Source organism: Rhea americana, unplaced genomic scaffold (assembly GCF_003343005.1).
Source record: "Rhea americana isolate MKP2758 unplaced genomic scaffold, rheAme1 scaffold_173, whole genome shotgun sequence".
Lineage (NCBI taxonomy): Eukaryota > Metazoa > Chordata > Aves > Rheiformes > Rheidae > Rhea > Rhea americana.
This window is the reverse complement of record NW_028185850.1, coordinates 1870928-1929161: the sequence shown is the minus strand read 5'-3', so window position 1 is coordinate 1929161 and position 58234 is coordinate 1870928. Positions and strand designations below refer to the sequence as shown.

General features: G+C 39.9%; 1 protein-coding gene and 1 long non-coding RNA gene across 6 annotated transcripts in view; both read right to left on the bottom strand.

Annotated features, from left to right (window-relative positions):
* Window positions 1-1451: 1451 nt before the first annotated feature.
* LOC146597989 (uncharacterized) lies at window positions 1452-35391 on the bottom strand. Of its 2 annotated transcripts, none has more exons than XR_014895363.1 (3): window positions 35180-35391; window positions 11095-11192; window positions 1452-1561 (listed from the first exon to the last, which is right to left on the bottom strand). It is a non-coding gene; the product is annotated as an uncharacterized LOC146597989 (long non-coding RNA). The 2 variants fall into 2 exon arrangements; XR_014895364.1 differs by lacking the exon at window positions 35180-35391 and adding an exon at window positions 12197-12288.
* A 14994-nt stretch (window positions 35392-50385) lies between these two features.
* Window positions 50386-58234, bottom strand: part of LTBP1 (latent transforming growth factor beta binding protein 1) — a 188007-nt gene continuing 180158 nt past the window's right edge. For all 4 annotated transcript variants that reach the window (XM_085301182.1, XM_085301183.1, XM_085301184.1 and 1 more), the window contains 3 exons: window positions 56743-56865; window positions 52672-52821; window positions 50386-51383 (listed from right to left, as the gene is read on the bottom strand). In XM_085301182.1, the coding sequence (XP_085157308.1) occupies window positions 51214-51383; window positions 52672-52821; window positions 56743-56865 (443 nt within the window). In that variant the 3' untranslated portion in view covers window positions 50386-51213. The remainder of the gene's footprint in view (window positions 51384-52671; window positions 52822-56742; window positions 56866-58234) is intronic.

The following is a 58234-nucleotide window of genomic DNA, read 5'->3' as shown; positions in this document are numbered from 1 at the left end:
CACAAGAAAAAGAAATTAAAGGCAATGGTCAGAGGTAGAAGTAACAACAAACCTTCCACCTTCAACAGCGATGGCTGACCCCAAGATACAAGATCAGACTGATTGCAGTAACCACAGTTCATAAAAATTGCATGCTAATTTTAGTCCACCCAAAGTCCACACCCACCAGTGTGATGATTTATGTACATATGCTTACAATACTTGTTTTATTGCAGTTTTATATCAGCAATTAGATTATTAAAAAGGGGATCTGCCTCAAGGAATTCAGTTTCAAAGGAACATGCCATGTCTGTGCCCAGGGTCTGATCTCCAGCTGCAGTAGAGACTCTTGTGTCTTCGCAAGATAGCCTTTATAGAAAGAATTAGTTCCTAGCTGCCTGGCTGACCATCACTGTGCCTCAGTATCTTAAATCTTAYGTTTGTTTTCTTCTGTTCTAAAAAATAAGTCGATATGCATGTATGAAATAGGAATCACACACAAGAGTTCAGTTRTCAAGAGAGTGTATATGGAAGGAAGAGGCATGATTTCCAATAAATATGAAATATATGGACTCTGCTACGTTTGATTAAGTATTTAGAACAGTTCTTACAGTTGTCTACCAAACTGGATATATGGGGATGTATTAGGCCCAGTAGCAAGATCTAGCCTGTAATCATGTAATCGCTGTCAGCTTTCAGATACTTGTTTCTCTTCGCAAGGGGRAAAAAAAAACTAATTAATACTTCATTTAAACCAAAAGCTGACCTGCATTTCAAGAGAATCTAAAAGTAGCTTTGTGAATTAGGCCCCAATTCAAAGCATTTAAGCATATCCATGAACTCAACTGACCTCAGTGTGACATGTTGTGATTAATGATGTTATGGATCAAAGCCTATTTCATCAATTCTTTCCTTCAGACCTGGTATATCACTTTTTAATAAGAGTGAAAAAATTATAAGAGCCTTGAGTCACATTATTGCCAATTATTACATGATGATTTGGAAAACCTTTCAGAGTAAGGACTGGTCAGAAAAACAGCTGTGTAACCACTCAAGACAATGATCAATGCCAGCAATAAATTCCTACTTTTTTTAAAGGTAACTCCTTGAATAATTTAACTAAACACTCCTCTTGATAAAGGCTAGCATTTTGAAATACACTATATCCACTAGTATGCATTATCTGGAGAATAAAAAATTTACTATGCTATACATACGATTAAAATCCTGGCCCATATGACTCTGGGCCAGAACGAACTATGGAAAATTTTACAGAACAGAAATACTGTTTGCCAAGGGAAAGATCAGCTAAATCAGAGAACCGCAGGGGTTACATTATAAGAAATTCATCCTATGATGAATTTCAAGAACAGCAGCAAAGCAGAATATTGAAAAATCCTACCAAACATTTCAATACAAGTGTTCAAAAGCTCATCTAACGTTGCAGCCTTCCCAAGTGCGTTTGACCCCATTGTCCTTTAATCGTTGTCAGAAAATAAGAGGCATTTTCACCAAGCAGCAGATTGCTTCTTCAGCTGCCCTTTATTGTTGGTTGCATTCTTAACTGGACTTCAAGGAAAACCTGGAGAAAGAAAGGACAGGAAATTATAATTATATGACTATACGAAAGCATTATCAGGGTGGAATGTTTACTGGTCAGTTCATCTGTTCTATAAACTGTTTTTCCCCCACACAATGCAGAGCACATGAAAGATTGCCGTAAGTTTTCAGTATGGTCCAACTTGTATTTTTAAGTGTTGTTCAATTGTTTGTCCACTAGCACAAAATAAATCCATAGCAAGGGTCATAAACCAGAAACCAGATGGTAAATGAGGGCATGCATGTACAATGACGCACATTTTGTTCAGGCCATTTTATTTACACTTGATAAGTCACATTTTGTTAATAACCTTGCTTTTATGTTTAAAGCACAACAAAAATCTTTTTTTTCCTAAGGTTACTGGTTCATGGTAGATATCTTTTTACGATAATGTTCTTAATTGGCACAGACCACATAAAACATTTAATGAAGTTCACAGCTAATAATAAACTAGAAGGAAATTTTTCAAAAGACCTTAAGATCTATTCCTACAGCCTTTTGTTTCTTTATGCACCTTCCTACAGTAGSTGAACACTTACAGAAAGCTGAACACTTATGGAAACATTTAAATTGTATCGAATATCTACTCTTCATTTAATTATCAAACATCCACTTACTTGAAAGACAGAGAAAACAGTCTATACAAATTTTCTGAGCTAGCTGTACAGCTGTACATAAAGAAGACATCAATATTTCATTATCAACCTGTGACTAAGTCCCACTGCCCCAGCCCCTAACTGATGCTTGGAATATGGCAAATCAAAAACGCCTCCAGCACCTTTTCTAGAATAAAGCCAAGAGGAGAGCTAAGCCAGCCTTTGAAGTGAAACACCGTAGGAATTTTAGGAAGTTTCTTTTTAGAGGGTGCTGCACATAATATAACTTTTTAACATTGGTCATGCAAAGCACTGACACCCCACATCCCTGCTTTAACTCACCCACAGATGCACAGCTCTTCAAACTGACCATGTCACAGACCTCATCCTGCAAGCTCAGTCCCACTATGACTACTGTCCCTCACCTCCTCCCAAACTGCCCTGATCCTCTCTTAAATGTCACTGCACCAACAAGGCTCTGGCAGCTCTCACCTACCATGAGAGCAGGCATATCCTGCCACAACTCCCACTTCCCCAGAAGAAGAGAAAACACTGTTTCCTCAGGCCAGGTCTGCATGGCTGAGTGACCACGACCAAGTGTGCTCCCATGGGCACATGTCGGCCCTTATTTTACACCATTGATGTCTCTGTCTCCCAAACCTAGCATCTGCAAACTAGTCAGTGCTTGCGTGTGCTAGCACCCGGGACACGTTCAGGACAATAGTAACCAGTCAGGGACACTGTAGGGCAGAAGAAATTGCATCCCAGTGCCCAGAAAAGCATCCTGCATTGGTTAATTCGCTTTAGACACAGCTGCAGAGTCCTGCAGGGCACAGGTTGCTCTAAGCATGCAGCTGGGTTTTGCTTGAGATACCTTCAATATACATAATTCAGCCAAAGATACTCTTCTTTTGAAGGGGGCACCTAGAGCCAGTTCTTTCAGGTTCCATCTAACAGACTATTAGAAATGACACACTTTGCCCTGAAGTGGAAACCAGGACTCTGTGCTAAATGAGCACAGCTCACTGAGCATGTAGTTTCCAAAAGTCAGTGCACTCAATGTGCAGCAGCAGCAAACACGCATAGAAAGACACAAGCTTTAAACTCTGCCTCTGCAGTGCCTTACTCCAAGCTAGAAGAAAACCATTTCCCCTGCCAAGTTCGATGGTGCAGACCCTCTTCTTGAAGGAACATATATGTTTTTCCAGGAATCAAGTTGAGCTCCTATTTGCAATGAAACGGGAAACTTCTCCTTTCACACAACAAAGCAGGCAGTCAGAGCACTCACCTCAAAATAGGGGAAGCTGGATTCAGAGCACTCCTTGGCTTCAAACCTGTGCTTATCACTGCAGTAGAAATTGTCCTAAGCATTAGCTGTTATGTTAGGCTGGGCAGCCTCAACCCTTYTTCCTAAAACTGTGTCATCATGCAAAAGCGAAAGTTGTCTTGAGGGGACCAGAGAAAAAAATGCTGGGAGATTCATGACTCCAGTACGCTGACTGGGCCACACATGAGCCAGGGTTACTAATAAGTTCAGCCCTTGTTCCCATGTATTTAAAGTACAGAAAGCAGTGCGTTTGCTTGGTTTATGTGCTTTGAGGGATAGCCAGCAACTGAGCAGTATTTTTCAAGACCACAGTTTTGTCCCTTGGCACTTAAATTTTGCTAGAATCCCACTTGGGGCATGTTTGCCTTTTTTGACCATGCCAGTGTCCTTCTCTAAGCTTAATGGCTTGATTTTTCATAAAGCCAACTGCAGTTGACTTTGTTTTTTCAAGAGGAGAAAAATAATAGGCAATAAATCCCTCCATAAATTTTATATTTGTTATTTCAAAATACTGTTTTAGTCAACTTTTTAAAAACAGAATTGAGAAAAGATACTACAATTTCTGCTTATCCTTGAAAAYTTCTGAGCATGAAACACAGGAGTGGAAGAGATTTGATCTATCTTTTMAGCTCTGTTAGTATGAACATATTCTATAACATATAACATAATATAGCATTGTCACTATCTTCCGCTGTGAACAGTATCAGGGTAGTGATATAGTAATCAACAAGTAATGCTCACCTTAAAAATGCATGGCTCTTTTTTATTATTACTATACGCCAGCTACTCAACTGTTATATACCTTCATCCKGAGGCTAGCAGGATCCACTCCTCACAAACAGCCCATTTGATCAAGAATGGATTTTATGCTCATAACGCTTCTAGAGGAAGGATGTATCATTGCCAATTTATGGAGAAGAAACCGGTTGCATTGGCTAGGGCTGTTTATCCAWGGCTGGGCCAGAACCTGATGTAACATTTCTTGATCCCAGACCCCAACAACCACAATTGCTAAGCCATTATTTGTGTGATTAAGCACTGATGTTCTATTAAAACAATAAGAGTTTTGTCTATACTGGGCCATGATGGTATTAAATCACAGCACCACTTCTAGAGAGGGATTTTTCAAGTCAGAAGAAAAACCCTCAAAAATAGAAATATACTTTGCAGTCCCTTACCAAGCAGTGGGTCTCCTCTCCTGTAACACTTCATGTATTTCTGTTCTGCCCTGTTACTGTTCATGGTAAATGAAGACATTCAGCTACTCAAAGAAAACAGAGAGTCACAAGAATTTCGAAATCCCTCTAGTATCATTATGAATGCTTCATAAATGCTTAGTGTTCTGGTTGCTGTTTAGACTTGATATTAGTGCTACTATAAAATGGTATCTCAAATGACTTTTATGTGTCTAAAGAAAAAAAAAGGAGAAATTCAACTAGATAGGTTAAAGATACAGAAAGAAAAAAAGTGATCAAAGTACAAGGTCCAAAACCAGTGCCAACACAAGACCCTGGACATGAAGAAACAACAAGAAGTAAAGACTGGTACTCACCTTCCAAATCAGAGCTAACACTGCTCTAGGTTGTGTTAGAGCACTCAATAGCACTGGGACAGAGGCAGTGTAATAAACAGAGTATGAGATCTAGTTTCCATTTGTGGCATACATAAAAAACGGAAATGAGAATTTGGAGTTACATTTCTAGCAAAACCATTAATACTATTCATGGCTCTGCTCACTGATAAAGATACGTAGTGACACTTAAGATACTATAAATAACYGCTACAGATTATTAACTTCTACCACACGTAAAGAATTAAAAGCTATTGAAATAAACAGATACTATTAAAAGATTGACTGTGATTGCCAAAGGTGCATCAGGGCTTCCAAACTGAGATAAGGGGCAGAATCTCTGTCCCCAGGTGCTGCTAGTGTAACTCTGAGAGGCCACCCAAATGTATCAGGATGAGTCAGGCAGGCTAGGTAAGGAAAACAAGAGCTAACCCAATAAAATCACATGATTAGTGAGGTGATTGCATACTACAATGAAACTAAAAGAGTATTTTTTTGCCTTGAGATGGAATTATAAATCTTGTCCAGTTAACTGTGGTTAACAGATGCTATTAAGGACACAGGTGGCATTCATTCCCTCCCGCACCACCTGACTATTCATTCTCAATCCTCTACTGAAACAGCAGACCKCACTGCAAGTCTTGTTAAGCACCAACAACATGCTGGGAAGGGATTTCAGGGGGTCAGTCAAGAATGGGGGGATGCTGAGGCAGCAGCAATACGATCAAGATAGGCCTTAGCACTTCACCAGTACCTACGGCTTTGTCTAAAGGCATCCCCTTAGTTTAGATAACAGATACAATGATAATATTCCTATGGACACAGTCATGTATCAAGTATATCATGCTTTATTTGCTGATATTTCTGCTATGCTACAGCTATGCTATTGCTATTACGCTTCCTAGTTAGGAGGAGAGCAGAAACATCTGCAGTGATGTGCCCAAAGGTTAGAAGTCTGTGAAGGGCAGAACTACAAAGCACAGAATCTGTTTCAAGTCTTGTCCTCACCCTGACCACCACATGCACACAGACAGTTATTTTAAACAGATGGCTTTTCCTTAGTGTCCTTATGCAGTGTAACTGAGTTTTCTGTTCTATATTTTTAAAGTCTTAAGATGGCTCTATTGTGGACTGTCTTGGTATATCTATTTAAAGTGAATGAATGGGCTCTTGAGACAGATGTGGTGAGCTGTAATACTTAAAAAAAAAGAAAAAAAGAAAAAGAAAAAGAAACAGGATACACCATCAGTAAACTTGTGGTCTTATGCAAAAGCATCAAATGGTGTGAACAGAGTGGGCAGCATGCAGTCAACTTTTAACTTGGCTACTGTTTTAGGTAAAACCAAAAGATGCCACTTTTACTACTAGGGGGCTGCTAAGGGGAGGTCCACACCTACAAGTTACAGCAATTTAACTTAATATTAAAATATCAAGGAAGCTCAAATCCCTGTGTGGGCACTTTCATGTTGGTTTTCAGCAAGTTACATCAGTTACAGGCACAAGCTAAACCAGTAAGTTAGGTTTAAATAGGCTTAAATTCAACATACAGAGTAATATTTATTTAACTAAATGGAATTTAAACAGCTTTTTAGCCAAGCCAAAGTAAAGGCACATGTATCATTTTCCCCATTAATTAAAAGTGGGCTATTTTCTTTCTATTTAGGGCCAATAAACAGTCACATGTGAACAGTTCAACTTTGACATAGAGGCACCTCTATCAGTCTCAGTTCATCCATAAACTTTCCAGAGGCCTGAATGCAGGAGACTCATATTCTTTACAAGATTAGGACATTCTTAAGGGTTTTAGTAAGCCAGACCTCCCCTATTCYACCCCTCCTCCAAACCTACATCACATGCTGATAAATGCTTGCATTAAAGGGCCTCCACCTTCTGGCTGCTAGAAGGAGAGCCCTAAATGTGAGCAGCTGAAGAGAGAAAGGTAATCAGTAGCTAGGGAAAAAAAATTAATTGAGACTGTTCAAGTACAACTTCCCGTACCATATATCTTTTCTCTTTGTTCTGCCTTGGTCATGTCAGCTGAAAGCTCTTCAGGACAGAGTTTCTCTGCTCCTCATGTGAGGCTTTCACATGAGACCCTTTCTTGTGATTCTTGTCCCCGCATATTAGTGCAATCAGCCTAATAAGAATCCCAGATGTGGCACATAACTGCTGCACTTCAGCCCACATAGGTGCAATTGAGACATCTGTATGGGCTAAAGTTAACRTCAGTATTCGGTTGCCCCTCCTGAAGACTCTCCCTTCCGAGTGGATAATAWTCCTTGTAGGTTGCCAGTACCAGCTTATTTATTACAGGACACACAACTCAATTTTTAGAAAATTCTGAGCAAGTGACATGGTCAGGTTTCTCCAGGGTCCGACAAGACAAAACCATTTTAGACAGGAAAGGGAAAGGATGCTGGGCTTTCAGGCTGCCTAGTGCCACAGCTTCTGGTCCAGTCCTTGACCCCAAGCATCACATGGAGCATCACAAGCTGGYCAGAAAGTGWCGCATTTTTTGCCTTACCAGTGATGCTTATCTTGTGGAGTGGGGACTCAGCACAAGAGGGAGATYGTGGCACTGCTCCATGCGTGCAGGSTGCAAGCCCTGCTGTKCATGGGGAAATAACGAAAGTTCAGTTAGGCTCAACCAGTGTGGCTTGCCAATATTCATTCACCTTTGCTCAGACCTATTACACCTTTGGACAGCTGTTATCCAATAAACCAGGAGACCCACAATAACTGTCTGCACTCTTCCAGTTGAATTCACTCTTCTTCTGGATGAGATTGGGGCTTTGAAAGGCACTAACCAGGCAGGGACATTTGTGTCTCAACACRGGAGAGTGCAGAGGGATGGCTAAGTGCATGCTGCATTGGCTGCTAAAGCTAAACCCCATATTAACAAGAGACATTGCATARAGGTTGTTAGTGGCTCCACAGCTTAAGATATGAGAAAAAAATTCACCTACTCCATTTCATTCCTCTACCCCAAACCAGTGTAATCTCTAAGCAAAGAGCATGTGTGGCCATAGGGCAGAAGTGTGCAAGTTACTAATTGCCAAAATGTATTTYATTATTCTCAGCTTTGAGAGGAGACTCCACTGGGCTATTTACTACCAAGACATCATACATTACCAAATTAAAATAAAAGGGCATAGATATACAAGACCTATATATGTACTCTTCTTATAGGAACAGAGGTTAAAAGAGTAGGACTTTAGGAAAGAAACCAAGTGGATAAATGGATTCACYCATATACATTACTAAGCTATTAGTTCACAGCCACAAAATACCTTGTAGATGCTGACAAATTGGAGTACAGGGTACAACATATGCTGATCTGACATAAAAGAGAAGCTTACAGAAATCATGAGGAATGCTAATGGAGTGTCACACGATCTATTACTTTGAGGAATCAGAAAGTCACCTGATTAGGAATGCTTAAACAGCATTTTGTTTAGCACTCTTAACCTCTTACTGTGAAATACAGTCAAGATTTTTGAGAGGACAGAATAAAATCCACATTTTTCCTCAGTTATAAATCTCCTAAAATAATGGATAACTTGATAACTGTGACACTAAAAATAAAGATTTCATTCTCAATTGCAATTCTAGTGTTTTGTGGAACTGGTTAACTCATCCTTCAGGTTTTCCCCATCCACTTCTGTTTCTGCTGCCTTACTTTACTGTGTTGGCATTTGTCTCTGTAAATGGAACCCCTGCTAATAATGGCAGYAAAACTGAACATACATCTTTTAATTATTTCATACATCAAGATGATGACCTTTTACTTCCACTTTCCACTGGTCAGGGTAGTAAAATTTCCTATAAATGCATCAGGTTTAAAGCGAGATCTAAAGTGGGACTTCTGTTCATGTTCAAGCAGAGGCAAATGTTCAGCCATGCTTCTCAGTAGTTTTATCATAAAATTGTTTTGCTCTTTCCAGTTAAGCAAAACAAAATTACATACATCAAACATTTGATTAACATGTGTGACATGGGGGGATCCAGCTCTTTCGAAATTCTTTGCTCTTCAGCATGTTGAAGGTCTTCACCACCAAAGTACAGTCCAAGGACAGGAGAGCTAACAGCAGTAAGAGCTCACATAGCCTTTTAAGTTAATCCTAGTCAAATCAAATCAAATTGATATACTTCTACAAGCCATCTAATGTCTTTAGGCCCTAAGAAAATTTTCTGGCAGTTACYTTAATCATTCACAGACCTGCAAACAACTCTTCACAGTCTTTCACAAATAAATTAACCAGGTCACATAGATCAAGTCAGGGAAAACAAGATAAAACAAAAAAATCCCTATCAGCATATCTTCTTGACTGATCACACTGTCGTATGCCCTTAAGGACACCGGACCAGGCCAAAAGAAGCCATTTTTAGTTATTTTAAAGCAAACATGGGGAAAGAATCAACTCTTCGGTTCTAAAAGGCAATGACTCAGTACACTTATTTTTAACTATTCTGTAACAAAATATTTTAAATTTTTGTTATTGTTTACCAATGGCAGCTATATTCTCTTAAAGCCAAGCTAGAAAAATAGATTTGTTTATTAATTGGATTATTAATATGTCCTAGGCTTTATTTACCAGGCTCTCTGACACTTAGAGACACTTACAAGCACTCTCAGAGCTTATCTCTGATAAGCTTCGTGATTTACTTTTTTTCTCCACAAAACTTTTTTATTACACTGGAAATTTTGTATAGTTACACTGTCCCAGAGAAATGTCTTTTTTGAAGCTGTTAAGTCTCCCAAGACTCATGACAGTTCTAAGAGTCAGCATTACGTACACATCTCAATCAATTTTAAGGCAAAGGAGGACTGTAAGCATCTCTAACTTGTAATAAAGATCAGTAASTATTGTACAAAAGATCTTGTATGATAAACCTGTGGCTTCCAAATAGATTTTCCCTTGGAAGAAGCTTTTTCACCAGATACAATTCTGTAATTTCCAAGTATTTCCCACAGTAGAATAGCTGCTCACAACACAATAGTTTCTCTACCCACAGTGACAGACAGCCAGATTGCAAACATCTGCAGCACACATTACAATGAACTCACAGGAACTACAGACACATATGAAGCTTGTCATGCATGTAAAGTTTTACAGACCCATGTTAGTCAGCCAAACAGGACAGAAAATTTCTAAACATTCCAGAAAGTGAAATGTTAAAACACATTCCCTCTTCCCTTTTCCACCTTTGTACTATGTTTGTATCAAGAGAAGATAAAATAATTTTCTGTGGTCACAGGTACCATCGAAGGGAGACTTCAACTCCTACTACTTGTTATCATTTTCAGTATCAATGGCTGAATCAGATTTCTCACTTTTTCTGGTTTCTTGAATTTTCATAGTTGAAGATTGCAACAACTGCAATTACATCTAATAAATCTTGTACCTATCGTGGTATAAGAAGTGGCTCTTCTTGTAGAGAGCAYAGTTTTGCTGCTGACCTTTCTTAACCACAATTAAAACCTGGGACAACTTTAGAAATATCTTGACCATACATTTACAGCCTGAGAAGTACTTATCAGTGCAGTAAATTGAAGRCAGCAACTGGCAAAACAATAAAGGCAGGAAGAGGCTTGCAGAAGGTGAAGTAATGGGAAGCTGCATGTCTGGCAGAGGAGCAGGACAGAGTTAAAAGAACAGAGGGGCAGAACAGGACTTGGGCTCCTTTTCCTAATTTGGCTGCTATAGTGTCTTTCTAATAGACTCATCCRTCATTTTCCCTTTGATGGATGTAGAAAATGGTTCACATGTAACTGCTATTTTCCCACAGATGTGCTAATAGATCTCATGCAGGGAGAGAGCATGGACCAGTTGCTAACGGTCAGCATCGCAGCTCACTCCCTGGTGGCAGTTTTCCACTCACTGCCAAGCTGATGCTCTTTAAGGAGAGAATGCAAATTAAAATGRTGTGCTAGATTACAGAGACAGACACACATGATAGTAGACAGACATGCTGCGTGATCCTAGCAGCTCATGCAAATTGCTGTCTACTGCACACTCACATGAGTCAGGGACGCCTGCCTGGTGCAGTGTTATGGTTTTGCATCTGTAGAAGTCTCTGATGACTCACAGCTCATAAGCAAGCAGGCCTGCAGAAAAGCTGGGGGAATAAAAAAAACAACCTGGAGTCAGAGGAGAGCCAGCATCTTTCTTAGAACTGAGAAGTTCTATCAACAGACCCTGGACAGCAAAACAAATAAGCAGTTTTCCTTCCTTACATCTACTTATTTTTGTACAAGTTTCCCCTGGGAAGAATGGTAAAACAATGGCAGGCTTCTGATTCCTTAATGCTGCAGAGGGAATATCTTAAACACAGGTATATACTATTTCCTGGAGAAATTTAGAGGTCATTAAAATATTAAGCCTCAACAAAAATATTAAGCCTAATAAAGAGAAGACCAGACAAGAGATTATTTGCCCTAACTTTTCTTATTAGATTTTATACTCATTTTCAGAGGTAACAAAGCAAGTTTCAGTCTGCTGACTGAAATCTATTTTCTTACTTAGCAGTCTACCAAGAAACACACACTGTCTGTACAACTGCATGAACATAGACAGCAAGCTTCTAAGACCGTTTATGAAACAACGAGAAGTTGACAGTACAGGATATGAGAGCAGTGTCACTGCAGTTAATTCCTATATCCCTGGTTTTRGCACAGAGTGAGTTTTATTAATAACCAAGTACCTTCCTAACAATAAGACAGTTTGCAGCCAAGAGGTTAAATGCCTTTTTTWAAAAAAGAATAATAGCAACAAAGATGTTTCTCATCAAAAGACTTGAAACACAAACATAGGTTTATTTGAAGATGAGCTATATATAAGAGTATACAAAACASTGAGATAAATTAAAAAAGGGGAAGGAGTCTGTGTGGTGTAAAAGACAATCTGTCTTAATGAAAAAGAGGAAAAGCATCTTACAGACTGCTTTAGTAAGTAATATATTAAACAAGTAACTTTGATCTTTAGCTTGTTCAGATTATTTTGTTAGTWAAATATTTCTTAAATGCAAGAATATCTAAGACAGGATTGCAGCTATACAACTATCCCACTTTCTCAACTACAGAACATGGAGCTACTATAGGACTTGAGAAAAGCAAATCTTACCAAAAAGAATTGGTTGTGTTTGCAGGGCTCATTTTCTAACATACAATGCTCTAATGCTGTAAAATTCACATATTTGTAGCATCAAACAGTATTTCCTCTCCTGTAAAAGAGTAGAAAATCTAAAAATGCATACTTTATACAGATGCTATACCTATTATATTGTCAAAGAGTTGCCATTACTGGAAAAGCAACTGAAGCAGCTGCTGTTAGCTGTAACAGTTGAGAACCTCATCCTCCACCAGTCCTCTCTCTGGCTGTATGTTATCATCTGTGCATACACCCCCTATTTCCATGGACATAACTGGTAGCATAACACCTTTCCAGTATCTGATTCAGGCCATCCCAAAATATCTGTTGCCCTAGAGAGTAATTTGCAGACAATTATTAAATTAACCCATGCCTATTTGCTTTGTATTTATAGTGGAAACTGGTAATAATTTCCCTTTCAGCATTTAATTATCAAATTTGAGCTTGTCAGAACTTCTGGAAGGGGTCTGCTTACCTCACCAATTCAACTCCAGTAATAATTACAAAGCTATGAGCTAGAGGTTTGGGGGTTCCTTTCCCCTCCCCCAGTACAGCACAGTGTTCAGCACTGAAAGACTCACTGCTGCTGAAATCACATTTTCAAAACGGTTCATGCCTTTTCAAGCTTATTTACAGGTACGAACTATATTTATATGACCACTAGTRTACCAGATAATCTGTGCTCAAGCCAGAGATTACACTAATTTCTGAACCAATATAATTAAATCAGTGCAAGAATTCCCAAAGGAGCCGATTTTGAAACGCAGACATCAAACAGCAGTTTGCACCTTGCAAGAGCCATTACTCAACACTTTAACCTAAAAACCTTCTCTCTCCTCTTGCTTCCAAATTGTGACCTGAGAACGAGATCAGAGAAAGGCCCCAGCACTCGCCTTCGTCTCCCCTCTCGCTCCAGGGCCCAGGTGTTGGTGAGCATCTCGCTCTTGCCCTCACTGTCCCACCAAGTGCCTGCAGTGCGGGAGGCACCCGGGGCCTCTAGTCTCTCTCTCCATTTTCATTATCAGACCTCCCAGATGCCAAACTCTGTGCTTCCAGAAGGATATCAGCGTCAGGAAAACTCTGAGCAGCTCTCTGCTTAGGATCAGTCCTAAGCCCTTTTGGGATGCATATGCCAGGGGAACGCCTGCYTTGCCTGTGTTAGGCATCCTGTGGTCGCACCTTGCACACCAGCCCCATACAGAATAGGGGCAGTGAAGATGCTCAGGGTCTTCATCCAAGACCTCCAAATACTCATTAAAGCTGTAAGAAGAGATACAGGATCAGTTCTTTCCTTTAGCAGAAAAACTGGAAATCTCCCATTGCCCTGGCTGAGACTCCAGAGTGGATTTGCCTGCACTGGTGCATCAATTAAATGAAATAATAAAACCTTTTGGACTGCAGGGAAAAAGCAAGCAAGATCAAAAATGTACAATTTAAGGGGAGGAGTGCTCACTGAAGAAGGAAAAAAAAAATTAAAAAAAAAAAAAAAAAAAAGAATTCCAGTTCCTGCCCCAATGCCTACTTAAGATAAAAATACACTGACAGTCATTAGGGCAGGGCCTGGAAACCAAGAGTTTTAGGAAGGGTGCAGCGGTTTCAGGAAGTATGTGTTCATGAGCTTGGTGAAGCAGCCCATGAGTAAGCAAGCTAAAGTAGGCAAGATATCATAAAGCAGATGAGATTATTATTATTTTTTAAGGAAGCTATTTCATGAACCGTGTGATAAGGCTGGAACGTCATCGTTATTCCGATTTGGATGACAACAATCACTATATATCCAGGTGGTAAAGGGTGACTCAAGCCCCAGTTCAGCAAAGATATGTGATGTAATTTGCTCCACTGACATCAAATCACTTACATGTATAAGCTGCTTTTCCTCCCTCCCACCAGCAAACTGAGAAATTTCCAGGCAAGCTCCTGGTTCAAACACTGGGTCCTTGAAAAACAAACAGAACTCATCAATGCATGTTATAAGAACCAGCATCAAGACGACGGGTTGGGTGGATATACATACTACCTTAGCCTACCAGGTGGGTAAAAAGAATCTAGCAATGAATGATAGGCTATGAATAAAAGCCCACCTATAACAATGCTGGTTCAGATTAAGGAAATTATGGTCAGTGAGAATGGAGACTAAGCAGCAGAAATGCTATGACTTTTTATAAAATATAAAAAAGAAGAGAACAACACAGCAAAGAAAATACTTAACCTCAGGTCAAAGACCACTTCAGCAGCATGTTTAGCAAACACGCAGATATACCCACTATCAGCCACAACTCAATCTGTTTGACCATGTCATACATGTTTTATTTAGTTATTGGTCTCTAGAACTGATTTCTACACTGAAACCCATTAATCTGCCTCAGGTGTGGTGAAGAATATATATATATATATCTCAAAAGGAATGGAAAATTCCTGTTCTAGCAGATTCTGGATGGGAACTGTTTGTGCACACATTTCCTGCACTCCTGATTCTCTCGCACAAGGCCACCACTACTCTGTGTGAAACATCTCCTTCCACAGTAGAGATTGAAAAGAGAAGCAGTTTTAACAGTAGCGGAAGGAGCTGTATAAGGAAATGTATTGATATACATAACATGTAATGTCAATATGTGTTAGCTCCTGGTATACTGAGTTTGGTATGGCTTTTGTGGTAGACCAAAGTGGGCATACTGCTGAATCACTAATATGAGATTTGTGCTAATTTAAGATGATAGGGTTATTTTCTCTTTGTAGGAACTAAAAATATAAAATATCTGAACAAGAATAGCTCAGTTTTGCACAGATTATTACGCCTGGCAGATTCTTCAGATGTTGAAACATTTTCCCCATTGCTGAGAAACTCCAGATCATTAGTAAGGAGAATATACATAAATCACAGGTGGGAGAGTACAGGCTAGAGAAAGAGTCAAACATTTCATCCCATTTGAATGCGGTCAGAGGAAACAGCAGCAAGGGGAGCGGTGATTCAGAGAAGTGAGACAGCAGATGGCCACCAAAACAACCAGAGTAATTCTCAAGGGAAACTGTATTTTCTGCTGAGCTGTAAACATCAGTGGTGTGGGTATTTCCACACCCCCACACTTTGATCCTGACCCCATATATGCTTAGATGTAAGTTGCACTTTCTGATGGGACCACTCATGAGTTCAGCTCAACAAATATCTACGTGTTTTCAGGATTAGTTTTTTTTATCTGGACTGACCAAGTCTGTTTTGTTGATATTACTAGTGTTTATAGCTGACATTCTTTCATCTCTATCACAAGAGAAAAAGTTACCCACTGCCTCAACTCCTCTGACCCAGTAATGGGTGATTTAGATACGTTACACCAATAAGCAATCATAGTAATGAAAAGTCAGTACTACATTGACCATTTACATTGAATAGAAAAACAGCACAGACATAAGAGCAATGAACAGCAAAAGCAGAAGACCTGACAATTTGTAGCAGCTTTTTTATTTAATCTAACACTCAGGTATTGTACAGTACAACAGCTAATCTCCAAATACATTGCCTTTCCTGACTTAAAATAAAGGGCCAACTTGAAAATATATCTGCCAAATTGATGACATAATGTATGTCATAACAAAACATAAATATCTTAACAGAAAACTAATTCTGTGTAAGTTGTTTAGATTACCTGTACATATATTCTGTAGCTAGGTGCAGACAGCTCAGAGAAAAAGAAAATCACACACGTACTCCATGGGTATTTTTAAAAGTAGTTTCCTCTCTTTACTCAGGAACATCCTGGGAGTGGCTCCTGTGTATAATAACATTTTCAATTACAGAGAGGAACTGGCAAAACTGTGGTTACTCTTCAGCTAGACGTTTTCTTACAGAGCAGTAACATGCCCATTCAGAGAACTGTATGGCTGCCCTTATCATTTCCTTAGAGTAAAAGGAAAAGAATTTAACAGGAACCCTTCAAAACTTTCAGTGATACAAGTATGCGCTAAATTTCTGCAGAAGGACAGAAATATTCATGCCATTAACAAATATCCTCTACTATGTAATCAACAAAAAATTCCAAGATGAATGGCTTCTGTTTTCTGTTTGGGCTATCTGGATATTTAGCTTTGTTAATGTGAGATGTAAGGACTGAACACTTCTCAGGACAAAGCAGGAAGAAATTCAATTTGTGTACTTCATATCTCTACAGAACTGCCTTGTCTTACATGAACATAGTGGAGAGTATATTCAAAAAGCTGAGCCCATGAGTTTCCACAAGATAAGGATATTGAATTACAGGAGGATGGTGATACAGAGGTTGTATCTGCTGCCTAACTWTAAAATCTCCATGTGCCCCAATGGTATCCAATAACTGGTACTGCAATAAGAGATGTTGCAGTTGGAATTCATCAGGAAGGCCACAATACGAGGAGAATCGGAAGACTGCAATACTCTCATCTCTCAAAGTACACTGTCTGCATTTAACAATAATGATCCCTAATAAAGTTAGCTGGAGGTAATGATTAAAATAATAGCAGCCTTGAGAATCTTGTAATGTTGCTGTTGTTGCTYAAGTTTTCTTTGTTTTGTGGACAGATTTAAATGTCTAGTCATTAATCTTGAATTTTATTGAAGAAAAGATACAGTAATGATGGCTGGAAGCTGTAGATAGAGCAGTTTTGTTTAACTTAAATTTTGCAGATCGGAGTGATGTTTCTTCTCCTTTTGTAAATGACCTCAATAACCAATTGTATAGAAGCACAAGACTCAGCTCCCCTTACCATGATTTCTGAGACAGTTCAATGACTGCTTTGGCAGGGTGCTTTCAGACATAGGTACTGTTACCTGAAGGTGAGCTCACCAGTGCAGTTACATAATTTTTACTATGTAATCATCATTAGTTCTCTTTTATATTACACTCACTTGCCAGAGAGGCCTGAGAATAACATCAGTGCACAAGATACATCTACAGCAGGATAGTAATCCAGCTGATACAGAACCAGGTGGCTTTACAACCCAGCTCAGTGGTTGTGCTAGAGCTAGGGAAGAAGGTGCAGCAGGAATGGTCTGAGCTTCTATCCATTTTCTGGTGGATTTGGGCTTTAATTAAGATCAAAGCATGGTCCTTCATCCGAGCTTTCCAACTGGCCTGGCAACTTGCTCAACAGAGAACATTCACCAAAAATGTAAAATACCCTGTCTGGAAGCAATCACACAGTGGACTAGCACTACTCAGAATGAAGAATTTCTACTCTTCAGAAATTCTGAGGAAAACGAGAGTCCCTCTGAGGMCTGTATAGGAAAGCAAGGGCAGCCTTGTTATTCCTCCTGCCTTGGGATGGAGACTTGGACAGGCCTGAGAAGCTATGTTGCAGCCAGTGCTCCAAGGTTTTGGAGCTCCTGAGGGCAACGCCAGGCACCTCGGGCCCCATAGGYCTGTCGCATCCATGGCCTTATGTGCCACTGGTGTGGGAGGGCTCTGGTAAAACCACAGCCTGAGAGCACCCRAGCTCTTGGTGCAGAGGCAGCCTACCCTCAACAACAAGAACAGGCAGGAAGCCAGGCAGACTTCTGTTTTTGTGAACAATAGGAACTGAYTGACATTTTCCCATAAAATTTCCATTTCACTGGCAAAGCCATAAACTATGGTTTAAAAGGAAAAAAAAAAGTTTTCAGGAATGAATAAAGAAAGTTTCTCTTTCTATGTGCAAATCAGGATTATTCTATATATCTTTAAAGAAAGGACCACCGGATCCAGTAAACCTCCCAGTATTTACTCTTCATTCTGATCTGAAATTCAGGCCTTTTGACTTGATAGACACCTTCCTCACCAGGATCCCATTGCTCTCTACCCCTGCCCCTTTTAATCTTCTCTAAAGCACCTGGCACCTTTCAGTCTCTGACATATCAAGCTCTATTACTCATTCATTTGTTCCGATTCTTAAGTCTTATTGCAAAAAAACCAGTTCATCTCTACATAAATAATTGATTAAAAGTTCTTTTATATATATGTGTACATCCAGTACTCTAATTCTTGTGTTTTTAAGCAAAATTTCAGACTAGAATAGACAAAATATCAGATGGGGAAATCAATCATTAATGAAACAAAAACCTCAAAAACGCAAGTATACAAAAATAAATTGAATTAAAAACCTAGAGATATTTAGAAGACTCACTCTCTGTTTTTAGGGAGGATTTTTTATTTACACAGTCTATTTATGTATTACTCTCCAGAATCAATCAATTACATCTTAATCAGTGCATCTTCATTGCTCTCCTGTATATATGTTGCTACCTTCTTTCCTTTATCTCAGAACAGTAACTAGTCACAAGCAATTCTCTTCAGACTGATCACACTATTTTGATGGTATACCTTCATCAATCCCTTATTTCAGTACTTTCAAGGCAAATATYGTAATTGCTCTATCCTCAACTTGCATCGTTAACCCATTAACAAGCTCTATGGAGAAAATACATTTACCATAAACAAACTCTCCATACCAACATCTGAGTAAACGAAACACCATTCCCCCCCACCACCTGGGCTAGCATTAGGACAAAATACGGTACCTGTCTGGTTCCTGCAACAGCGAGGACAATGCCCATGTTAATAATAGTTCAGAAAAATACAGACATTCGAAGCTTGAATGACTGTTTATCAATGAGGTGACAAAAATATGCCTCACCCTTAAGTGTTTTCACAAGACGTCCAAGATGAAAATAGGAAAGCAGTGGCAGTCTCGAAAAAAATAAAAACAAGGAAAATCACTTACTGTACTTGGTTCTGCAGAGGTATTCAACACAAACATCACCCTTCCTTGTCCAGCTGCCAAGTGCTAGAGCATGAAATGAGCAGCTGTTTCCTTCAAGCTGGGGCTGTGTGTCTTAACTAGTCACATGCCCCTCCTGATAAATCTCACTGCCGTGCCAGGAGGTCAGAATCTGAAGATCATTATTCCCCTTATTAGAAAATCCTTTTCATAACAGCAGCCTTTGCTAAAGCATTTGACTGGAACGTGGCGCTATGTGTTCCATAACTTACTTTTTTTTTTTTTTTTTTAATGACAAACACCAAAGAGCAGATAAGCCTTAATCAACAGTAGGGGCAGCACAAATGGAAAGTTAAACACATCCCTGTTGATTACTTCAGTTTTGCTCCTAACTCCACAATTTGCTGTTTAAATTTAGTCTTAACGTCAGGAACAGGACAATTTATGACACTATGGCGTTTATAGCATCTTTAAGCCCAGGCTACTACACAGAGCATGCAAAACATGAACAATCCTACTTTTGAGGATTAGTTGGATTTAAGGGGAAACATCCCTATCTTTTGTGTTTGGACAGGAGAGCAATGGGTGCCTTACTAATACTGGAGATGCTTATTTTTCTGGTATCTAGCATTTTTACAGCACGGATATGAYGCCCTGTTGTGCCAGACATTGTCTAGTCACATAGCGATAGCTCTTTTGGGGTGGGGACTACCAGTCTAAACAGACAGAACAAAATGGAAAACAAAAGCATCCTTATCCCCATGTTCCCAGACGTAAAACAAATGAAGGAGAAACACTGAAGTAGAGACTAACAGATTCTGAAGGAATTTTCCAGGGAGCTATGTAGCCATACCCAAATGAAATTCAGCTGCAACTCTGTCCCTAATTCCTTTCAGCTTGATCACATTTTTAAAGGTATTGAGGTGTTTAAAGACACACAGTCAATGGGATCTCAAGGGTGAGGTGCAAAACCCTGAAATGCTTAATTTCCATCCCATACATAGCATAAACTATGCTGAAATTCTGATAGCAGTTTACTTTAAAATGACTTAAGAGCATGCRCAGCCAATTGCTGTAGCTCAGCGAAGGATGTATAGTACTTTATTGTTTTGCAAGCAGATGCAAGATTGCACAGTCTCACTGGATTATAAAGTGCATTACAGAGTACTATTTTAAAAGCCAACCTGCACTAACAGTAAGTATTGCAACTGAAATGTGAACAAGATAAATGAATTGCTTGGAGCTAGATAACTGCTTGTTAAAATTATTAAATTTTATTGCATCTAGCTGGCACATTTGCTAGAAATCAATGAATGCCTTCAAATCACAGAAGATGGTGGCTGCAGGGGGGAAAAAAGGGTAATTCAGGTTGCTTCCTTATCCAACTATTCATATTACATAAACCTGCACATGGTTATGAAACCATGCAGCCATCAGCAYGGCCAGTATGGCCTGAGGCAAGAAGGAAGCCCTCATGCCAATTATCCGTGCCTCTGCTGGGCTYGTTTTCTTGCTACCATGTGAAACTGATGAGTTTCCTTGAAAAGTTTTTTTGGGGGGAGGCGGAATCCCTCCCAAACTACGCTGTCCCTCATAAGCCAGCCAGATGAGGGGGGTACRCAGCACGTCGAGAGGCCCCAGTCCTGAGGATGCGAGGTCCTTCTGYGAGGATATGCGGGCCAGTGCCCCGGCGCAAGCCCCACCCAGCCCTCGCCTGTGCCGCCTGCACCCCAAAACCCTGACTCTTCCCTGGCAACACGTCAGGGTTAGGCATGCAGTTTGTTCCTGATGCCCCCGCRCCCTGGTAATGCAGGTAAACGGCACATAAACCAGCACGAAGCGTTAGTTCAAAGCCTCTTCGCGGCACGGCTGCAGAGGCAGGTTACTGGGTGCCACGCGAGGGACGTGGGCACCGGGGCCGCCGGCACCGCGGCAGACTCGGGGCGCKGCCCGGCGGCCGTTGCGGCCGTTGCAGCCGTTAGGGCCCGCGCAGCGCGCCCCCCTCCACAGCGGCACCGCGGCCCGCCATTTCGATGGGACCAAGCGTGGCGGAGCCGCGGGGCGGCGGGCGGCAGCCCCTCACCTCCGGCGGATCGACCCGCCGCGGGGAGCCGGAGGGCGCTGCCGCGGCCCCGGCCCCACAGCAGCCCCCAGCGGCCCGAGGTGCCCGCTGCAGCCCGGCGCGGCGGCTGCGGCCATTTCGCCGCCGGCACCTGGGCTCCCCCCGGCCCCGTCAGTGCCCCTCCGCCGCCGGGGGCACGGGCGAAGCTGGGGACCGTCCGCTCCACCAGGGTCCCACGGTTGTACCGACTCAGCAAAGTTTTCACCTAGGGGATGTGGATTTGCGAAAACACTTAACCATTGCGCGATGCTGAGCCTCGGTTTTGCGTTTGTAGAAGGGTGCGTAACTGCTGCGCGAGGAAGAATGCTTATAGAAAAGGGGGTTAATGGCTAGGTAAACAGCAAATGTTTGCTGCAGATGTGCCGGGCCTTGTTTTATCCCAGCATGCGCTAGGGCTTGGCAACTTGTCTGCAAGTGGCTCCTCTTGGCAGGGCTGAGACACCGTGATGCGGCCGCTGCAGAGCTCCCTGGAAACTTTCATCTGGCCCRTAAAGAGAGGAGGAGGCCAGCCTACGTGGGACTTGGTGCTGCTGGGCCTTGTGAGCGGCTGAGGAGGTTGTAAAAGGCAGGTAAAGGAGACAGTACAAGCTACAGAGTTAAAACAAGACATAAAGCCATGAAAAGTGAGTTGGTTTCAGTTGAGGACGCTGATAKGATGGTAGTGTCAAAGAGAAATGTTGAGCTGCCCCAGCAGAACTGAGCTGGGGACTGTTGCAGGATGCCAGCTCAGCGATGGCTGCACCCAGCAGCAGGTGTGAAAATCAGGCCTGGCTCAGAGAAAGGAGAAAGCACTGCTGTGCTTTAGGGCACTGCCATTGATCAGATGAGTTACCTTTGACAAATGCTGTTTGTTTCCCCTAAACCACACTTTCATTTGAGGTTGAGGACAACAGAACTTTATACATAGCTTTAAAAAGAAAGGTTCCTAAATTTCTTTACAAACTTCATTATAAAAGATCTTGATCTCTACTACTATTAACAAAAAAAGGTAGAAATGTGTTCCACAATAATTTACCCTGTCCACACAATACATTGTAYGTCTTTTGGTTATGCAATAACACCCTTTTACATTTATCAAAACCCTTTKGTATTTATCATTGATTAAATACTTGTAGTACCCAAGGCCATTTCAAGCAGGACACAGAACAATCAGAGTCATCACATTCTGCCCTGAATAGCTGACTATTTTTATTCGGTAGTCATGCTCCACATAGGGATGTAATTTGGTAGTAGTGACTGAATGGCAATATTCCATCAACAGCTTGAGATACGCTCCTTGAAAAGAAAAAGAGCCTTTGTACTTTCTCAAATGAGTGGAGAAATAAATGATTTTATGTGGTTAAGTAAAATTATTTTTTACTTTACGGTTAAGATTGCCATAAACTCTGATTGTGGTTCATGTGGGGAAAAAGCTTCCCACTAGCTCATGCTAAATGTTCAAATTTAAGTTACCGTTATCAATAATTTTGATATAATCCCTGAAAATAAAACTCCCCCAAAATTTATGTTTCTTTTTTTTGATTCTTTCCTTTGGGAAAAAAAATATTGCCATACAGATAAGGGTAAGATAGGAAATACAGACACAGTGAATACAATGTTTGCTGTGTCTATCAGATAACATCTCCATATGAGAGGAACTTTGCTGTTTGTTACACAACGGTACATTCTCTTTAAGTTGAAGAAACAGCTCAGGACTTGACTGCAAGGGGTATATTCTTTTTTTCCTGTGGACAATGATGCCTCAAACAGAAACAAGCAAATGAACATAGATTTCTCAGACATATTAGAAGAAATATTGAACAGTAACACAAAAAATAAGTACAGTTAGTGCAGAACGGTGATAAGAAAAGGTACGTGTAATGTTCAAAATTTAATGCTAAACAAATAGTATGGATAGCTTCTAAAAAAGTTACAAAGAATTAAAGAATGGAAAAGGCACTGTTTTCTTTTGATTCAGTTCAAGGTAAGGAAGTAATTTGCTTTTATTGATGCTGAATAAGCAGATCCAAAGCCTCTCTTTACTAAACGTTTTATACCTTGTTTTTAACTATTGTTTCTCTTATCCTTTWAGACATATTTGACTATGTCATGTTTATGTGTTATTTAATTAATTGTAGGTGCATTCATTAGTAAATTGAATACTGATAAAGAGCATAGCTCAGCATCAGTGCTTTGATATTGTGCTAAAATTTTGGAATACAGTGTTAATTTGAGAATTCCTGGCAATTATGGAGGTATGCTTTGTGGATTGCATGAAAATGTCTTTTTCTATTAACGTATTCTTCTGGAATTTGTGTAAGAAGAGGTAAGGTTCTCAACTGACATAAATGGACCCTCAAGGAAATTAAGTTAGGTTATACTACTGAATGTCTGCATCATTACATCTGTTTCTTAAATATTTGCAGTATAGTTCAGCTGCATCTTTTAGCATATGTGGAATCCATATCTAACAATCAGTGCCTAGTTTGCTGATCCACCTCAGTGCCTCAGATATTATATACCCTTCACAATCAGTAGAAGTGATTGAAAGCAGATCATGGAAGCCTTCACTAGGCAGGATGTTTTATAAATACCTAAGTGTGATTAAAATGTCTGCTATAAATAGTCCAACAGCTCTCACATTAAACTGCCAGCTGAAGGGCAACTGAAGGACATAATGGAAAGTAAATTTCACTGAGAATATTTTAACTAGGGCTCTTGGCTTTTCAATACATTAAATCAGTTTGAAACATCTATAGGATGTGTTAAATACCTAGCAAGCTAAGGGAATCCTAAGTTGTTGAACATGATATTTGGGGCTCTAGGGGGCACAGTAGTACTGTAAATGCAGACAGTGAAGGGTACCTCTAATAGTCACGTTATGGCTGAGAAATCAAGAACTGTGAAGATAGGGTGTCATCAGATTAGTTCATCCTTAACTCTCATCCTTGAAATAAGTCCTTCCTYTGTATCAGCAATTATTTGTAATAGGTGGAGCTTATGAGTGCAAACTAAGTGGTTCTAGGTGAATCCTAGAGTTGAGGTTGCTACCTGCTTTCTATTGGAAAAAAAATTTTGGTTGCTTTTAAGTGCATGAGAATGTAGTGATTTAAGCTGAAATTCTGTCTGCTGTATACCTGTCTGAAATTGGGAGTTTATGGTGACTTAAGCTAAAAAATTTCATTTTCAGAAGTCATGGAAAATTGTTTTGTTTTGCCATGTTAAACATTTCTTGTAAGAAGTGACACTGAAAAACAGTAATGCTTCTAGGCTCTGAAGCATAGACCTGAYGTTTGACAGATCAGTTGTACGATGGGATATTTTTGACGGCCTAGTAAAAAGCCCAATTGTAAGCTTTTGACTAGTGTTGTCACTTGCTCAGTAGAGACTTGAGTACTTGCTACTGTGACTGCTGAATTCTCTGGGAATTGAGCTGCGCTAYCCTATGTCTATGGTCACACAGTTCCTTGTGCTGTGCCCCAAAGGGGCTGCTACCTCTCCTCCCAGCTGTCCTCCCACGACTTTCATAGGCCTTGGTGAGCAGGAGATTGTCTCTGCTGGGCTCTTAGGTTTTTCCTAAAAAAGGTGTAAAGATGCCAGAAGAGATGGATAGGAGGGAAAACTGTATGAAGAAAAGTGTGAAACATGTGAAGCATGGATGTACAAGAGTAAAGAGGAAGGATACAGGAGGTAGACAGGGGAGGTGGAAGGAAGAAATTTGAGGGTAAGGGTGGATTGCGTAGGAGTATTGGGAGCAGCATGAGCAAACCACTTAACACCGGTCTTTGCACTCATTTACATCCTTGTGTACCTCCCCCTTTTCTTCTTCTTTCCTCTTGATGTCCAGCTTAAAGTCTGTTGTCCAGTTTGTGAAAATGTTGTGTAGTCACAGCTGCAAATTGACGGTAGTTGTAACTTAGCTCATGTAATATTTTTTTGAGGTACAGGGAGAAATTAGATTTTAGAGATTACAAATTTAGCACACAAAACAGTGGATAGTCTTAATTTTTCTGTACTTTTGACCCTCAGATTTTAAAGGGGATGACACAGAATAATGAAGTGATTTCTTTTTTCTTTTAATGAATATTGAATTTCACTACAGAAATAATAATAAAAATCTAAAGTCCACTTAAACAAAAAGCAGACCTACGAAAATAACTCCYCTCACAAACCCCCCAAAGTTCACAGGAACTGTATTTCCTTCCTTATATCAATATATGTGAGAACTTTAATTAATAAATTAGCTGTTACTATTAAACTAAGATGCTTTTTACTTTCAGTTTATTTTCCTTAGTTCTTTTTCACAGGGAGGTCACAATTCTTGTTTTTCTATCTGTCCTGCAGGATATGTTTGTAAGTAGAAACACCTGGTCCAAAGCCTACAATGTAAATTGAGCACTAATTGACTGTTGTTGCAGAGAGGAGGCTGTTTTGGAAAATGAGCAGACCCTCAGTATTATTTGATTACCTCATATCAGGTAATGTGTGAGTGTGTCAGTAAGTCTGCCTTTGAGCCAATGTGTTGTCTTCAAACATGGAATTGCATCAAAACATCTTTTGATGGTAGACTGGGTATCTGGTTAGACTGGGATCAGAAATTCCTTATATGCCTTGAAAAGGACCAGCAAGTAGCCAGCAGTATGCAGCATGAGGCATTTAGGTTTCCAGTTTCTCAGTCCTTCCAGCAAGCTCTTCTCATTTAATTACCTGTTAGTTATTTGATGATGAGTTTGCATGCTGCTTGGGAGTTCATCCATGATGCTTCTCATTCAGTAGTCTGTCTTCCATTTTTATGAAAGCGGCAGGAGTTCATGAAGTTAGTCCAAAGCAACTGATAGTTAAACGAGAATGTACTTGTGATGTCTTCAGTTATTGAAATGGAATTTGGATTGTGCTCTCCTTTTAAAAATAAATGATGAGAAAATTTCTTTTGTAGTCCTTGAAGTAGTTAGCACAGAGATGGACAGATTAGTGTGAGTAGTTCCATGCTGTCAATACTAAAGAATAGCAGCATTGCCTTTGCTCAGGGATAAGTGGTGAAATTGTGCTATGCAGTCACAGCAAGTGGAGAGAGTCTCTTCTATTGCAAAAACAGTATGTTTAAAAAACAAAACAAAACAGAAATCCTTCAGTRCCTTATTTCCAACTAATTTGAATAGCTGTATGCCACAAGTTGGATATGCTGGTTTCATAGGCAGAGCTTGAAGACTGTATATTCCTACATATGTATGTTCCTTCTAGTTATGGTAGCATCACTAAACACAAATCAAATCTGTCATAAAGGATACTGTTTCCTTTGCTACCTAGATTGTTGTGACATTAAGGATTTCTAAACACACTTGAGCACGTAGAAGAGACTTGTATTTACCATCCTGATTGTGGACAACCTGCTAACAGGGGTGGGGCATTGCTGCAATGTTGAATATTCTGTGGCTGTCAGTTTTTGTTGTCTTCTCTACAGCAAGGGTAAGTTTGAGTCAGTCAGCAGTTCCTTTACCACTAAGAAAACTTCAGCAAGTATGTTTGTTTTCTCAGTTGATCCAAACAAGCTATGACATTGGTGCTATTTTTTGAAGAGCTCTTTATCACAGCCTCTCTCAGATGTAAAGTGGAACGTTAGTTGCACAAAAAGTTTTCAAGTCAGTGAACTTCTGATTTTTAATGTGTTGTTTTCTGTTTTACAGAAAACGCCTAGCTTTCTGGGATTTTTGTATTTTACTTGTCTCCTTGTCTCTCCTGTTTTAAGTTCAACAGCTTTCAGCTTCGGCTTGTATAGATCACCTCTGAGTACACTTTTCACTGAAAATCTACACTAGAGACAACATTATTCTATGAATTGTATTAAAATATTATCTGAATATTTTTCATTTCTTTACTTAGCAATTATTTATGTTACTTTTCTCAGTTACTGTAATTATACCTGTTCCCCTCATTGGTATAAACTTGCTTCCTTCCTAAGCTATATGCTTAATTGACTGAGCTACAATGTGAATTGCTGAAGCAAGATATTTTGAAATAGGCCACTAAAATTCTGAATAAGACTATCTATGTTATTCTATAATGAAATAACAGAAGATATGAATTACAGACATTTTGTTTATATTGCAGCTAGAAATACGGTTAAAACAAAACACCAGGATCAGATTTAGCAGTAGGATAGCTRTTTAAAAGTTTACTGTCCACAGAAATTCTGTGCTATAGTCATTATGTATTTCTGTCAGTAAATACAGTTGCTAGAATACTTGTGGAAAATAAGCAAAGACTGGCATAAGCAAGATTGTAGCCAGTGTTTGTTGGACTGTGTTTTTATGTTGCATGGTTGTTTGAAACAGGTATGCTTGTGAGCAGTGCCTGGAGTGGTACACACAGGCACCCCATCTCACTTTGCAGATTTTGCACTGCACATTCTGTAACATTTGCAACATAAATGATACTACTAAACCTGATATTCTTGCAGTGTCCCTGGCTTTCATCCCCCTGTCTTGTAAATGGGGAGACTAAGGTAGAGGAAATTTATAGCTTATCTAAATCTACACAGGAGAGTTAAGGCATGGCTGCGCATAACCTTCCTGGCACCTGGTCTCTCTCATGACAGCCACAGAACTAAACTTTGTCTGACTTCATTGTTCTTTTTGAGGAACATTGGGACATACCACAAAAGGCTGAGCACTTTTACTAAGCAGAGATGACATTTAATACAACGCTAATCTGAATGAATACTTGAAAATAGTGTTTCTGAGTTTCTGCTGGAGAGCTGTTTCCAAGTTTTTCCCAATGCAATATGGTTGAAATCTGTCATCAGTGATGCACAATGTTTATAAGAAGGGGCCTCTTATTCCCTCTTCACCTCCTCCTCGCTTGAATTGAGCATCACGTAGGATTGTAACTATTTTTTGTGAATCCCTTTATTATCCGTGTCAGAGAGTTTTCCCATAGCTAAGTACAAGACATATTCAAACGTTTGCATTATACATGAGAAGTAAAAAATGTTTTGTTTTCTCTTGTTAATTTTGTGGTGTATGTTGCCAGCACTTAGGTCACAGCAGTGCTTGGTTTGGCAAATCAGTCTTCTCAGTGAGAGCTGTGAGAGCTGGTACTGAGTACCTGTGTGTTACACTGAAGCAATACCCAGAAATGGAACAGGCATCACATCTTGCAGCTAAGTGTAGTCCATTAACTGTCACTGTACACGAGTGGAAAAGGCAGTCAAGTAACTGACCAAGAAGAGAACAGGAAACAAACCTATTTCTTTCCTTCCAGAAAGAACCTAAACAATTTTGTAAATGACTTTTGTCAAAATGTTAAAAAGTAGTACTTGGCTCCCCTGTAATCAGCAGCACTGTAAGCATGTGCTTACACTATAAAATGAGGCTTGGAACAAAAATATCTAACCCAGTAGAAGTAGCAGGCAGAGTGTCTGTTAAGCCCAACATACTGCGTGTTTACCAGTCAAGCTGTGTTCACCCAGCAATCTGTCTGAGTCGGGCTGCATTGTGTGCAAACATCTCAGGGTCCTTGTTTCCCCCAGACTTCCTGTGGGGGGAGTGAATTTCGATCWGTCTGTGCCTTCTGTGTACACTGTGAAGCAGCCAGTGCGAAGATGAGGAAGAGGATTTTGCTTCTGTGCTCGTTAGTTGTAAGGAGATATGCTTATTATAATACCAACACTTAATATTCTTGTATGCCAGAGCCCTTAGGGGCCAAAGCCTCTGTATGCATAACTCTGCTGGATTTATTACACTTGGTTGAATCTGAGCCTTTCTCTGATGCTAATATTCTAGTTTCATGTCTCTTAATGGTATAAGACACTATCCTGGTTTCTTAYTTTTTCTTTTTATTATTACTTGACAGTAATTCACTCTCCCACACTAAAGATAATTGATGTACTGCATCCAGAATTCAGTATAGGCTGTGTTGCATTATAAAACCACAGCATGACATGACGGCAGTATGGATGTTTCTTTTATGAAAAATGCAGAGACTAGCCATGACCATGGGGAGGTCAAGTGGTTTGGAAGAATTCAGGATCCTTTGCCTCTTCCCATTTCTGAAACTATGAAGAAWACAGTTCAGTTGAGTTTGAATGCTGTCTCAATTTTTTTCCCCCTTTATTAATGAACCAGTTGGTCACTGAAGATCATCTTTATCCCTAGCTTTCCAAGATAGTTATGGTGCATCAGTAATCAAAAATAGCAATGAAACATTTTGTGATATTGTGTTGGAAAAATAAAGTATATTCGTGTATAAAGGATTCTAAGAATGCTGAGATGATCTAAACATGTATCTGTACATATTTTTTTTCTAACTAAAGTGACCTGCATCTTTATAATGTAAAATCTATCATGACATAACTAATGGGACAGTACCAGACTTACTAGCTTGACAAAACATGAAATTAACTGCAAACTGCATTATTGTTTGCAGTTGATTGAATTGTATTGATGGAGCAGACCTACCACARTGCTTTGTATTGTACCATGACTGTCCTGGCTGTTTACTTGTTTACCTTCCACTTCTTTTCTTATCCTGACCAAATGGCATCACTTCCATGTGATGCTGGCAAGGGAGCTGGCATGTTTGCATTTTGATATTCCTGGAGGTGTACGTTCTGTTAGAGCAGTGAGTTGCTTGAGTCCCTGGGCCTTTGGGGAGAAGTTATGATGTGTGCATAGTCTATTTGGGGATCACTGGATAAAYTGTTTTGCAAAGTCATTGCTAAACAGGTGGCTGGGAAGGTGCTGTCCAGTGCAGAAATGAAAACAAATTGCTGAAATGAGTTCAGGGAAAAGCCGAGGTCTAAAACAGGATAGCATGCCACCATCCCCTGCTTGTCAAGRGCTGGGACAGGTTCCTCCTTCCTCCAAGGTACCCGTTTGGTTCCCAGGAAGGACCATGCTAACAGTGAGATTGCCAAGCCTGAAGCTGAATGGAAAGGAAAGCAAGAATACTTCTTAAAGACAAGATTTCTTTTCTCTGCTACCCCAAGAATTGAGGATGCATGCATGGTTACCAGCTCTTTGGAGGAGACTTTAGCCATTGTCTCCTGTTGTACTTCTGATTAAATTCTGCTATGAGCAAAAATAATTATGTGATTATGTAATAATATAATTATAATAATGTATTACATAATACTCTGTAATATAGTGGAGTTTTGCTTTGTTTTACGTGTTCTTCGAATATAGTTGCTTGGGATATATATGAACTTGATCTTTTTTAGGCTGTTAGCTGAGTAGGYTTTGGGCCATCCTGTTTCCCCTAACTACACTTTCAAAGTAGCCCCAGAGGGTGTGTGTTCCAACTCGTCTATTCTCCTGCATCGTAGGAGATCCTTTGTAGTCAAAGGATCCTTGAACCTGGGAAACAGAACATTAATTGTGGAGAAGGTGGCACTTAGACCCCAAGGCTGTCTTTCTTATTCCCCTTGCCATCATTTTTTGTTGTGACCAKATGTTGTATCCCTCAGCACCACTGTTCTGCTGTTGTGTATTCATGTAATATAAATCCATTGTTTCTGATCCCTGCCAAGAAGGACTCGTGGGACTCATGTCTTGCAGTTTTTTTTGTCTTGGGTTTAAATAGTAAGTCTTTTAAAACTGCATTTGTACACTYAGGGGTCTGATAAGAAGAGATTTGACAATACCACTTTTGCTCAGTCCCTGCATTAGGTTATCACTGTTGCARTGTCCCATCTACTTCTAACAGTGGCTCTTTATTTGTAGCACAGTTTATACATGGCTGTGTTGGAGATGAGAGAGTCAAAGACAAAAAGACTTTAGCATGAAGCTTGAACTGTAAAGTACTTTTTTGTTCATCCTTGTTTATGCATCTGAAGTAAAGTTAATAGGTTTTGTGGTATATTTCTCAGGRAGAAACAGTCCATTTTCTATACATTGACCTTCACTTCTGTGCAATAAGCTGGTACCTAGCTGGTGCCCATTTAACTGCCATTTGAGCTGAGGAATTTCTGTCAACTTGAACAATTTTCACTGGGCTGAATCTTTGCTTATAGAATATTGTGATCATCTCCTTCAGCTGTTATCTTGAACATAATATATGTGTATATTCTTGTTGTAAGCAGGAAGGTTTGAGCTAGGTACAGGAGGAATGGTAAAAATTAGTGTATTGTGTTTGAGGTCAGACTAGATGATCTAATGAYTCTGGCTTGGCTTTAAATTTTATCAACCCATTGAAATAATTTTACTTGAAATCAATGGGACTACTCATATGCTTAAATTTAAGCACCTGTATAAACTTTTCCACAAATCAGGATGTGAGTCAGCACATAGTCATAGGGTTGTATTATTATTTTTTTAATATTACCAAATAAATAATTTTTCAGCACTGACATTTTTGTTGTAAGCATTTTCCTGCTGTGCTTTATTGAACTATCTTGATGCTGTCAGATATTGAACTTTGATTTCTTAATTCATTTTGTCTGGGTTTTGTGTTTCCTCTCCCCCAGTTCTACTTGTTGATTGAGATGGTACCACAGACTGCACATATGTCCTCAAAAATCTTACTTTGACTGTGTCCAGACAGACRTACTGGTACTTCCAAGTCTCAACTGGCTGTTTCATTAGTATTAGCAGGCTTGACTGTGACTTGGGAATACAAAGCTCCCTTGTAAGAGTCTCTGATACAGTGGAACAGGGGTTTAGGGAGAAATTAAGGTACTTATCCCAGAGCAACTGCATGAGGAATAATAAATCCTACTAAATCTGAGCAAGCTTTGGGTAAAGGCATAGCATAGTTTGTCTGTCACCTGAAGTGCATTATTTTTTTAAGTCATATGATTTCTCTTTCAGACAATCTGAGCTTTCCTGGAGCCAGAAACATAGGCTGCCACAGAAGAGTGACAGTTGACTGAAGTATTTGATGAGGCTACTGCTTCTTTTTATCTCTTGCCAAAATAATGGCAGATTAAAAAGCAAGTGAAMCTCCACTTCCCTGTGATATATCAAATTCTCCTATTTAATTTTTTTAGGAGACTTAATAATCCCAATTCTATTAGTACTTGTGCACACAGAAAAGTGTTTATATACAGAGAATCTCTTCAAGAGTAGTTAGGCTATAGCATGTAATAAGATTTTATGAAGTGGAGGGGTATAAATTTATTCTAAAGCCTTCTGGAATGATTTGCATCTTCAAGACAAAACTCTGTTTTCAAGCTTTGGACTCATGAACTTTTGAACACAAAGCCTTGTGAATTCTTGTAGTTTTGAAACAAATCTTTTTATATACGTGTTCCACTTCTTCCCTCCTCCTCACTCCCTCCCTCCCCAAACCACTAGTTTTGCAATTACARGTCTATATAAGACTAGTTTTGTTTTTTTCTACTAGGCTTACTAACTCTCACAGTTGCAGAGGCAAGCTTGAAAGCACTGGTTATAAGATCTCAAAGGGACAAAGATAKAAAATACGTATTATTTTTAAGCCAGTGTATTTCTAAGTCGATCTTTGGAAACGGCAGTGTACATTTTGAGCACCACATGCTGTACTGCTCTTGTGTTATACCTGATTCTGAATTGCTTTAAGCTTGTCCTGAATGCTGAAATGGGAGAAGSAATTGAAGAAGGGGTAAGACAGTTTCAAAGTGCTGTCAAAATCCCCATACAACAGACTGAGAAACTGAAAATAGTGAGTAGGCAGTGGAGTAGGCTGTCCTTATCTTCTGAAGGCAAATTCTGTTCTCACTGATGTGTATGAGTATTGCCTTCAGTGGGTTTGCATCTGTATCTGTCATCCAAATTTCTYCTCTTAATTCTCCTTTGTTAAGTATATAAATTTATTAGGAGTATTAATTAGGCAATTTCTAAATACCATCTATAATATCTTTCACACGGATAAATGTGAAACTGCTTCTGTACRTTATATTTTCACTTTTTGCCATATAATTACATTATAAATGGCTGATTTGAAAGTGATCTTCATACATCTAGACAATGGTTTGTTGTGTTACACACATGCAGTGATATCTATCTTTGAAATAACTTTATGGTGAGTGTTGTAGACCAGAATTGTTCTGAATGATCTAGTGTTTACTGCYCAGTTGCACTGCACTAGCTGTGCTACTGACGTCTCTTTGGAATGATTGCTTTTGCAGAAATTGCGACACTWCTTTGGTTGGATGAGTGTTTATGCTCAGATTTGCCTGCCTTCCTCCCCTCCATCCTACAAGTTGTACTAAAGCTTATTTGGTATAACAACTTAATGTTACGATTTTTTAATTAAAAACCCTTAAAATTCGGATCACAGATTTTTTGTGTCGGTAAATCTGTTAATGAAGTTGAGAGCAGGAAAGTTAAGTGAATGAGAGCAAACTGCACTAGTAACTGAAATTGTAGTCTAGAGAGCTTTCTCTTGAAAGTATCTGTAGAGGCTACTACTATAACTCTCATTTCAAGTGCTTCATACTTCACAAGAGCAACCTAATAACCTCTTGGAAGTGAGAAACCCTGAAGAATTGAGTACTTTGAAATCAGACAGAGTGCCTGATCCTTTCTATGAGCATTGACTAACATCTGCTTCACTGGAATTGCTGCTTGGCACCTCCCAGGATCAGGTTTACAGCTGACTGCTGCTGTTTACAATTGTCCTATCGCAGCTTTTCACCTACATGGGTATCTGCAGACATCCTGCCTTGTTATCTTCACCATAACAGACTCTAAACATAATAGCATCCTACGGGGATACAGTAGAACAGCAACACACCACACTTCCCTTTTGCTCACCAGCAACATTTTACAATAAACTACTAATCCTAAGCAAAATTTGAATAACAAATGAGTAATCTGAGTAGCATCTGAGTAGTGGTAATAACACAAGTGAAACTAGTATAAAGGTTATTCCCATAGCTAATTCAAAGAAGGTGAAAATCCCATCCTTCTACACACACATGGGGGGATGGAGTTTGAATCTAGTGTTATACAGTTTCTGTCCTCTTGCCTTGAAATCGTGACAGCATTCACTTTGTTAGAAGAGTAAAGGGGCTGTTTGAAATTGAAGAAAACAAACATAAGCTTAAAATAATTTCTTCTCTTACCCTATTCAAAACCTGTCTTGTTGGGGGTAATTCAGTTAACTGATATGATGTGTAGACTGGTATATCTTAAAATTTAGCTCTTTACAGATGATGTCATGACAGCATATTTGTGTATAGTATCTAAAAACAAACGGATTAGAAAATTCTACTGTCATTCTGCTGTCAGTTTAAATTAGACTCAGAATCACAACTCTATACTTCTGCAGTACAAAAATGCAACAAATCGTATATTCATATAAATATATATTTATATATATATTCACTTTTATGCACACCCACACAATTACTTGTCATAATAAATGCTAAAACTCTAGGAACTGTCATGTGCTTTCATTCTAGCTAAATTCCTATCTTCAAATATGCTTCATGTATACCATGAAGTTTGATTAAATTAAAAGAGTAAATTCTAATTTTAATTATATTCATACATTTTAATTACAATTATGTATTTACATGTTTATATGTATTTATATGTTTATTTGATCTAAATTAACACATCCGGTATAAATGTATGTTGTATATATGTCTGTTTCTTCTCTCCCAACCTCCCGAATCAATATATTTAACTTAACATAGCATTAACTTCATTACTTTTCTTTGAGGCAGATAGTTTCCATCAACATTTCTTTAGTACTCAATCATAGATTGTAAACTGAGCAAAACACAGATGAGGAAAGCAGCAAAATTAACTTGTGAATATATGGCAAAGATTTCTGTTGCTTAAGGAAAGCTCCTGAAGAATCTGTTGTAGAATTCAATTTCCCTACTGACATCTCATTGAAATGATCGCTTTTGCAGAAATTGTGACACTTCTTTGGTTGGATGAGTGTTTATGCTCCGATTTGCCTTCCTTCCTCCCCTCCATCCTATGAGTTGTACTAAAGCTTTTTCTTTATAACAACTTAATGTTAAGGGTTTTTAATTAAAAACCCTTAAAATTCAGATCACAGATTTTTGGGTAGCTTTCCTGAAGTAGCTTTATCTTACAATTCCTCCTCCAAAGGTTATTCTGTTTTCATGTACTAGTCTGGCCACATTTAGAAAGACGTTAAGAATACAGCAATCAGAAATACCGAAAGAAGCCACTTACCTTAATTTGACAGGTATCTAACTTGCAATGCACTCGTTTATCCAAGATTTCTCCTGTCTCCACAACGTTGAGATGCTGAAATTATTTTCTGCCCAGCAGTGTCCCATATGCTCCTGGCAGAGCTCTGGAGAGAGGGGAAGGAGCGTGCTCTGGTCACTCCCAGCCGCTTCACTGAGGCTGAGGCTCYTCTGAGCTCAATTAGTTCTAGATTGTTTGGCTAAATGGCAGCCACACTTCCTTCTATTCTTTCCCAACTTAGTTTTCCTGCCTCCAGTGGTGCTTTTTCCTTTCTTTGGGCTATAAATAGGCCTGCCACAACAGGGTCTGTAGCAGTAAGGAAGGCAGGAAATGCATTTAAACAAAGGAAAGATCTTGGGGGGGGGTTTGCCCCCCCCCCTTAAAAATAAGCCGAAGAATTTGCTAAAGATTGCTCTGCGGGCACTGATTGCTTACATGAAACGAACGATTGTTCTGAAATGTTGTAGGATGTCGTCTTTTGTAATCTAAAAAAGAATGGCGATACGTAGTAATACTAGGCCTTTTGACCTCAATTGCTTCACTAATTATCACTTTGCTTAAATGTGTAATTTTGATTAAAGCTTTGAGAAGCATGTGAGGGACTGGAGAGTTGAAAGAAATTTTTTCTTTGACTTAAAAAGAAAAAGATAGCTGGCATGTGTTCTAGGACAGCAAAATATGTCCTACAGGAGGTGCAGATCTTGCATGCTCACTTTAGTTTAAAATCATATTTTTTTCTTCAAAAGAGAATCATTGTTTCCTCAGACTAGTTTCTTCCTCAGTGAAAATTATCCTGCAGTCTCAGCCCAGAGCATAAGACTTGGAAATGCTTAAGTAAACTAAATGCATATACATAGAGGGAAACTTGCACATATATTCTGTCAGGAAGGCTGTGCAGCTATAGCTCTTGAATAGCTGAATTGTCAAATCCATTCATTGGAGCCAAAAAAAAAAAAAAAAAGCTTTTGATTGGTTTTGGGTCAGATTTCTGAAAAGGAACTTTCCAATTTTAATTAATTTTCAATTTACTAGGTTTTTAAATATATATATTGTATCCAAGGCCCTGTTAAAAAGATTAAACCATTTTCACATCATGATCAGTTAAGATGGTAATATGTAACCATATCTACCTGATTATCTGTTTTCCTTATTCCTGCATCTTCTGCTGTCTGAGGCCTGAGAAACAGTACAACTTTCCTTCAATTTATAGAAATTAGGAAAACAGCTGTAAAAATGCTTTCTGCCCATCTTTACTGTGGTTGGCTTCATGTTCGAATAACACTGTGCTTTTGAAGATGGTTAAGATTGTGATGTGTAGTCTGAAATAGGTGATATTCTAAAGGGAAGGTAGAGATATGAGAGAGGTGTTGCTATGTGGAAAAGGTTTTTTTTCTTCTATTTGAGATTTGTAGGCAAGACTCGTGTGTGAATTCTGCTAAAAGTGATGGGAGTTAAGGATCTGAGACATCTGAAGAATTTGGAAAATTTTAAACCCTTTGTTTCATATATATTATGTAGGCAACAACCATAACTGCTAGTATGGTGTCTTATATACGAATTTGCAAACTTCTGTAGTTCTAGGTAGACTAGATGCCAGAGGAATTTAAATAAAAATAAATAACAGCTTCAGGAAAATGCCTGCCTGGTTGAGAACTTTACAAAGAGCCTGTTTCTCACGACACAAATCCTGCTTGTGCTAGTTTTGCTGATACCCTCTCTTTCAAAGACACTTTTTCTCAGTGTCAGTCAAAATATCTCCAAAGTGTTAAAAATATAATGCAGGGTTGAAGCAAGTTTCCCCTCCCCTGGCAGCCTGACTTTGGATGCTTGCTAGAAACTTTCATCCCTCATGCAAGCTTTTTTGCTCCCACTTTTTGTAATCTTAAGGAGAAAGCCTTTCTTGAAAGGCCTGGTGAGGGATGCTTCAGGCTTCCACTTCAGAGTTTGCTTTGGAATCAAATAGCTGTGGAGCCACAAGAGAGCCAGGAACTGGGTGAGTTGTGAGGACAGATGCTTGTAAGATCCAATGACATTTTTCAGTGTCAAAGTAGAAGAGTTGTATTTGGTCTGACAATCCCATTTTTGCTAATCTGTCTTGCACACTAGATGCTGGTACAACTACTGGCTGCAGGAGCAGCTGTGGAGTAGCACTTGGTGCCTGTATGCTGCAGGGAGACATCAGGTCCCTTGGAATTCAAAGCACCTGGTCTTCACAGCTCATTTACACTCTGCCCCTGAAATACATGCATGTGTGCTTGTGTTAAGGACATCATAAACTCATGTCAGCCTGTTCCTGTGGGGAGAATGATGGCTTCTTCTCTACAGGAAACTGGGTGAGCTATTGAATGGCACCATGAAAAAACTACTGCTTTGTGCTGGACTCTTCAGTTGGACTCTGCACAGGTCATTTTAATTTTTACCAAAAGTGAATCTAAATGGTTTGATACAGTTTGCCCCTTAGTGCTGATTCTTGTCTTGGTTCTAGCTTTACATCTGGCTTTTCACAGTTAAAATGATAAAAATGGTATCCAGATTTTCCCATTAAATTTGAATGTGGAAGCTTTTCAGAAAAGCATTCAAGATAATAGGCTGAAATATCTGAGTCTTCTCCTCTGCTCTTAAACTGTCACTGCCACTGTGCCCTGCTGCTCTTTCCACTGGCATCAGTGGGCGTGTGTTTGACATGAGGGTCCTATTCAGTGTGAGCAAGGCAGTATGATCTAGTTTGTGGTGTCTATAATTTATTAAATAGCTTGAATTAGTTACAGTATTGTTCCTGTCCCTCTTTCCCCCTCAGTTGTTTCCCTGGTCCCTACGTTTTACAGCACTGTCCAACATGTTGCAAGTAGTAACTTTTCCTGGTAAAGCTGTGTTGAGGAGGAAGCAATTTTTATGTTGTATGGCTCATCTTAGGCTACCTGACTTACGGCCGTGGAAATCACTTGTCTCAGAAGTATCAAGTGAATTACAAGGACACATGTCTCCATTTTGATTTCTGATCATGTTAAACAGATTACCAGATGGTGTCTCTGGACTGCAGTGCGGGCTGTGGGCCAGATCTCCAACTTCTACAAATAGGTGTTGCTTTGTCAACTTCAGTGAAGCGACGCTGATTTGAACTGTCTTGGGGAAGCTGGCTCATTGGTTTTAATGGATCTGTGCCAGTTTATAACTGCTGAGGAACTATGAGTTTAAGGGTCTTTTTAAATTATAGCTTACTTTTAGTGTATAGAAAATGTAGTATATATAGAAAATGTATTGCTTCCCTCCTTTCCACCACTCAAGCAAACCATCAGAACAAAAATATCCCAGTGCATTTGCTACCTATAGCTGTGGGGCAAGCTAGAAAACAGTGCATTGTGAACCTAAAAACAAAAACAAAAAACCTGGGGTGAGGGGGGACGACTCAAGCTGTGAACCAGCATACACATAGAAAATACTGTGCCAGTCATCTGCCACATGTATTTGGGGTCTCATGAGGTGAGCACAGTTGCTGTCTGTAATCCCTCATGATATAAACTGCCTGTGTGTGTTTTGGATAGGTTATAGAAGGAGAACATGAATAGCAATATAATTTATTTTTCATGTTCTTCCTTACCAGAACACAATGTGCATCTTTTTTTTGTCTTCCTTCTTTGTATTCTGAACAGCAACATGCATTAAACCTGATGTCTGCATAATAGTGAAGATTAAATTAAASCTTTATTTAGAAAATGTTGAAGATTTTAATGCCTAAAACTTCTGTTGATCCCTATCTCTTCCCTGTGATTGATCTCTGTACAAACACCTAAGAGTTTAAAGTTTTCAGGGAGGTGATGAAAGCAGGAAGTGTTATCTCTCTGGTATTGGTGAGGAAATACAGTAACTTGCCAAAGGTCTCACAGGAAGTGATACTTTTATCGGGAAAGCTTGTTTTGCTTGTTGTTTCTGCTTTTCATCCTTTTCCTTATACTTCACTCATCTCCTCCCTTCTCAGTCACATCCTTGTCTTTGTATTCAAGATTCTTTGCATTCTACTTCTGTCCTGCTTAGTGTGCTCAATTCACTTTAACAGAGTTGATTTTTGCCTCCAGTCAGCTCACACTTTCATTTTAYGTTCGTACTTTTGAAATTCCCAGGCAAGCTCCGTTCAGACTTGTGAGAAGCTGCTGTGAACAGCTGCAATATTACCTCATTATTCTTCTGCAAAGTTCTTCTTTGTCCCACTACCCTCCAGAAGTGTCAACAACGTTGTTGCAGGRCTGTGCTGGAAATAATTTGTTCCAGGGAGGCAGAAGGAGCTATTTAAAATTTCAGCAGGTTCCTGAACTGTCAAAAACTGTCTCCAACAAGTTCTTTTCTTGGCAAGTCTGTGTTGCTCATCCTTGTGGGTGGCTCCTCTGCTCTGCTGACTTCTCAGGATCCGGTGTCAGAAATCCTCATTCCTGGTTGCATCCCTTGACATTGATCCATGCTGGGCTGCTGCCCTCATGGCAGCAGTGTTCCTAGTATTCCTATTCCTAGTGTTATCTCATTATTTCTTTGCATACTTCCTCTATCTGCACCCATCCTATTTTCTCATTTCTCATTACCTTCTCATTTTATACCTCAGTTGAGAGAAAGCCTTTTTGCAGCACCTTGTACAATGAGGTGCTGRTTTTGACTGTTTTCCATGCACTAGGACTCAAAAGCATCAGTAATGGATAGAAGACTTGAGGCTTTATACTCCTGCACTTTAGTACTTAAAGTCCTCAGCCTTTAGATGCTCAATCTCAAAAACTCACTTTTCTATGTTTGTGTGTATTTTAATGTAAATATTTTAACATTGAAGCTTCCAAGAAAAAAGTGAGAAAACATAGCAGAGATAAATTGCTTCCTCCTTTGTATATAACAAACTAATAAAAGAGCACTAATGTGTTGTACAGATAACACATCTGTAGCAGAAAGACTTCTGGTATTCTGTAATCTGGGCACACACCTATGTAAATAAGGACGTGCAGAAAGAAACATCATAGAGATTAGTGTATGTCAATTTAAAAATTTAAAATTATAACATATAAGAGAAAAGTCTGAAGCCCAAAATACTTTTCTTGCAAATATTGTCATCTCTTTTTATTTACCCCTCAAAGCCAGATGTAGACTGGGGGGAAAAAAAATCTTTAAAAATTGCTGAAGTCCATCTGCTTTGCTGTTAGATTGACAGTTAGGTTCTCATTTACACCAGTTTCCCCCTGTTATACTTTATTGACCAAGATGAGATATTTTTCATTTACATTAGTGTGAGTTTATTCTTCGGTTGTTTCCTTTGCCAGTGTTTCAGAGGGCTTCCATTTGCTAGCCAAACTTTTCTGGATTTCAAGGKGTTTGCATTTCCGTGTTTGCCAGGACAGGGAAGTGGTTGAGTTGGCTGTTGCAAAGGAAATTAATTACCATCAACCTTTTGAAGCCGTTGTAGTGCAGGYTCCTTTGCTGTCATTTGAAGTAGGGCAGTTGAGTATTAAATGGCATTTTTTGGTATATCTGCAGCAACACAGCTCTATACTGGAGTCTGGGTCCTACTGACAAAGGTGTATTGTTTTGCTGGAGCAGTAAGTTGAGCGCCATAAATTATACTTGCACAGGGACTCCTTTCTAGCACATGCTGTTTGAAGGGGGCAACTGATTTGCACTGCCCTGACGTGATATCTTTTCACTGCCAAATCTCTGTTGTTTGCACCTGTCTTGGGAGCAGCTGACTGCCCTGGTCTCTCATGATCTTGCTTAAAGGAAGAGGAAGAGTTGCTCCACCATGGTTCCTGTCAGGTGTTGTGCTATCATGTCACCTCCTGGCTGCCAGGAACAGGGGCTTTCAGGGGCCCTGGGGGACAAGAATAGCAGCTTACACAGCGCAGCTCCTTAACCAGGAGACTTGTCCAAAGGGAAACTTCAAAGGAAAAAGGATTATGCTGTGGGTATCTGTTTTCTGGGGGTTGAAGGGTGTGTGTGTGTGTTTGTGATTTTTTTTTTCCTGGATTCCTAGGAATAGTTCCACTGCTGTGAATGCTTTCTCTAGCTGCTTGACTTGCATGTAGGAGCTAGCTTTACATGAGCTAGACCAGCTGCTCACAGCCTGGGAGAGGAATTATGTTGTGTAGGGAGATTAAATGGTTTATTTTCAATCCATCAAGAAGATTCTCAGAGCTAGTCAGCTAGGCTTTTTAGGTGACAGCTTTTACCTTAGGCTAATAGATGTTTTAAAAATAGCCGTGTTAGCCTCTAATTGCTCTGCTGGAACCTTTGAACTTGTGGCATGTTGTTATTTGGTGATTGGGTTCAGACTTTTCAGTTGCCGCCATCAGCTGTGCTCTTCTGCACCTGAGGCTTCACGTTTCTCATTTGGCACAACACTCCCATTGCAGAAACACAGATTGTGTTTTCCTGGAGCTGTTTACACTGTTTTCCTCTCGGAGCTGCAGCTTTGGTCATTGTTTCTGAAACTTGAAGGATGTAGCACTTCAGGTGCTGTGCTGACCTCTAGTGACAAAGGCTGGAGAAAAAATATCTTTGCTTGTAAAACCTGTGAACACTAAGCTTCCTCACAGCTSTCCTCCTGTTTCCTCTAGTTTTCATTCCAAACAAATTATAAGAACTTAGTCTACCCTAGTGTATTTTCAGATCTTTCTGATATTTGCTCATATTTTTGAGCAGTTGTTGAACAACTGGTGCTGGATTCAGATCTTGTGGTGGTTGTGCAAAGTTGAATTTGTTAACTTTTATTAATACACATCCATTTCTTAGGACAGAATCAAGCTGCTGATACTCCATCCATTTATGATGCTAAACTAAAATGTGTTAAAACTTAAACCCCCAAACCCAGATTTTTTAAAAAATCATTTGACTCTTATCTGTCCTTTAATTACATTTTCATATGTTTTGTGTGGTCAGCAGGGAAGTTGGAAGGGTTCAGTGAGATATTAGTTGTTTTGAAACACAGAAATGATTTTTGTTAACAAATTTATCCAGCTGTATTAGATCCCTTTCAAAGGKTTTTTTTTTCCTTGCAACTTTGAATATATATTTTTTGAAGAAGTGTTAGGAAGTTGGGGTAGTTCTTTATATAGTRTGAGCAAAATTACTTCCTGTGTGAGCCCACTGAAGCCAATGGAGTTGCACCAACATTAGAGGAGAAAATGTTAATATGGTTAACTAATTAACTATGGTTAACTGTTAATTACACTTGTACAGAAGAAGGAAGAGAAGAGATAGTAGTGGAAAATATAGGGGAACTGAAACAGAAATTAAAAGAATAGGGGAACTATAGTGAGAGAGCTGCTGCAGGGGCCTTTTGTTTGGTCCACTCTGTAGGCTGGCTGACAGGACCCTGTGGTCTTTGCCCTTGAGTTTTTGTATGCTGCTGAGTCTCAAGGCAATGTTTTGAGTTAGGTATTTAGAGAGGGGAAATACCTACAGTGTTAGATTTTCAGGATCTGTCCTCCCTACAGTGCAGAAYTGGTAACTACTGCACATTTATAACCTCTTTGTGTGGTAGAAATAAGTGTTTATAGCAAACATGTAAACATAAAACAAGTTTTATTGGGTGAAGTAAGGGCCAGCTTGTCTGAAAACAATTATATGTGCCGTCAGGTGGAATAAGACAATACCAGAACTTCTACCAGATCAAAAAATATTGGAAGGATTAATATATATGTCTGGATGCACTTGTGTATTATTACATTCAATAGTGAAAGCTCAAAACTCTTCCTACCTGCTTTGTCTTATATTCAGTATATTAAAATGAGCTAACATTGCAGTGAGTACTATTGCTAATATAGTTCCTGGGTTTTTTCCTTTTCATTTTAAGGGTATTTTTAAAAAGTCTATTTTTCTTTAGCCTTTGGAAAATGACATCTAAGTGTGAGCAAACATGAATGTAAATTCCATCTTTGTTCAGTTCAATATTGTGCAAATCAAAGGGTTTCCCTTTCCTTGTTTTATTTTTGAAACTTCCTTTTTCTGTATTTGCTATTCAGCTCATTTTGGTGATGCTGCAGGTCAGAGAAAAATACTTTCACTGCTAAAAGCATGCTCCAAAATTCTTGCTTATATTAAAAGAAGGAAAATATACATGTTTTCACATCCTTCCAGGTAGTTTTGGGAAGAATACAAAGTTGTCATGGTGGTGGTATAGGCTTCTGTTTCTACGAGGAAAGAGAATGCTGTGAGATTGAGTGGTATTTATGACGGATGTTATCAATTTACTTTGGCAGAAGATTTTTCTAAGTACTGAGTGGTGGCTATCAGTTACATTGCATGCCAAACCTGTATTTAGACATTGAAAACAATTCTGGGGAGGCCARTACCGTAAGTGAACAGAAAGGCATGGGTGCATGGGATGCTGATGGTTTGGGTCATGAGCAAATGATAGGTATGGTGGAGGGAGACTGAACTCTTAAGCCGGRCGTACTCAGGCCCAATGAGATGCACCCATGAGTGTGGGAGGAGCTTGACAATGTCCTTGCAAGGCCATTCTCAATTATCTTTGAAAGGTCATGGCAATTGGGGGAGGTCCTTGAGGACTGAGTGAAAGGAAATATCTCCCCTATCTTCAAGAAGAGGAATCAGGAGGATCCAGGGAACTATAGATGGATCAGCCTYACCTTGATCCTTGGAAATGTGCTGGAGCAAATAATCCTAGATACTGTTTCCAGACAKGTGAAGGACAGGAAGGCGATCGGAAGTAGTCAGCATGGATTCGCAAAGGGGAAATTGTGCTTAACCAACCTGATAGCTTTCTGTGATGAGATGAGTAGCTTTAGATGAGGATCACCTTCAGAGCAGTGGATGTTGTTTACCTTGACTTCAGTAAGTTATCTTTTGATATTTCTCTCCAGACGTCCTCATAGACAAGCTGCTGATGTATGTGCTAGGTTAGTGAGGTGGACTGAAAACTGCCTGACCTTCCAGGCTCAGAGGTTTGCAGTCAGCAGCATGAAGTCCAGCTGGAGTCAAGTCAGTAGCTGTGTCCTGCAGGGATTGATACTGGGGCCACATGCACCCTCAGCAAGTTTGCAGATGGTACAAAACTGGGAGCAATGGCTGATATACCAGGGGGTTGTGCTGCCATTCAGAGGGACCTTGACTGGCTGGAGAAATGGGCAGAGAGGAACCTCATGAAGCTCAGCGCAGGGAACTGTGCCAAGTCCTGCACCTGGACAGGAATAATCTCAGGCACCGGTACAGGTTGGAGGCTAACCAGCTGGAGACCAGCTTTGCAGAGAAGAACTGGGAAGGGGTCCTGGTGGACAAGTTGAACATGAGCCAACAGTGTGCCCTTGTAGCAAAGAAGGCCATTGATGTCCTGAGCTGCATTAAGCAGCATTGCCAGCAGGTCAAGAAAGATGATACTCCCCCTCTGCTCAGCAATGGTGAGACGGCACCTGAAGTACTGGGTGCAGCTTTGRGTTCCCCAGTATAAGAAAGGCATGGACCTCCTGGAGTGAGTCTAGGGCCGCAAAGGTGATGAAGGGACTGGAGTGCCTCTCTTATGAGGAGAGGCTGAGAGAGCTGGGTCTGTTTAGGCTGGAGAAATTAAGGCTCAGGTGGGATCTTATTAATGTTTATAAATATCTGATGAGAGAAGGGCCAGACTCTTCTAAGTGGTGTCCTGTGGTAGGACAAGAGGCAACAGGCATATGCTGAAACACAGGAATTTCCAGCTGAACATAAGAAAATCACTTCTTCACTGTGAAGGTGGTTGAACATTGGAACAGATTGCTCCAAGAGGTTGTCTCCAGTATCTCCAGTCTTTGAGATACTCAAAACCCAACTGGACATTGTCCAGGCAATCTGCTCTAGCTGACCCTGCTTGAGCGGGTGGATTGGAGTAGGTAATCTCCAGAGGTATCTGCCAAGCTCAACTATTCTGTGATTCTGAGATAAGATGAAGCAGGAGTGCATAGAGTGCCCTTGGGGAAAGGGTAGCTAATAAAACAGAAAGTGGGGAATGCCCTTSTGGCAGGAACGGGGCTGGATAGCTGCCTGCAGCTGGGAGGGGAAGTCTGGATCCTGAGAACAGAGCCCACTGACAAAGCAACAGGGACCATTTAGATGACAGAGAAGTTAAATTCAGTTTTAGCTGGAAACAGACGATCTTCTGCTGGGGATCTTGGAAAAGGTCCTACTCACCCTTCCGAGCAGCTTTCTACTGGTTGAGAAGTGACAGAAATGAAACTTTTAATGTGAAAGAAAAAAAATCTGCTTAACTGTACTCAAAATTTTCCTGCCAGGGACATTCTTCATTAAACACACATGATGGGATTTTTCAAAAGAGCTTGGCACAGCCTTTGTTCTGCTCCCACTGGAATCTGTGGAAGTGCCACAGGTTTTCATGGGAGCAGAGCTAAATCAATATGGAGTGCTTTGGAAAATCCAGCCTAGAATGGATCCTGGCAGCATGACTAGATAGGGCTTGGAGGTGATGCTGAAATTGTCACGTAGAAATTTTCCATGCTGGCTAGCGTATCCTCTCCCTTCCCTCAGTTCAGAGCTAATGGAAAGCAGAGTATAGTGAGGCATAACTTGAAGGGAAGGGAAAGTCAGCATAGAAAGAAATAAGAATATCCTAATTTTCTCCCTCCTCCCCATATTTTGTCAGAACAAATACTTTACAGCAGACTTCATTCTACCTGAGGTTACTGCATAACTCTCCAAGAGCTGGTTGAAGGCAAGGACAGTGCACGTAGTGCGTGTGACTCTGGTGCTCTCTAGGTGGGATACTGCTGGAGACTAACGGTGTGTGCCAGTGTGAGTGGGGGAGAGGCTGAATGGATTGTGCTCTATTTCCTTCAGAGCAAAAGGCATGTGTCTGGCACTTACTCGTATGTGAGAGAGAAAGAGAAAGGGGCCACATCCTCTCTTGTCAGGGTCCCCCCCTGATTTAAGGATAGGGAGCACAGGCCACTCTGTCAAGTCAGTCTTCTGTTATAATTTAGATTCAAAGTGAACTCTGGAAGCCTGCTTAAGGCAGGGTGAACTTCAAAGGTTGCTCAGCTGCTGCGGTGTGGAGGTACCTTCTCAGGCTGGCAGCTTGAGAGGAAGAGGAGCAGAATAATCACAGGTCTGAAACTGTAATCTGGGATAAACCAGCAGCCTGAAGGCTTCCATTAGGATGCCACAAAATTTGCTATTTTCTAGGAGTCTCTGAGCCAATACACATTCAGTCATTCAGTGATCTTGAAAGGAGATCTGTCGTGGCTGGCACTCTGGGTTTCTCTGGTTTATGTCTTTCTTGCCCTACCAGATAGTAAAATGAAGGCAAGTCTTCACAACGTAATCTGGTTTGAACAGATGTTTTCTTTTTGGCACACAGGCTCTCAGCCATAAAGGTGAGGGGGTTTCAAATTGTTTCACAGCTTGCTGTTCAACACAACCTGTGCTAGCTGTGATGGTGTTGTCCCAGAACAGCCTAAGTTTTCTAGCTCTTCTGCTGTAAGGCTGTTTCTGTAGGGAAATGCAGTGACTGTAGCCCAGTCCTTGGCATTTTCCATAGGGGTATTGTTACTCTCTTACAAACTGTTGTCATCACTTATTGGGAAGTCTTCAGGACTGATTTTCTGCGTTTGTTCACTCTTTTTTTTTTTTTTTTTTAATGTGTATTTTATTGTGCCTCTCTTTTGGATACATTACTTCTTAGCTTCCCTAGCTATGATCTGCAGATCTATTAGAAGCTGTATAAATACCGAATAATTATCTCAAAAGTGAGCACTAGCCTCTGTGTCATAGAGCAGTCCACAGCTCCCTCGGCCTTTTTGGTGTTAGCAGAGGCCCCAGTGCGTGTAAAAATCTCTTCAAAGTGGGTGGCATTAATAAAGAAAGAATACTGTAGTCTCTTCTAAAGCGCAGCAGTGGGGTTTATAAGTTCACTACGTGCCTTAAAGGAGTGCACTGTGGTTCAGTTGCTGGCCAGATCTGGCCCATGGCATGCTTTAACAGTCTGTCACCTTTCCTTTTCAGCAGTTAGGGAAGAGTGCCAGGGCCATCTGGATGTCACACAGGGGGCAGTGAGGAMCTCCGAACGGGGATTCAGACCTCATCATTGCAGGGGTAGGATCGCCATGAGCTAACAGGGCATGACAACCACTTTGGAGCTCTTAGCATTTTAGGACTTCTTTTAATCAGGAATTTATTTGACTGTGATGTCAGTTGTCACTGACTAGCTGAGTGTTTGTGACAACTGCCCATTTTGTCTCTTGAATTCAAATAGTCTGTCCTGCTGTTTTCCCCCAAGACCCCCAAGAATGTTAGTGCTCGTTTTGAATACTGTTTTAAAACATGAGTTTTTTTTTTTTTTTTTAATTGAATCGCATCCCAATGTTGAAGTATCGTGTCTTTGTAACTGAAACTTTAGTGAGTCACTTCAGTTCTGTAGTGTCTCTGGTCTCATTGACATAGTAGTAGCATTATAACAGAACTAAGGATTTGATTCCAACATGTCAGCAATCTTACACCACCACTTATGTAGCAAGGAAATGGCTGGCTGGAAAAGAAATGTATTTTTTAAAGGGTCTGTTTAGATATAACAAAATATTGATGCCATTCGGCATAAATTGTAATCAGTTCCAGACTCTGCCACACTCAGAAACTTGAATTATTGAGTCATGCTTTATGATTTCTGTATTTTTAGAGTTCTCACCTAAACCACAGCTCTTGTAACAAGTAAAGGGTTACATCTGTGGTGGCCAATCCCTTGTCTTAATAGTGTTAAAGTATTTGCTTAACTGTGAATTGAAATTGTATTCCTGAACCCTTGCAGCTTTTCAGGTGAAGTGCCTGAATTAGCTACGCTATACTGGAATGAAGTAGGTGGGCTCTGGGGGCTGAGTTCAGATGAGCTAAATATTTCACTTAATTCCTTGGGCTGTGGTTCCTTTGTCAAGGCATTTCTGAAGGCCTGGAGCCAGTCGACAGGACGTGCTTAGCACAGGGCTGGACATAGTGTTTGGGCTGTTCCATATGTGGCTGTCTGTGTGTGTCTAGTCCTGTGCTGGCACCCACAGAGGCAGCCTAGCTGCAGTAGGTGCTGCTTAGATGTGTGGAGAGCAGCAGGGATGCAAAGAGATGGCTTTGGAGTTGCTCTACTGAGGGAAGAGATTCACCATGTAAAGCTGTAGGAAAGCAGGCTTTATTTTAGTTCTGTTGCTTACAGAACAGCTTGTTTTGGTTTTGTCTGTCTGAAATAACAAGAAGTAGGATGGTCAGCATGTATAGTGAGAATGATGATAAACTCCTGGGGTATTTTAAATTTGCTTTTTTTAAAAAACAAATCTAAACCAACAAGGAGCCAATCTTGTGGCTCAGAATTACACGTTCAGTATCGTGTTTGTCCCCAAAGAGAAGTCCTCAAAGGGTACTGAAGTTTGAGCATTATTTTCTCAGCTGTCATGCTGATATACTCTCAGAAACAATGAAGACCCACACTGGCCCACACTGTGCCCTATTCCTTGCAGTTTTCTTTATTGTCTGTGCTGTCCAGGATCTCTTAGCCTACGCCTAAGACAGGGTGAATGCAGTGTTTGCTTTTGTGCATCAAAGGAAATACCTTTTTTGTCTTTCCAACTGGACTTGCATCAGCATGGTTGACATGACAGTCCAGTAAAAGGGTAATAGATGGTGTCCCTCCTCCTCTCAGCAGGTTTAGCCATGGGCACCTCACTAACATCACTGCCTGTGACCTCTCCCCAGAGCAGCTGGGTACCTTCACCTGGCATGAGGGAGATGAAGCTCRCACAGAGCACAACAACTGCAAATCGGGGTGGGTAGGCGAGGGAGCTGCTRTAGCCAAGTGGGATATGATGGGAATTCATTCAAAGGGAATAATGACTATGCTCACTTTGTGTGTGGCTTTACTAGCAAAAGGTTGTAACTGTGACTTTGGTTTTTGTTAAGACTATAGAAGGATTAACCTTGAGCAGAATGACTAAGAGCACTTTAGTTAACAAACAACTCCCTAGTAAAAACTTCCTTCTTCACTTCCTCCTTAACCATAGCAGGCAAGCAATAATTAACTTTTTTATTATTATTACAGACTGGTTGTAGTGTTTGTACTCTCTATTTCTTTCAGCTGAGAAGACAGACTTGTTACTCATCTATTCCTCCCCTGCTTAATTCTAGAAAATTTGAAGGTCTCAGATATTTTGCAAAAAGTCTCCTTCTTAAAGAAAGATCCCCCTCCCATCATTTTATTCATGAATTTTCTTGTATTATTTTAACATACAATTAGTTCTTAAATGTGCAGTATCCTTCACTAGTCCTTGTGTCAGATTCCARCAGATGTAGAGGCAGAGCCCTGAGATGGGCATTACCAGACAGACTGTAGAGTCAAAGCATAGCACTGAGCTCTTTCTTTCACACATGAACAGGCACATGTACTTTAATGAGACCTACCCAGTGCTCAGTACTTACAGGAATAAAACTTAGGGATTTTTTTTCATATGGTGACTGACCTAAAATATTGGAAAATAAATTTGATTCAGGACCAAAACAAGTATTTCTTTTGTTGGTGAAATGAGAAATAAAAAAATCTAATTTTGGGACAGTTGGACCCACTTTCATGAGTCTAGTTTTATCCTTTTTCTTTCAAATATAGGGCTGGTCTATAGGACATAGCAAAAATGTTTCATTTGGAAAATATCAAAGGGACGCATTTCAGCATTTCCAAAGCAAACGATTTCATTCTGGAGAAGGTTAAGGCAAAACATYTATCAGTCTTGTAATCGCTTTCTCTCTCTTCTGCCACTGAAAAATGGCTAAGGCCATGGCGAGGTACATTTCATCACAAAAAGAAAATTATCCTCCTTCTCTCCAAAATTTCTGAAAACCAGGCCATCTACTGAARAGCCTGATTTGCAGATTTAGTGGGAAACATGCCTAAACCAGGAAAGAACAAAAATTCCATGGAAGTCAGCTTCCAAGTCAAACAGTTTCTGTAGGTCTGTGTTTGAAATCTTCCCTCTGGAAGACTGACTTCAGGCATCGACTAATTCAAGTCTTGGCTTTATTAAAACAGCATGAGAAGGAAAAACTAGCCAGACAAATCCCTATAACTACTGTAATGTAAATTAATTCTAGTACTATGCACACCTTAGGGCTTGATTCTTGTAACATGAACACAAATAAAAGAAATAATAAACCTACAATTAGTAAGTAGCTTTTTTTCTAAAAAAAAAAGGTGATTTTATTGAGTTGTAATATACAGCTTTAATACGTTAGGGTAATCATACAAGATCTCTCTTGTGTTCAATTTACACATTACAATACAGACGTGAGTTCAAATCTTTTGTTTTAATGTACAAAAGGAATCCAATATTGTCCACTAGCAGCTTTGAACTTGGCAAGAAAGGTTCTAAAGACTTTAAGTGCAGTAACAACCATACAGAATACAAAATGAATATAAGGACTTTTCGCCAAGGTATATAAACATTTGAAAACAAATGGTGCCTGCTCCACAGGGCAGACAACTAGCAAATTAAAAAAAGTCACTGACCAATGTTCCAGAGAAGGAGAAACATTACCCTGTGTAACAATTCTTATAAAATGGCCTAAGAATATCTGTATCAAAGATTTTGTACTGATCAGGAAAAAAAAAGATCTGAAGAGAAACAGTAGGCAAGGAATTGAACAATCAAAAATGACATAGTAATATAAAATATTTCCATCACTATTTAAATGCCAAATTAATCAAGCAATAGTAAAAACAAAAACCAAAATACCAAAGCTCTTCTGTTTAAAATAACAGCACTGTTTTTGCGTAATGATTTTTTCTTATGAACACACTATATACTTGATTGTTTCTTTCATAGAGAAATGCGTCCATTTGGTCTGTCACTTCAGTGGAGCTGACATATAATCAGCCCATCATTTCTCACCTTTGACACATTTTAATGCTTCCCCCCCCCCAATATGTTCACTACTCCGGTGCCTTCTCTTCTCAAGTTAAATACTTTTCTTCCTTTTCTTTATACAGTGCAGAGTATATGGGCTTAGGATATGGAGATTTTCCTCTACTCCAGTTCACTGTCTAGTTCTGAGTTCAGTGGTGTGCAGTAGTTTGGCTTATCTGAAGGTACATAGCCTGGGAGACACAAACACTTGTATGAACCTTCTGTGTTAATGCATTTGGCATTCTTGCAGAGAGACATCCTGTTGTTCAGTTCGTTGCACTCATTCACATCTGCAAAAAAAAGGGCACATCAAAACTCATATACTTAAGTCTGGTGTGCGTAGGTAAAGCCAATTTATTTCCAGCATTGTCAAGAACAGAATATGCTGTATAAATAAATGGAGCACGATATACTCAGTTCGCATCAGGCAGAACTAGGCTGGGTCAAAAGCTGCAACACAACTTCTTCGTCTTACCGTTTAAGTATTTATCATTGGAAATCCATAAGGTATTAAATGGCCTTACGCTGCTAGACTACTAAGTCCAAAATCAGCCTAAGCCATCAAACAAAAAAAAAACTATTAACAACCCCTTATAGGATTTTATTTGATRACTGAGAATTAACTTGTAAGAAAGCATCTACCAGTTTTTTACTRTAACACAGTTCTTAAATGTCTGTGTTAAACAAAATCAAATACTTCAGGCATTTTTGKTGTTGTCAACTAAATCGTTGTGAACAGCAGACTACCTGCACCCAATATTGATTGGGTGGCACTGGCCTGAAATACACATCTTTTCTAGCTAAGGARGACAGCTGGCTATAAAGTCCTAATGATTTCAAGGCATGCAGGTAGCTTTATGATACAGCTACATGATACAGCTAGGAGACCTCAGCTGTGAGTGATGAAGCATAAYGCTAAGCAAAGTCAGTACAGACACCTCAACCTGAAACACCCATGTACAGTCACTACTGGGCTTCTGCACTGAGATACATTAGTTGTTTTGGTTCATCTCTCCCCTGTCACTTGCCCTCCCTGTGTTTCATTGTTAAATGAAGACTAGTTGTTTGATGCCTTGGTTAGTTGCACAGATTTGCTACTTTGAGAGTGGAGGAGATAGTCTGGTCAGTAAACTGTTTAAGTAAGTGAGAATTAGGGGCCAGATCCCACTGAGTGGCTCTCTGAATATTTAGGTGACCCAAACGCTTTAAAAATATGCTCGTGAAATTACTCTTGCAGTCAGGATTCAGTCTCTTACCTCACTCGGTATCTTGAAAAAYGTTTGTTCTGCATGTTACAGTGTTACCTTATTAACAGAATTTTAAGCTTCAAGAGTGTGTATCTTAATTTCTAAGCCCTTAATTGAAAACAACTGTAATGACTAAGATGAACTGAGGGACATCAACATAGTTGTTTCTGTAACGATTATGTGTACTAGCCTTTGCGGTAAATCAAGCAGAAATTTGGCATCTTCAACAGAATTCAGGTGATCATGCTTTTGTTTTAGCCCCTCTTAAGTCAAGTGACTGAATAACCTGACAAACTAACAGAACAATATGAAGTAATCACTGTATCCTCACCAACACAAGTCATTTTCGCCATGTCCAGGTGATAACCATCAAAACAGTCACAGGTATAGCCTTCTTGGACTCTTACGCATCGGCCATTTTCACATCCATTCAGAATTCCACATTCCTCTGCTTGTAACTCTTCAAAGCTATTCAGAAAACCTGGGTGGAGAAAGAATTACAAACAATTAAGTTACAGAGCTGTTGAGTCTGTATACCCAAATGTATAGACAGTCTCTGAAATTCTCTTAGAGGTTTACTGGAACGTGGCTTGACTTTGTAGAAACTAGGTCAGCTTTAGTAGATCTGCACCATCTGGAGTTTTAAACGCACTAGAAAAGTGCTGTGATATGCTTCAAGATGCAGACTAAACTTGCTGAACTCCAGGTTTCTGTTCAAAATCAGTGATTATATTTTATAAATGAAATTATATTGATAGTACAGTTTTTAAATGATAAATCAGTGTTTTCTAAATAGCATATTTTAATTGAATATTAAAAGTGTACCAAACTTTATATAAAGTAAAGCGAAAGTGGTAATACAGTTTGGGAAAAAGTTCCTAAATCAGTCGCCTTGAAAAGAAAGGTTGGAGGGGGTTAGAGTTGCATTCTAATTTATCTGCAAGAAATACATATTAAAAAAAATCAATTTCAGCTGCCTTAAGGAAAATAAGAAGAAATCAGAGATGGTTTTCTTATTGCGGTTTTGGTTAGTAACTTTTTGGCTGGTGGTTCAGCAATTTGTGCCAGTACAAATACCTGTAAACTACCAATYGCTGCTTGTCATAATTGTAGATGTTGAGTAGGCAAAGCTAAAGGGCTGTCTTTGTTTTCATTAGTTTGTACAATGCCTGTTGTGATGGGGCTCTGCTGTCTGATTTTGGACTTTCAGATAATTATGTATGTATTTATAAAGAACATTTTAAAAATTATCAGACATTTTCACAGGCTCAGAGATGCTTAAGAGGCCTGAATTGCTCCTATTAGTCCTGTACCTGTTTTTCAACTAGCTTTTCATTCTTCAAGCAGTGATCTGTCAGAACTGCAGATGGCAGTCCATCATCAAAAAGACTTTTGAGAAAAAAAAGTCCTTAGCATTCGAGAGTGCTAGGTTTACCAGCATAATGAATATATAGTATAGAAAATAAATAAGTCTTCTGGAGATGGAGTGGAATAAAATAGGATGGGTAATGCATCTCTCCCACTGCCCCATAACATAAAATTAATACAGCAATTCCACAAACAAATCGGTATATCTAAAATTGGTTAGACAGACACACTACAAACTATTTACCTATTAGTATCTGTTGCAATACTAGTGGTATGTAGATTTGCTTAGCTACATAGAAGAATGAATTTCTCACTGACCTTTTGCTTGTACTCTTTTAGTTTTTATTCTGTCCTTGAGTCCCTTGGCTCTTGAGTCCCTCTTTTGTTTTCTCCTGCTTTGCCTTTCCCACTTCACCCTTTTTGTATTAACCTGCATTTACTTTCTATATTGTCATCATATACACTCTCCTTCTCTTTGGCTACATATATTGCACCTAGCCTGGATTTTCTCTAGCATGGTAAGAAACTTCACAGGGATCACATCCATCAGTGATACGCTGAATAAATTTTGGAGACACTGAACAGAAAATGAGACATAAGAAGCACTTTCTGACATGCCACATCTCAAGAACATATAAAATACAYAGATTATATACAAACACTAATTTTTTTCCTATGAACTTAGCAAATCACATTGCAGCGCAGTTGTGTTGAGGATATTTCATGGAGCTACTGGAGAGAGTCCAGCRTAGGGCTACAAAGATGATCAGAGGCCTGGAGCACCTGCTCTACGAGGAACGGCTGCGAGAGCWGGGCCTCTTCAGCCTGGGGARGAGAAGACTGAGGGGGGTCTGATCAATGTGTATAAGTACCTGAAGGGAGGGTGTCAAGGGGACGGGGACAAACTCTTTTCAGTTGTCCCGTGTGACAGGACAAGAGGCAATGGGCAGAAATTGAAGCACAGGAAGTTCTGCCTGAACATGAGGGGGAATTTCTTCCCTGTGAGAGTGCCGGAGCCCTGGACCAGGTTGCCCAGAGAGGTTGTGGAGTCTCCTTCTCTGGAGATCTTCAAGGCCCRCCTGGATGCAACCCTGTCTAACATGCTCTAGGCGACCCTGCTTGAGCAGGGAGGTTGGACTAGATGATCTCCAGAGGTCCCTTCCAACCTTACTGATTCTGTGATTCTATGGCTCTATATTGAGCAGATTGTCATGATGTCTAGTTACAGTGTAATAAGGAATCTGATCAATTTTCATTATACTTTCAGTTCACTAATAGAGCATGCATAGAACTTATGCTGGGCCTTTAAATTGCAGATCTTTGTTGCCCTCCCCCCCAAATATAAACAAATATTTTTTGGGGGGTGGGGCACACATGTGCACGCGCACACACACGCACACATATATTAGCAAATGAAAGGCATCACTTATTTTATGCTGAGAGAATATATAGTATGTTGTAATGTTAACCTGCTAAAGCCAAAATATTCATCACTCAGCAAGTTCTACTTCAGAGTAGCTGGCTGGGGCCTRCGTTGTAGTCTGAATATCTATGTTTGGCTTTGTAAAAATTGATGGCACACAGTTGACAAGTATTGCATTGAAGTGCACGGCCCTGCCATGGGCCGGCAGGCATGGTCCTTCTCCTCTGGGATCACACAGACTGTAGCAGGACTGATCATGAAGTCTTTGCTGCCCTAAACACAGGACAGAACTTACAGGTATCTGTTAGAGAAATATGCCTCTGATGCAGGCAGAGTCATACTGCTGTGTGTTTTAAGGTTTCTTATGCATTTGCTTGCCACTGTATGTGATTCAGTGATCAAATGGGAGCAGAAGAGGTGAGCTCTTATGCCTCTGTTTCTAAAACAGAGGCCTCAGCTGTAGATTCAGAACTGTCCACAGTTTTATCTTATTTATTCACTATTGATTACGACTTGCAGAAGTGCTTCCTTCCTACTCAGTGTTTTATTTATCACATCAGCTACCTAGTCATCTTTTGCATGTAAAGAAATAAAACATTTCACAATTCTGTGTAGAGCTTAAAAAGTCATTCCGATGCTCAATAGAAGTGAACTCATTAACTTGATCTGTATAGTACATTTTTGTATGAAGTGCAATGTGCTAAAGAAATACACATTACCCCTCTAATAATGTCCTGTAATCCTCTTACCCTGTTTTGATCTGTTACCTTTAGTTTAAAAGTTACGCACTGTATAGCAAAAGGTCTTTGACAAAGTGTAGTGGTAATTTATAGGCCAGATGTATAAAGAWATGGAAATTATCAGTTCCTTCTGATATCTCCCCCTCCCTCTTTTTTCCTAAAACCGTGAAGAAATATGTTGGAGCTCTATAGGCTGACTGATTCCAAGGAAGGCGATGAGATTGGTATTTCTCTCTCTCAAGTCTTAATAGCAAGCTGGGCCAAACGCATAAAGAACCCAGATATTCTTGGAGTGTAACTGAGATGCTGATTGTGTACAATCCCTCATGCCCTACAAGGTAGGTCATTCTAGCCTGAAGGTTACATGCATGTATACTATCTGATCACACTGTGCTGTGAACGAGAACAACTTACATGCTTTCCATTTCTCCCATATAAATTTTCCTAGAAAATCATGGAAAGCTGGCATGAAGGGATATTTTATTCCTCTTGTTTTCATTTAAACGAAATGCACTCCAAAGAAATCTGTCCCATGCTCTAAAGCAAAATTAATCTGTGAGAAGGGAAACTGGCAATCCTTTTGACCTTTAGCTGTAAATCAATTGGTAAATATAAATTTAGTACACTTGGCACAAATTATTCCACTATATTAAAAATTAATATTGTACTCTGAGCCCAACTGGACTCTTAGACAATGCTGGCTCTGGAACCTGAGCACCTGACCGAAAGCTAGTGTCATAGGAATAACTAACACATAAATAGGCCACATCATTACTCAGAAGCAAACAGAAGAATGAAGCCAGCTACAGGGAAATAATCCAAGTTCCAACCCCCCTTTCAAGTATTTTACATAACAGTGAAATTTGCTTACGGTCTTCAACAAAGTATGGATTAGTTTCTGGAGTGTAGTGCTCCTCAAAGTCAACCAAAGCATCTTGTCCATATGGCCGCCGAGATCCTGGAACAGGAATGTTGCACAGCTGGGCATAATCCTCTGAGGGGGGAAAGAAAATAGGATATAAAACTAATCACACTTGTAACACAGGCCACATTGCATTAGTCCCAGTGAATTGTGGCTCATATTAGCTGGAAATAAACTTATCTTCCTAGAAATAGCATAAATCTTCAATTTCYACAAAGCATTCTCTCTTCAAGAAGAATGTCATTAAAATGTAACGAGCCAACTACAGACTATTAAGTCATAACAGGGATAACACCAGGGATAGATTTGAGTCAGTAACTGTACAAAAAGTTATGGGTCAGGTTTTTCTGGCTTGCAGAGGGATGCCTTGTATCCCTCTGACAACACACTCCTGCCCAGGGGCCAGCTATGGTTACACTCTTCATTCTGTGATAACAAGGCTGCCCTGACCATCCCGGCTGCGAGCAAAAGCCACCCCAAAGGTAGGAAAGCAAAGCAGRTGGGGCTATATTTTAGGCACACTACACACTGGCCATGCAGCCTGCAGAGATCACAAGAAAAAAATGCTTCCAGAATAGCACTCTCATCTGCCCTTGATGCAAACTGTATCATCAAACTACAGGCTTATGCACTAGTGCTGTTCAGAGACTCCTTGGCTGCAAATCTAACAGGCCAGGGGAAAATGCATGGCAGAAATAGTTACATTCTGATTTTCTGTCCCTCTCCAATAGCTGGGTCACTTAAGTTTTAGCACTGTTCTTAGGTGTTGGGGCCCATGTTTGAAATGCTGGTGTTCAGAGTTGGATTTTCAATTTGATTTACTGTGCTACCTTTGTTTTCATTACCATATACTAAAAAATGTACAAGACAATTTCTTTGGAAATAGAAACACTGTTAAAATACAGCAATCCAGGTGCTCCTTTACTATTGCTGCAGACTATTTAGCATCTGTTTCTGTGAAGATTGCCTGGTGTTCTGAGAACCAGGCAGAATAAGGACAGGAAAGAAAACCACCAAAAGAGAGAGGGGAGGGGAGGGGAAAAAAAACCCTAAGCAGATACAAAATCCAAGAATTACAGATGGTTACAGAGCCAAAAACCTCATGCTGTGTAGAACTGCCCAGACAGTAAATAGTTGGATAAATCCAGACATGCTCTAGACAGTCCAGAGCACAGCCCCACTTGCTGCCAGCATTGTCATTTTATTTTCACAGGTAATATGTGTCTCCTCACCTGGACTTGTTTCAYTGCATCCTGAAAACAACATGTTCAAAAAAAGAAATGTTTGAATTCTGTGGCTGACAAAGCAAAACAGAACACTGTACAGTAAGGGCAAAGCTTGTCTATGCATAAGGCAGTCCTGTGACAGGCACCAGCCTGAGCCTGCAGCATGAACTCCCAAAGAACTTAATGCAAAATTCACCACCTTCTGCTTCAAGTGC